This window comes from Chionomys nivalis, chromosome 7, assembly GCF_950005125.1.
Source record: "Chionomys nivalis chromosome 7, mChiNiv1.1, whole genome shotgun sequence".
NCBI lineage: Eukaryota > Metazoa > Chordata > Mammalia > Rodentia > Cricetidae > Chionomys > Chionomys nivalis.
The window spans coordinates 70526561-70598649 of record NC_080092.1 but is presented as its reverse complement, the minus strand read 5'-3'; the positions used below and the strand labels follow the sequence as shown (position 1 = coordinate 70598649).

The 72089-nt window shown below is 43.5% G+C and overlaps 1 protein-coding gene across 3 annotated transcripts; it reads left to right on the top strand.

The window, feature by feature from the left end:
- Nucleotides 1-18330: 18330 nt before the first annotated feature.
- On the top strand, nt 18331-36521 carry Pctp (phosphatidylcholine transfer protein). 3 transcript variants are annotated; one of them, XM_057775880.1, is made up of 6 exons: nt 18331-18471; nt 27882-27999; nt 30349-30428; nt 31802-31973; nt 33041-33108; nt 34420-35565. In XM_057775880.1, exons 1-6 carry the CDS (start codon nt 18331-18333, stop codon nt 34483-34485), a joined length of 645 nt encoding a protein of 214 aa, XP_057631863.1. In that variant the 3' UTR covers nt 34486-35565. The 3 variants fall into 3 exon arrangements, with proteins under 3 accessions (XP_057631863.1, XP_057631864.1, XP_057631865.1); XM_057775881.1 differs by lacking the exons at nt 33041-33108; nt 34420-35565 and adding an exon at nt 36464-36521; XM_057775882.1 differs by lacking the exon at nt 33041-33108.
- The last annotated feature ends 35568 nt before the right edge of the window (nt 36522-72089 follow it).

Genomic DNA, 72089 nt, shown 5'->3' with positions numbered 1-72089 from the left:
ATCACTTCCATGATAAAATTAACATTTCTAACTCTCCACACTTATTGTGCAATGAAAATAGCCACGAAGTGACAATCAGGCAATTTGGATTTGCATCTTCTGTCCTCTCTGTGGCAGTGTGCAGGGGACCCAACTGTGGAAGTTCCATCAGTGAGAACCTATGTAAATTATTACTACTGTTCCTCTCCCTCTTTCTCTCTCTCTTCCTCTCCCTCTTTCTCTCTCTCTCCCTTCCTTCCTTCCTTCCTTCCTTCCTTCCTTCCTTCCTTCCTTCCTTCCTTCCTTCCTTCCTTCCTTCCTTCCTCTCTTCCTCCCTCCCTCCCTTCCTTCTTTCTTTCCTCTTTCTCTTTCTCTTTCTTTCTTGATATGTGAACTCAGCCTATCAAAGCTGAGGGCAGAAAATTTAGGGAGAAAGTCAGTACAGCCACCCAATCCACCAGAGGAGCAGCTGTAGGAAACCTCATTAAAAAAAAAAACAAAAAACAACCAAACAACAACAACAACAACAACAAACAAACCTCTAGTACACCGCCTGTCTGTGAAGCCATTGACCTTGTGCTGTGAGAGACTATCCCATCTGTTTCCACGCAGCAGGCTGCTTCGGGGACTGTCTACAGTACAAACGTTCTCTTTGCTCTGTGAGAAATTTTGAGGTTCACAACGTTTGTGCTCCAATTTCTAACTGTTGTCACAACACGGTGTGTGTGGACTGTCAAATCACATAACAGGCTGCAAAAATCAATTCAAAAGTCAGGCCCCAGGGGCCAGAATGCTCACTTACAGAGCCTCACCCTGCTGTGACTGACATGACGTAAGTCTGAGATCTCAGTTCACAGTTTTATGTGACAGGACATAGGAGTAGCCAACCCTAGGAAGGAGGGGTAGGAAAGCCCAAGGGTGAAGCTCTCTGGGAACAGGAAGCTGTCCTCCCTGTACCAACAAGACTCTTAGACAGAGGAGCTCCACAGGCTTTGTCGAAGCAACTGAGCTCCCGATAGGCTGCCAAGAGGGTGTGCTCTGGCCACAGGGAGTGTACGTTTCCTTACTGCTTCGCCCCTCCACACCCACAGAATCCAGAAAAGAGACACAGTGCTGTTGTGTGGCTCTGTTCAATGCATTAGATCTCTTTAGGATATTTGGAGTGTGTGTGTGTGTGTGTGTGTGTGTGTGTGTTTGTGAAGAAGACAGGAACATGTTTTTCCTTATTCATATTAAGTTAGCAGCTTTTTTTCACATTAATATATACCAAATTAAACAGGTAAATGTACTTATCTACACCACTTCCTTGTTGAAAACCCACTCACTCTTCCATTTTATTAATGAAGGAGACCCTCCTACCCTAACCGGGCACCGTGAACTAGCCTCTCAGTCTCAGACCCAGGTTGGTTCACATCACAAATCTCAACATGGTAATTTGTGTTCCTCTTCTCAGTCACTCAAGATGCTGTTTGTGTGTCTCTCTTCGGCACTCTTGATCAGGTGCTGCTTCTAAGACATATTCCTTGATAAGTCCTCCTTCACCTTCGGGCTACATGTGTCTGATCATCTTCTAGTACCATGATGCTCTATACAAGCCCTTCTCTATCTGAGCTGGAAAATTCCTAAACTGTGAAGAACTGTAATGCTTTTCCAGAATAACAAACGACAACCTAGCTGTTACCCAGTGCTGCTGAGGCACAACCCCTCTAGTGTGACAGCCACCTGTCTTCAGACTTGGCTAAATCATCCCAAAGAACAAAGCTTCCCTGAATTGAGACCCTTGCTTGGTGCTTACGCATACTACAGCCCTCATTAAACAGGGTAGAAATTACATGTTTATCTGTTCTAATCTAATAGATTGGGAACTACTCAAGAGCACAGGACATACAAAATTTATCTGTATTTCTGTACCTAAGAGAGAACTTGGTGCACAGAGGAACCAATGATACATTTGATCCAAATTCAATTAATGGGTTTCTGATGCCTACATCTAAAGCTATTGTACCAGGGGTGACACGGCAGTTAAGAGCACTGGCTGCTCTTCCAGAGGATCCAGGTTTGACTCCCAGTACCCACTTGGTGGATCACAGTTATCTATAACCCTGGTCCTGTGGGGGGTCCAGTGTCCTCTTTGTTCTCCTCTGGCCTCTGAAGGCACTGTAAGTACGTGAGACACAGAAACACACACACACAAAATGCCCAGACACATAAAATAAAAATCAAAAGAAAAGACTTTTGAAAAGAAACTATCGGATCTTAATTGATCCTTGAAAGATGAGTATGGATGGATGACAGTGTCTCTGTGCCTGTCACTCGTTTGGTCAAGTTTTTTTTTTTTTTTTTTTTTTTTTTCGAGACAGGGTTTCTCCATAGCTTTTGGTTCCTGTCCTGGAACTAGCTCTTGCAGACCAGGCTGGCCTCGAACTCACAGAGATCCACCTGCCTCTGTCTCCCGAGTGCTGGGATTAAAGGCGTGCGCCACCACCGCCCGGCCTGTTACTCGTTTGGAAATGGGGACAATAGCACCAGCCTTGTTTCCATATAGGATGACAGAGGGCAAGCGTGTGGAAGGGGCAGTTGCAGGAACAGCCTTGGTGAAGGCAGCATATTGTCTGGGACACTGATGTGTGCTTTCGTTTGCTGACCTAAAGCCTGGGGAGCTAACACCAGGTCCACCAAGCAGTGTGATTCTCTTTACCAGCATCCAGAGTGGTTCTTTAATGTAGAAGATTGCAAATACAGTAAACATTATTAAAAATACCAAAACCCCATTATACAATGGGGCTGACACTTGTCTGACAGCCATGAGCACACTGCTATATAATACACTACTGCTGTCCTAAAGGATGGGTGCCCATCCCTCTCTCAGCCCACCTAAGAAAGTCTGAGCTTGGCTTAAGGGGCCTCCTCTACCCCAGGCCTGTCTGATTTCTGTGGCTTGAGTGAGCTGACCATCCTGTTCTCCGACTTTTCTTCTATCTCTCTTCCACCCTGTGCTGGGATGGCTGTTTCCTTGATTCCCGAATCCTAATATCAGTGATAGGAAATGAGCAAATTTTACATCTGGGAAAGCTCAAAATCCCCAGAGTTGGCAGGGACTCTCATTTAGTTGTTGGAAAGGAGGTTGCCACCTGTAAGGCGTGTAGTAGAACCTGCTCTCTGGTTACGTATTGTCTACGGGAGGACTTTTCTCTGGCTCTCTCTGTTGTTTTCTAGATCCGTTTGACTGTTTTATAGCTTACATTCGCACTCTGGGTGTCTCATCACAGTGGTGTGCTATCTCATCACAGTGGTGTGCTATCTCAGCACAGTGGGTGTCTCATCACAGTGGTGTGCTATCTCAGTACTGTGTGTGTGTCTCATCACAGTGGTGTGCTATCTCAGCACTGTGGCCTGTTATCCCATCATTGTGACCTGTTATTAGATTTCCACATCCTCTGAACCAGAATTTGCTTCAGATTGAGTTCATCTTACAAAGGACTCCCGCTAGCAGGCAAACGTGGACTTGATATTTCTTGTGCCCCCACCAACCATCCCACCCAACCCAGAAACAACTAGGCTTCAGAAGTTAAGCAACTCCTGATTGTTCTCTTTGAAGCTTCTATATTCGACCAAAGGCAGACTGAATGAAGCTATTACTTCCTAAAAAACCAGCACTGAACTTTATTTTCTTACTTTTCCTATACTGCAGTACATGCTTCTTTTTTTGACCTTAAAATGAAGTGCCTGCCGTGTAAGCTTGAGTGCCTGAGCTTGAATCTCAGCACCTACATAAAAAACTGGGTGTAATGACAAGTGCTTGTAGCCCTCTGCTGGGGAGACAGAGACAGAGCTGCTGGAGCTTGCTGGCCAGCTCATCTTAGGGAGTCCTCGAGCTCCAGGCTCGGTAAAAGCCTGTTCCAAAAAACAAGGTAGAAAGCGATTCATGAAAATATTTAATAGCAACCTCTTGCCTCCGTATGCATGTGTGCATAATGTAGACTACACTAAAATAATAATTACTTAATGTATCAAAAATAATTGAAAATTAGAAATTGAGACACATAAGTCAGTGTTACAGTGAGAGAATGCACTTTCGAGGAACAAATGCACTCACAGACACATATCAAGTGGTCAGTAAATGTTCGTTCAAGGAAACAAAACGAAGTTGCTGTGATGTCCCTACTAACACTCTTCCAGAAGTCCTGGCACACTGACGACTCCCAGGCTCGTTCTTAGAAGAATCCTTTCCCCTTCATAAGCTCTTTGGTGGAGCCTAATAATAGAGAGTTAATAAAAGGTGAGTGCAGGAGAGACAGTGGTCAGTACAGAGAGTAGAAACACTTTAGTCAAAGGTTCAGGGAATGCTGCAGAAAAGAGGGAGGAAAGAACAAGAGAGCAGAAAGGGGTGGAGCTCTGTGTCACATTGCCTTCCAATGATATGCAATTGCACTTGAGCACTCAGTGATTGTACTTAGACAAAGCCTCTATGAGTTCAGACCCACCAGTATTCTATTGTGGAGATTCATTGACAGTCAATGTCTATGATGCTGGGGGGGGGAGTGTTCATGAGGCCACTAGTAAGCTGCCCAAGCTCTTCTGTCAATACCCCCTTATCTAGACTTCTAAATAAAAGCCTCCATTCATGCAGGTGCATGTGTGTGCGCGTGCGCATACACACACACACACACACACACAGAAAGAGAGATGAAAGTACAAGGGTGACTTGCAGGGAAATGAAGGGGGTCAGCTGGAGTAGGAGGGGGGGTGAAAGAGGTCTATAATTCTTTTCATAATGGAGACTTGACTCAGCCTTACCCATACGAGGTAAGAACTGCTCCCCCTAAGCTTCATCTCCAGCAAAGCTTATCATTTAATGGAGAAGACAGATGCTCAGCCAATTACAGAATGAGATCAGCACTCATTCACCTTTCATGGTTTTCCTCCAGAATCAGCTGGGGTGCAGTGCTAGGTCTATCACAAGAAACACTACTTTCTCTTTACAGAAGAAAAAGAAAAGTCTCTACTGTTACTATATATTATGGTATAATATAGTATAGTAGCCCACTTGAAAAAGAAGAAGAAGAAGAAGAAGAAGAAGAAGAAGAAGAAGAAGAAGAAGAAGAAGAAGAAGAAGAAGAAGAAGAAGAAGAAGAATGACCAGAAATCAAATGGGGAGAGTCGCTGTGGCAGGAGAATCCATGGCAGAACAATCCATTGCGACACTTGAAGGGTCAGGATATGTGAAGGGTTTGAAGAAAGGGGATGTGGAATAGAAAACAGCATGGATGGCATTCAAGAAGTGGAGAGACACTGGACATAGCTCAGAATCTAAAGGTAGTGCAGGAGAACTTGAGGAGAATGAGGATGGAGATGCAGGTAGGCAACAGTCTGTGGGCAGAGGATGAAGAACTTGAACTCCTTGATGCCAATGAGAAGGCCTTAAAGGGCTATGTGATAGTTTTTCTAATTTGTTACAACCTAGAATCACTTGGGAAAAGTCTCACTGAGGTATTATCTAGACTAGGAACCACCCGTGGAAATGTCTGTGGCGGAATTGTTTTGATTATGTTAATTGATATAAGGAAGACTCAGCCCACCGTAGGTGGTGCCATTCCCTAGACTTAGGGTTCTGGAATGGAGGAGGCAAGTAAAGCTCATTCATTCTCTCTCTGCTACTGAATGTGACTATGACCAGTGGCTTCCGGTTCCTGCCTTGACTTCCCCATGAGGATGGACTCTGGCCTGGAATTGTAAGCCAAACAAACCATATTTCCCCTTAAAGTTGTTTTGTCAGGTTATTTTATTACATCAACAGAAAGGAAACTATAGCAAGTTGTAAGGGAGGAATGAGATGATAAGCTAGCTGCTTTAGTCTCTGAGTGAGGAATGGATCCAGCAAAAAGATGATCAGAATCAAAAGTCAAGAGGAACTGTGAAGGTGGCCTTTCCTTAGCATGACCAGGCTCAGTGGTTAAGAGCATTGCCTGCTCTTCCAAAGGTCCTGAGTTCAATTCCCGGCAACCACATGGTGGCTCACAACCATCTGTAATGAGGTCTGGTGCCCTCTTCTGGCATGCAGACATACACACAGACAGAATATTGTATAAATAAAAAATAAATAAAATATTAAAAAAAACTTAAAAAAAAAACAAACCACAAGTGCGTTCAGGCTGCCAAGGAAGAAGGAAGAGTAGAGACTGTTGGCACATCAATGGTGGGTTTGAAGGAAAGACAAGGAAGTCATTGAAGGTGCTCAAACATTCAGATAAATTTCATTTGCCCTCATGGACACACAGCCCTAGCAAGATAGCAATTAGAGGGGACCCAAATGAAATCTTTCTTTGAGATGGACTGCTGAATTTACACAGAGCGTGGCCTACATTCCCAGAGGAAGACAGCCAGACTCTGCCCCAAATTTGAAGCTGTTTTATTATAGAGAGAACTTCAAGCGCACTGGGAAAGGCCAGTATTTATGCTGATTAACCTGTGTGTGATCTTGCTTGGAATCACAGCCCGAGTGAAACTCTACACCTGAGTTGAGAAGTCCTGGTGCTGGACTCAGATCCCACACGGTGATTAGGAAGCGGAAGGGACACGGTAATACAATACAGCTAGTCTGTCTCTGGAATCCCCTTCCTGGAAGGCAGGTGGATGATGACTTTATTCTCTGAATCTCTTCCAGGATCCAGATAAGCCTGGCTCCTTCAACTGTCAAGTTCATTGTCCCATGTACAGTACTTGTATTAATAGGCAAGACTGCAAAGCCCCTTCTCCTGTCACCTACGTTCAACGATTAAAGTAATTAAACAACCACGTTCTCCCGAATCCTGGCATCTCAGTTTTCTTACCTGCAAAGTGAAAGCTTTAGTCTGGATAATATTTACCTGCTGGGTCCTCTTCTCACACGGGCTCTTGGCTGAGGACAGAAATCTGTACGGACTGCAGCTATGGCAGCTGTTATGACCTTAAAGACATTAAATGTAAATAGAAGGAGCTATCAGATACTGCTTCAGTTAATTCTTTAATTAAGGCATCTACTTGTTTATTAGCAAATAAATATTGAAATGAATGAAAACAAGTATGTTAAAGAGGAGAGAGAGAATCATTTTTCAGTTTGAAAGTTTGTGCCTTTCTTGTGGTGGTGTCTCGGGTACAGTTAGGGAGCATAGAGGCCTTTGGAGATGCATTCTGATGAGAAGATTCTGCATCCATTGTGGGTAACCTAAGCATACGAGAGAGGACTCTAAAGTGGAATAGCACAGACTCCCCCCGCCGCATGGCGACCCTCTCAAAACCTAAATTTTCTCCCTGTCTCACCCAAAGGTTCTAACAGCCCTGATTTCAGCCTGGCATCATGGGAATTAAACACAAGCATTGACAATAACTTCTGGTTCAGGAAGAGTCCTTGGCATGATTAAACTGTACTTGGCTAGTTAATAGAGGTCACTGTGTTTGCCTTGGAGACCAGCCAGAGCAGGCTTTTTGAGATGTGTGATGTAGGTGCGCATCCGTGTGTATGTGAACCCACATGCACATGCGTGTAAGAGTCAGAGAACAGCTTCAGGTATCACCCTCAGGAACACTGTCTGCCTTATCTAGGATGGAGTCTCTCATTGACCTTGAGGTTACCAATTAGGCTAAACTGGTGAGCCAGTGGCCCTCAGGGACCCTTCAGTTTCTACTTCACCTGCCCTGGAATTAGACGTACATGCCACAATGATAGCACTTTTACATGGCACTGGGAACAGAACTCAGGTCTTCATGGTCATATTTGCAGAGAAAGCTCTCTCTGCAGCCCCACGTTGACTGTCTCGTGCCTCTCTGTTGTCCTGTCGGGATGTAATTTGTAAGTCATTTAGAGGTCCTACTCTAACCATTGCGCAAAACTTTGTGAGTATTTCAAGACCTAAGCATTCTAACTGAGTCATTTGCCTTTCTGATGTGACAGAACAGCTTTCCAAGGTATCTTATAATGGAGAAAAGACTTCCTTTGAGCCCTTGACTTTAGCCCCTGAGATTTCAGTTCAGGGGTACTTGGACCCACGGCTTTGGACAGTACCTCATGGTGGAAGCACACGGGGAAGCCTGTTGACCTCATGAAAGCTGAGCAACAAAGAGGAAGAGAAAGGGTACAGGCTCCCGATATCTCCTCTAGGGCATACTGTCTAGCATCTAACTTCCTTCCATGAGGCCCTACCATCAAAAGATTCTACAAGCACTCTGTAGGACCATACATTGGAGATCTAACCTTTACGATATAGACTTATGGACAATATTTGACCTCAACACAGTTGTACAAGGTGAATCAACCAGAATAGAGCTGTTTGTGATGGAGGAAGTCACTCGGGGTCAGGACTATTTGTTGATCTTTCAAAGGACTTGGATTTAATACATGGTTACTCACAGCATCTGTAAATCTAGTTGCAGGGGTTCCAAAGCCCTCTTCTGGCCACCTTGGGCACTACATGTATTAGTACACATATATACAGAGAAAACGCGTGTGTGTATACGATTAATAAAATCCTAGAGACAGAAATTGGGGTTCAACCTGAAGTTCAGAAAAACAAAACTGGCTCTTACCTCTGCCTCAGTCCAAAATGGCGATCCTGTCTCCGGGAATCCTCAGAATGAGACTGTCTTTGAGAGTTTTCTCTTCCTGTCTTATATCCCTTTCTAGGGCTGGGATTAAAGGCTTGCACCGCTACTGCTCAGTTTCTGTGGCAAACTAGTGTGGCTACCGGGATTAGAGGTGTGTGTCATCACTGCCTGGTCTGTCAGGCTGACCAGTGTGGCTGTTTTACTCTGTGAACTTCAGGCAAGCTTTATTTATTAAAATACAAATTTAATATCACTACACTTGTACATATAAAATAATAAAAAATACATCTTTAAAAAGGAATTTCTGATGTGTTGACTTTTGCTTCACAGAGCTCTTTTGAGGTGTGTTTTCTAGTTCATCCACTCAGTGACCCCTTGGGACAGGTATGATTTTCATATCACTACAGAGTAAGCCAGTTAAAAATTTCAATATGTTTTTTCTAATTCTTAAAGTGATGGGGTCCTAGATCTCCCCTACCACAGCTCTGTTTGGGATCTGTTTACCAAATCAGTGCTATGTTATGTAAACCATCCCAGCAGAAAGTGAGAAGGGCTAATCTTCACTCTTTTCTCTGTGATACCAAGTCATTCAGCCACCTCTTAGCAGACTGATGGAAATGGTTTCCACTGGTGAATTTGTTTTTTTTTTTAATCTTCTGTCTTTTCAAAGTGTTTCATCTCTAGACCATTCTTCTCAATTTTAGAATTGGCGTCACACGCTATAAACATCCACTCTTCTGCCCAAATCTCACTGGCTTTATAGTTTAAATAGATCAGGATGTTATCTCTATTGTATCGAATATCTTAGTCAATGAATACAGTTATTAATCAAGTGTCAGGGCAGAGGAAATAAAATCCTCTTTGGGTATCTAAGTAGGAAGAAATTTGATATGAGAAATTGACTGCTGGCTAATATCACGTTTCTGTAGAACTCAGTTTTAAGAGCAAACCTTCCACCATCTTTGTGAGATCAGTTGTACTTCTGTGCAAGAATCCATCCAGACGGAGACTGTGGACTTGCATTTTCTCAGAGAAGGGGAAGGAGCGGAGTGTGTCCTTGGACCCTCAGTTTAGTGTCCTCTCAGCCATTCGCATGCAAGTTCTTCCTAATTGCACACGGGACAGGTGTTTGGGGAAGGGACTATCCGATGTAGTCTGGAGAAGGTTAACTGAGGGAGTCTTCATCTGTGATGCCACTAGATGCTGGGTGTAGACCTTTTGAGGCTGCCTTAGCATTACCTGGGCTGCTGCCTGTAACCTCTCACCGAGCTCTGTAAGTATGCCTAGTGAGATCACTAAGCCCCCAGGGCGAACTTCCATGCATTGGACTTTGGTTTGTTGTTGGGACGGTATAGGGACTCGGTAGACATTGTTTATTTAGTGAAGAAATTTTCCCAACAGCTGTAGTAAACAAAGGTATATTTATTCATGTATTCATCTACTCATCATTTATTTGTTTTTTATGAAACCGAGCTAAGGTTTATTAGGATTTAATAAAGGTTTAAACATGGGGATTCCTAGAAGGAGAAGCACGCAGGGCAAAGAGCCCCCAAATATTGGGTGTGGGCTTCTCAAAAGAGAATCAAGCTTAAATGTCTTCATAACAGTCTCGTGCTGGATTTGGGTCACTTCTGAAGTGTCATAACAAAGGGAAGCAGAGGACATCAAGTGAGCTCACGGGGTGGTTTCTGGGATGCATCGAAAGCTGTATGACTCAGGGGAAAGCCCTGAGTCACAAGAATTCCATAAGGATGTTTTTATTGTAAAACAAGTTCATAGTTGTATTTAGGAGACTCTCAGAAATGTTCAGGTTCACATCTAGAGAAGTATGAAGGTCACACTTGAAGGTCATATCTGCTCCGGATTTATGTATGGTTCATTACTAGTTTAACCTACTTATTTTAAGTATCTCCACCTAAGAGGGATATCATTCCTATGTAGGCAAACTTCATGGCACATTTTATTCATTGTGATGTAATCCTTTAATTTAAGTTATTTTATGTGTCTGTGCATGTGCAGGTATGAGTGAGTGCAGGCATGTGGGTATAGTGCTTGACACACATGTGAAGGTCCAATCTCTCCTGCCACTTTGTAGGTACTGGGGATTGAATTCAGATTTAATGCCTGTCTTCACGTGCTTCTACCCACTGAGCCATCTCACCAGGCCTGTGCTAGAATTCATGACTCCAGCCAGATTAAGTGCGAGGAGATCTTTTCTTTTCCCATGTCTTCATGATTTTCCTTGTCTTTCTATCCTGCCTTAGTTTCCCCCTTGCTGACTTTGTTTTTTTTTTTTTTTTTTTTGTTTTTTGTTTTTTTTTTGGTTTTTCGGGACAGGGTTTCTCTGTGGTTTTGGAGCCTGTCCTGGAACTAGCTCTTGTAGACCAGGCTGGTCTCGAACTCACAGAGATCCACCTGCCTCTGCCTCCCGAGTGCTGGGATTAAAGGCGTGCGCCACCACCGCCCGGCCCCCTTGCTGACTTTGATTCCTTAATCTTAATCTTAGATGATGGCTGACGATCCGTTTTCTATAACTACTTGTCTGCTAAGCAGGGGCATAGACCCTGCCTATTCAAAGATCAGAAGGCTCAAACTGTATGATCTGAGGGGCAACATGAGAAGGACCATAGAGCTGGGAGATTACATGGGCCATTATTGGATGCAGATCTAGAAGAGAGAGGATGTTGTTAATCAGGACGCAAAAATCTACAGGCATAACACAGTATTCAGCAGGTTCTCTGCTTCTCAGTTTAGCACCCACGGCAGCAAAGCCTCCTTTGCCTGCAGTGCCTAAAATCCAGGCAAACTAGCAAGTGAGCCTTAGTTCATCGCTCCATTCTGGACTGTGGTGTGACAATGCTCTGAAGCTCTTGCTGCTGTGACTACCCTGCCTGGATGGATGCCCTGTGGAATGTGACCCAAATAACCCTCTCCTCTCCCTTATCTTGCTTTGGTCAGGGCGTCTTGTTCCGGAATCAGGGAAAGGAACTATGACACCCAGGAAAGCATGTTGCTGGATTTCCCCCTAACATTTGTTTTAGAATACTTTCAAATGTATCAAAATGTTTGAGGGACAGACCAATAGAGACCTGAATGCCCTTGCTGTAAATTCATTTGCTCTTTATATTTTTCCATGTTTATTTCCTTTTTATATGAAACATTTGAAAGCAAATTATGGGGAAACACGGTAATTATCTCCTGTGAAATTTAGCCCACATGTCCCAAAAATGAAAATCACATTCTCTCAATGACAACTTCATTTCTATGCTTTAAAAAAGGAAGGACAATTTGAGGGATGGTGGTGGCACAGACTTTTAATCCCAGCACTCAGGAGGCAGAAGCAGGTGGATCTCTGTGAGTTCGAGGCCAGCCTGGTCTACAAGAGCTAGTTCCAGGACAGGCTCCAAAGCTTGGAGAAACCCCATCTTGAAAAAAAAAAAAAGTAAGAACAATTCTATAGTATCATCTGAAAGCTTCATATTCAAATATTCTTTATTATTCCGGAAATACCAATAGTGTCTTGCAATTCCATCATCCAACTAGAATTTATGTATCATGTATAGTTGTTCTCTCTCTTGAGTTTTGGAGCAGTTTCAATCCATTGATTTTTTTTTTAAATTAGAGTAAGTATCTTGACAGATTTTCTACTTAATCTATTTGATTTGTGTCCTTCTATTGGTTACAGGTTAAACGTTTGACAAAAATGTTTAGATGATGTGGTCCACTTCTCATTGCAATCTCAGGGAACTGTGATGCTAATTGTTCTATTCTGTAGGGAAAGATTGCTCTCTGATCAGGTGCTAATGACCACATCTCTTTAAAGAGTTATAATTCCTGTGTGTGTGTGTGTGTGTGTGTGTGTATTAAAAAATCTGTGGGTGGTACTTTGAGGTGACTGATACAATCGATACAACCTTTCATGTTATAGTTTAGCATCTGAGGAAGATCTTTCCTGTATCTAACAAAACATTGAGGGTGAGAAAAGGGAATTTTCTAATTATTTTTTTCCTATTTCAGTTGTTTGGCATTCATATCCAGAGACAGAGATTTCTTTTCATTGCCACCATTCAATTTTCTTCTCTACTATTCCCCACCAAACAATAAACATAATTTGTATGATGCATGTGTCCGTGTGTTGGCACACATGTTAGTGGAGGTGTGTTTGCGTGTTAAGCATGTGTGGGTATGTATGTGTCCATATAAATATGTAGGTTAGAGATCAACCTCAGATGTTGCTCCTTAGGCTGGGCGATGGTGGCTCACACCTTTAATCCCAGCACTTGGGAGGCAGAGGCAAGCAGATCTCTGTGAGTTCGAGACCAGCCTGGTCTACAAGAGCTAGTTCCAGGACAGGCTCCAAAGCCACAGAAAAACCCTGTTTCGAAAAACCAAAAAAAAAAAAAAAAAAAAAAAAAAAAAAAAAAAACCAAAAAAAAAAAAAGATGTTGCTCCTTAGAAACTTTTCATCTTTTAAAAATTACTATTTATTATTATATATGTGTGTGTGTGTGTTTGTATAATTTGTATAATGTTGTGACACACATGTGGATATTTGTCAGTTAGTTTTCTCCTGTTAGTGTGAATTCTGAGGATTGAACTCAGGTCCTCTGAACTTCTATCTGCAGAGTGATCTTGCTGGCCCCACCTTGTTAATTAAGGCAGGGTTTCACACTGGGACCTGGGCCTGATGATTAGACTAGGTCGCTCGCCATCTATCTCTGCCTTCTCAGTGCTAGGATCTCAGTGTGTCCCGCCATGACCGTTTAGTTGCATGAATGCTGGGGATAGAAGTCAAGTCCTTACACTTGTGTGACAAGCAATTTAACATGCAGCCATTTCCTCAACTCCAAGATTTCTTTTCAATTCTTTTTTTTGCCTTGATGTCACATTTCTAAGAATTTTGCCCGTGGATATTCCTACAGCTCCTATATCTTTTTAGACATGATTCCAGAATTCTCTGAATGTCTCCTTAGTTTCAGGCACACAATGTTCCCATGTTTGATGCTGAACATCTTTCCATGCTGTTTAAATATCTTATATTTTTGCATTGCTCACTTTGTTTTTGTTTTTTGAGACAGGGTTTCTCTGTGTAACAGTCCTAGCTGTCCTAAAACTCACTCTGTAGACCAGACTGACCTCAAACTCATGAAGATCTGCCTCTTGAGTGCTGGGATTAAAGGCATGTGCCACCAATGCCCGGCTCATTTCTTTTCTTATTGACATTTGGGAGTTCATTTCCTTGTTTTTATGTGCACAGTTAAACACCACCAGAATTAATCAATATCTCTTATCTACCTCTGTCTTAAAGAAAGCTCAGGCCTTACCTTGTGCTATTTTACAGGTTGTTGAAAGGTTTAGTTCCATTTTATTTTTCTGTGCCTTCCCCCCACTCTCAGTTTCTGTTTCCTCCCCCACCTATCCATCCCACTTCCCACCTTCTGCATCCTCTTCTTTGGGGACCCCAGTCAGTAATACTTGACATTTCTATGTAGCTATGTGTGTCAGGGACCAGCCTTGACAAAAATCCCTCTTGCCAGGGTAGAGGTGTGGGGATTCAGAAAATATTAGTAAGGACTATAAAGATGCAAATGAAACTAATAAAATGGAGAAACACAGAATAGTATCATGAGGGAATTGCAATGAGTACTGAAATTTACCTGTGTGTTTAATTTCCAATTGCTTTAAATACCCCTGACCCCAAAAGGTAAGAGTAAGACAAAAACAAAAACAAAAACAAACAAACAAACAAAAAACCGGCATAACAGCATTAACAGGATACAAGGAAATGAATAGACCAATTGAAGGTCATAGTTAAACATTCTGTTGCTAGAACAAAACAAGTCGAGCTCACACCCTAAAACAAAACATTCTGTAGGCAAACCACTCTCTGGGCGGAATCCAAAGTTATCTCTTAAGGAAACTGTAACTTAGTTGGACCCTTAGACTTTTGTTTGAGGCTTCTCTATTCCTTGACTTACAAGGGCTGGCTATTAGGCACACCTGTTGACAATATCCTTGAGAGAGCAGAACTCTCTGGTCTCTTGACGGGACCTTTGCTTGAGGTAGAAGCACAGTAACCTTGAAGGACTAGAGGTAAGTTCCAACTCTCTGACCTTTGGTCAATGTGGAAATAGGCTCCCATTTTCGGGGCTCCCCTTACCTGCGTCTTAGTCATTCGTTCATGCTTTTGGTTTCTTTATCTGCCCATGCTGTTCTCGTGGCCGCCTGTTCATTCCTGTATCACTTACACTGGAGCAAGCCAACAATTTGACGATGCTTGCATTCTCCTTCCAGTAACTGCAGTTTTCATTGGTCGAACTCCTACTTTTTCAAATTAATTGCCTTTTTCTTAGTGTTCTAGGGCCCAGACCGTCTTTGGTTTGTTATAAACGTATTAACTAATTACTTTCAAATTGGGCTGGTTTGGGGGTTCTTTGACTCTCATCAAAAGATTAGAAACTCTTTTCTTCTAAGTGTTCATCTTCTAATTCTTTCATAGGGAGAGCTGTTTCCTCTGTTTTTTTTTTTTTTTTCCTGGTGTTGTGGATCAAATCTGAAGCCCCATGCATGGTATGCAGGTGTTCTACCACTGACCAACATCCAGCCCTAGGGTTTGGGTGACTCTTAATCTGTTTTGTATACCCATCTTCTGTGGGTGTTATGCTCTCTGTGGTAACTCCATGTGGCCTGGTTGTGAAAGTGTCTCACATTCTGATTCTGGCAACAGCCTAGAGGTTCAATGGTCCTGAGTCAAATTTTCTGCCTATTCATTTTCCGTGGTTCTCATGGATTCTGAATGCAGGCACCAATGGCAGAAGTATTTGCGTATTTTACAACCCCAGCAGATGGAAAATCCAAGGGCCACAGTGTTAATGCTTGTACTTTTACTGAAGATGCTGTGATAGCCACAGAAGGTGGGGAAGCTGGACCAGTGTCCCCTTATAAAGCCTGAATCCTTCAGGAACTTTCCCTGTTCTTCCCTGAGGAAGTCCTCATCTCCAGGGAAGCAACTGCCTGTTCTCTCTACAGCCTCAAATGGAGAGAGATTAAAACCCATGCTAAATCAGCAGTGAGCCAGCATTTCACCTTCATCACACTAAACTGCTGGGCGGCCATTCTTTGGTAAGCAGGGAATGACAACACTCCAGTGGCTTGACAGTAGCGGCAGAACCGGCCCCTGGGTTTTACAACACGACCTAAGGCATATTTTCTATACGCATACAGGTGTGAAAAGGGAGCCAGAAAGGGTTCCTTCTCAGTAGCCTCTTCTAAGCAAGAGTTTCTCCACAAACATGCAAGGATGGGGAATAGGGATGGGGGTGAGCAAGGGATAGGGTGGAGCCATCCATACTGAGACATTCCAGTGCTTGTATCTCTCTGCAACTTTCTCGTTGTCTCTTCACTCTAAAATCTGGAGTGTAGAGAATTATGTTTGGTTTGTCTTATCTAGCGTTTGTATATTTGAGACAAGGAGCTTGGGTCACTGTGTAGTCAGATCATCTAAAAAGCATCTTCTCTCCAGCACACAGGAGGCAAAGGCAGAGATGTCTCTGTGAGTTCAAGGCCAGTCTGGTCTTCATTGTGAGCCCTTGCCTTCCCATTCTCTAAAAAAATGGCCTTTCCTCATGAAGGAGACATGTTGGTTTATTTGTGTAAATCATCAAAAGCAGACTTATTTAGACCCTTTTCTAAGTCATCTTTGGACTGCATGAAAGAAAACTCCTTGCTAAAATTATTATGTCTGTACTTACTATATTAAAATAAATGTGTGTGTGTAGTGTGTGTGCAAGGCAACATATTAAAACACATATAGTAAGTGCTAAATGCAGTTTGAATTTGGTGTCTCATGTATGGTACTCTTTTTTTTTTCTTTTTTTGAGAGTGATGGGATTGTTTCAGTAATAGATTTTGGTTTAAGTCAAATATAGTGTTTACAATACTGAGAAAGTTTTACAAGCCACTATTAAAACAGTAAGATCATTTGCCTTGAAGCAATCTTTTGTGTGTTTAGTTTAGAAATATCTTACTTTCCTTCGGCCCTGAATAAGAAAACCCATGCTGAATTGAATAAAGTAGCGAGCTATCCAAGTTGTGGCAAACGAGATCCTGGAGCCTTTGTAAACTGGCTTTCAATAGTTTTTCTATCAACTTCTTTTTTCTAGTTATAGAAAGAATTGCATTTCAGTTTATTGCTGTCAGACAAGAGGGTGTAAACATTAAACATTACTTTGCTAGGTCATGGGAAGCATATTCTATGGCCCCCAATTGTGAAAGGTAGCACAGTCTTTGACCCATTTTATAGATTAGGCAATGTGGCTTTCTAGAGCGTATTGGCAACCCTGTAGCTATTGCACTGGTCTTTACACTACGTACAAAGGCAGGTCCAGTTTTCTCCCGAGAGATTCGGTAATAGCATGAGACTTGAGTGAACAAGTGATCTTTGAGTTGCACAAAGACCTAACTTTTGCAAGCTCCAGAGATCCAGATACCCTATCTCCCAGATCAATTGTACTCATTGGGGTAGCAAAAATCTTGCCCATGATATTTCAATTTCTTAACTATTTTTGTCCCATGTACTTACTCCCTTGGCCTTCTGATGAATCCAAGGGATTGCTTCTCAAAATAGTGTTTCAAAATGTATAACAGAAAGAAGAACAATTTTATTGAAATAGAGTCTGAGCATCTGACTCCTGCGATTTCAGCTTTTTTTTATTCTGCTCCTCTTCCTACAAGTCTTCCAAAGAGACCTTCTGAAGCAGCCTCCCATACAGTGGGGTCTCCCTCTCAGGCCCTGGCTTAGCCACAGACCAAACATAAGAACCTGTTTTCCCAGAGAAACCCTTTATTAGGCGGGGAAGAAAAGTTAAAGTGGCTGCTTTCTGGCTCAGGCAGAAAACAGCAGCAAATGACCTCGCAAGTGTGACTTTTAAGAGAAGGAAAGAGAAGAACTGTGTGAGAATGGGCAAAGATGTGGTGAGCAGAAAAGGAGATAGAGGATGAGGGAGAGGGGGAGGAAACAAGGAACGGGGGTGGGGTATTTGTCCCAGAGGGACAAAAGGCTGCCTCTGGATAGAGCGGGGACAGATGTGTCATATGGTAAATTTCGGTTTATAAAGGTAAAGAGGGAGGAAACCCCTTGTTAGGATGCGGTGTTTTAGTTTAATTGGGCATGCTGGTCTTTGGTAGTCAGCCTCAGGAGGAAGGAGTGAACATATAAAGGAACACCTTAGTGGCTAGCTTTAGGAATGTAATCGAACAGTTTTTAGCAAGGCCGAGGGAAGCGGGGGGTGGGGTGAGGGGGAGGGTGGGATGGGGGAAGGGGAGGCAAGGCCTGCCAGAGCCACTGTTAAAGTGGGCTGGTGTCCCTTCACCTTCCATCTTCAGATAGGTAGGTAGCAGCCAGTCGCACACAGGTTTGAAGCTTGTGGCGGTGATTATAGGACGCGCTCCCCCATCCAAGAAGTCTACTTCTTCAGCTCTTTCTTCTTTTCCCAACCTAGCTCTTGCTTTTTTTCTAGTTTTTCTCTTCAGTTCTTCTCACCCTTTGCTTAGCCCCGCCCATTTTGAGGCCTAGGCACACCCCCTCCAGCCTCTGATCCCCGCCCCCCCATCTCCGTTCGGTGCCACACCCACGCCCTGCCTCCTCTGCCAAGTCCCGCCTTTTCTCTTCCCTACCAATCAGGTTGGGGCCACCTTGTGGCACTGCCCCCGAGCTCTCTAAGGGCCAGTGGGTGACCTGCGCTCTGGGCGCTGTATTCTGGCTGCGAAAGGATGGCAGGGGCCGCCGGCTACTTCTCGGACGAGCAGTTCCGGGAGGCCTGCGCGGAGCTTCAGCAGCCAGCGCTGGCCGGGGCCGACTGGCAGCTGCTGGTGGAGGCCTCGGGCATCACCATCTACCGGCTGCTCGACCAGGTAGCGGCTGACCCGCCTGCTGGAGAAGATCAGGGCCCTGAGTACCCACCCCGGTCAGGACTCCCCACAGAGCTGGCAGCTGTGCTGTGCGGGAGTGATCAGGCACCTCTGAGTTACTTTGCCCTGTGCAGATCCTATGTGATTGGGAGGTTATCTGAGCTCAGCCTCAGGTCATTCTTGGTGCTGGATTTTGTGGATTGTTATATTTTATGTTTTACTCTGTCGCGTTTGCAAAAACATCAAACGACCCTGGAGCAGGGAATTGTATTTAATGGTCCGTGGTTGGAGACGGGCAATTTTGCCAAAGGTACCCGGTTAAGGGTCCGGACTTTCGTTATGAGAGGGTATAATGCATGCAATACATGGTTCAGATATCGAGCTGGAATGGTGTGCCTATGGGCATTTGGGAGTGTGTGACTATCTACATTCACAAGAGAGAGGCATTTGGCAGCAATCAGTTGATAGACAGTAGGAAATGAGTAGTTTGGGACTTTGGCCCAACTCAGGAAGTAGTTCGTTAGGAGTAAACGATAGAGTTAAAACATTAGTCAACTGATTCCTAGACCATGCTCATGCCTGTGGAGGGCAGGGTTTCCTTCTGCCAGATGGATACCAGTACTGTATGGGGTGGGGAGGGTCCATATTCTGAGACTTGTGGGAAAGAGACAAGACTCAGAGACTGGGGTGTTCACAGTGGCCAAGAGGTGACAATAGTAATCTCAGCATTTTCGGGGCTGTCTTTGGGTTCCAATTTTAAGTAGTATTTAATAACTGGCTTGTGAAGCTTCAGGCAGAAAGAGCAGTAGACACTGTACGAGGAGTGGGGTTGGTTGCTGAGCATCTTGTGGCATTTTATTGGAAGCTTCTAGAACCAAGTAGCTCCCAGGTGGGAGAAACCAGAGACTTGTCCTCATTGATTTGCTATAGTCAACCAAAGTTCCCTGGCACAAGACCAGAGTGTTAGCACAGAAATGGACCCGGAGGGATGAAATAACTCCCCAGAGTCCCAGGGAAAGTCACGACAAAGGTGCAGTTGGAGGGTCCACAACCTGGTAAAAGAAGTTTGTGGTATAATATGTGAAGGTAGAGGAAGCTTCTGGTCAGTAATTAGAGTCCTGTCAGCTAAGGCCATCTGTACTTCCTTCTTGAGGTCACCGTACAGCCTGCATCAGTGTACTTTCACAGCCCTCTGGGGCCGGGAATCCGTCATGAGGTCAGCAATAGAAAATTTCACTGTGTGCCTCTGCCATGCCCGGGACAGTAATTTACTGATGATAATTATCAGCCTGGCCATGACGTTATGTCTCCCTTAAACTTCAGTGCACACAGAACTTCTAGCTGCCGTTTTGTCTTTCGCTAACTGTGCTCACAGGTACCATAGGTGTGTGCTCCCAACTGTAGTCATCTTCTGCTAAGGATGGCGGTCATTTACTCACCAAACTTGGCGTGTCGTAGAGCAGGACAACTGGTTACAAGATGAGCAAGAGACGTGCAGTGCAGAACAGACAAAATTAACATCCTAACGAGACCTTAGCAACCCTTGTGTGAAAGTGGATGCTTTAGGCAAAATCCTTCTGCCATCTCCCTGATCCTTAGACCTTCCCTGCCAGCCACGTACGGAGGCATTTGCCAAGTTGTGTACAGGCATCAGATCGATTTCCCTCTGCTTTCTCTCCTTTTCCAGGCTGGGTTCTTAGCACCTCTCACCTCATATTGCTTTATCTTTTTAACTGGTTTCTTGGCTTCCGTCTCTTCACTGTCCTGTATCCCATACATTCCAGACCTGAAAGAAAGATTATAATCTTATCCTGTTAGCCTTTCCATGTTAGCCTTAGTCACAGAATTGCTACCAGTCATTGTAATAGATAACAGTTGCTACAATGTCACCCTTAGTCACAGAATTACCACCTCATTGTAACAGCTAATAGTTGCTACAATGTTACCCTTAGTCACAGAATAACCACATCATTGTAACAGCTAACAGTTGCTACAATGTTACCCTTAGTCACAGAATTACCACATCTTTGTAACAGCTAACAGTTGCTACAATGTCACTCTTAGTCACAGAATTACCACTGGTGGTTGCAGCAGCTAACAGTTGCTGTATATTTTCTTATAATCCAGGCACCATACATTGGCTTGCTCATTTCTAACTTCAAGCCTGGGATAGACACTGTTGATCATTGCCTCTTTACCCATATGGAAAGGGGTGTGTTGAGGGAACAAATTGATTCATCAAGATTAGACCCAACATCTGAACCCAGCTGTCTAGTTCCACAGTTATTCCTCTGCCTCTCTGAGCAGAAGGCATGTGCAGCCTGGTCCATTTTTGACATCCCTCTGAACATTTTAAGCCTCAATTTTCTTGTCTGAAAAAGGGGCTAATAGTTCATATCTCATATTATCATTATGTGAACTAAATAGGACAAGCCATGCAAGTGGTCAGTTTGTTACCTGGTGTTCAGTAAGGGCTCAGAGACTGTTGGCAATAATTATTTTAGCTAGCTATCTACATCCCTTAGGTTTTAAATCCATTGCAGTTTCTTAGAACTTAAATATTTCGTAGATTTACCCAACTGTGTTCTTCATGGTCTGTAGCCATAGCAGCTTCATCTTTGACCCCTGACTTCATTTTCAGGAAAATGCTTGCTTTTTATGCCCCCTGAATTTATTAAGTCCCATAGAATAGCTGGAGTTGGTCAGTATCCACAGCTATACAAAGACACCTTGTCCCCTTGAGGAATAAAAATGTGCTCTTCTGTGAGAGGCCAAGTCACTGCATAACAGAGGGAGCATTCATAGGGGACGAGCAAAGAGTAGCACTTGGGCTGCCTTGAGTTAGTGATGAAAAGGAGAGGAGCTCCACAAATGAGGGCCACGTGTGGGTGGTGCCTCTGTCTCGGTCAGGTCAGAGGGATGTGGGGGTGTGGTGTGGCCAGGTGATATCCACAAGTAATTATTTTTATGTGGGAGGTGTAAAGGTCAACTGTAAACAGCGTTTGGACACTTTCCGTTTCTCTCATGTAAATACACGGCAATTCCTCTGCTGAGGTCAAATGAGCTCACCGGTGACCTTAGCAGTGCAAGTGAAAGTAAATTGCGTGGCTTTTTCTAGAAAAGACAGCTTAGTTTTTAGATAACCTACCAGAACCAAAGTCACATCCTAAGATCTAGTCACATCAGTAGCAGTTTTTTAGCCACGTGTCCTCCCTCTGAAGCCTCTGATTCTTCATTTGTAAGGTGGAGATGCTGATATGTTCCTAAGCTCAGTGACTGGTGACCTGGAGGTGTCAGTCAATATCTGTGGTTCTCAGTCCTCACTCCTAACCTGGGAACCTCTTCCAGGTTAGGATCAAATATCTGTGTGCTCCTCGTTGACTTCCACTGGATCATCTGATATGACCCTCAGAATCATTCTATGAAGTGCTTCTTTGACCCATTTACAGGTGGAGAACTTAGCTTCAGCCCAGTTTAGCTTGTGGCTCCATGCCCGTGCGGTCATCACTGTGCTGTCCTTTCTAGCTACTGAGTGCAGGAGACAATTATTAGGGACCACAGTGGAAAACTTAGCCACATCTAGTCTGTTAACATTGAGAACATTATCCTTACTGCTGCCCTGCTTTTCTTCTGGTCCGAGTCTGACTTTTCCAGAAACAGCATCTAAAACAACACTTTGGCTGCCCAAAGCACTGTTGGGCAAATGCACCAGGCTTAGGGACTTGGGAAGACCTTCCAATAAAAATCCACTCTGAAGCTAGCACAGCAAAAGGGACAGGTTATGCAAGCTTGTGTCATCAGCTGACTCCTAACAAGTCTCTGATGTCTTTCACATCATTGGTCTGTGGTCCCTGACTAATCTTATGTGATGGGCCTTCATGACCTGAATCATTAGCCTGTGGTTTGGATAAGACATGTGGAGATCCTGGAGCTAAATGAGATGCTCTTGGAGTAGAGGGAACTGGTGTCAAAAGTCTCCCTCTGTTTGACATGATACTAATGATCACACAATACAATAATTCAATATCTCCGAGTTTCATTTCCTCATATTTAAAAAAATGGAGATCACAGCGATTTCTCTGTCTACCTCAAAGACCATGCTGATGAGTCAATAAGATCACAACCATAAAATTATTGGGAAAGTAAACTAGAACTAACAAAACAATTCCCAATATTATTGAAAGGATCACAACATGTCTAAGGGCTAGGAAAGCTTCTCCACACAAACCATGTGGCTGTTGTGGTTACCACTGATGCCCAAGGGAAACACATGCTGAGGGGTGAAGTTAAGACATAGCCTGTGGCTGATCACGGCTCAGAGGTGAGAGTCTAAATCCCTGCCAGTTTGTGAGTTTTTTATGAGTAGCTTAGTGTAAGGGCATGTGTAGTTTTTTGTGTCTCTGTAAAATTAAACATTAACCATCAGTTTAACCTCTGTAGCAGCCCCTTGAACCCATAATTAGCTCTTCTTAGGAAGAAGGGCAGGGCCCACTGAGGATTGTTAGGTCACTTACCTGATTGGACAAGCAATGTAGGGTGACTTCTTCAAATAAATAAAGGGAACATGCATAAGACATATGAGTCCCTGTTGTTTGTGATGTTCTCAAACCTGATCAATCTCAGTAAAATTTACCTACGTTTCCATCCACTTCTTGATGTGAGATCCACTGATCAGGGCCGTCATCAGGGCAGCAAGTCAACAATCTTCCCGTGGAGGTGCTCCTCCTCTCTGGAGTTCTTTCTCACTTTTCTATCATAAATCTACATTATCTCTGCTCGTTGTCATATTTCCTTATCCTTTATCAGCAGAAGCCATGGGTTCAGCATGGCATTGGAAACAGTGATCATCAGTCTCAAGTTATTAAGCTCACTGTGGTGGTTTAAAGCCTCTCAGAGGCTCATGTGTTCAGATGCTTGATCCCCACTTGGTTTAGCTGCTTGGGAAGGATTAGGAGGGATGGTCTTGTTAAAGAGGTCACTCTAACAAGTGTGTCACTGGGAGCAGGCTTTGAGATTTCAAAGGCCCACAGCATTCCCGTCTCTCTGTCTCTCTGTCTCTGTCTCTTTTCAGTTACCACTCTGGCACCATGTCTTCTTGCCTGCTGCTGTGCTCCCCACCATGGTGGACATGGAGTCACCCTTGAAACTATAAGAAACCCCCAATAAACTCTTCTGTAAGTTGCCTTGTTCTCGGCATCTCTTCTCAGCAATAGAAAAGTAGCTAAGACATTCACCAGGAGTCAAGAGAAACTCCACTACTCTCAAAGAACCCACATGGTCCTTTCTCTTTTTCTTTGACAGAACTTTTAAACAATGCTTTGAATTTCTGTAGTATTTTAGTGGATTGATGCATAATCCCATGGTCTTTCAAATGTTCACAAGTGTTAACACTATTCTGCCACTCTGTTTTAGAGTAGTGTGAAGTGAAGAATCAATGTAGACCTAGCGATAGAGACTTTCAGGGAGTGAGGTGGCTGTTTCAATGGGGAGAGTTCTTTGACCCTAAGGTCTTCAACATTGTGAAGCTTAGGCAAGTGACTTTTGTAAACAGTCGTAAACAGGGTTAGGAAGAGCCATGTGTGGGAAGTGGGATGAAAGGGTGGCACAGTTGGACAAGAGAGCAGAAAGTCCTTTACCCTGAGCCCAGTCTCTTCACAAGGAAGAGTGTAGCTAGCTCAAGTTAGGATGGGTCAGAGGTCAGGGCCTTGAAGCAAAGAGAAAAGTTTATTTAGTTTAGTTAAATGTTTTGTTTTTATTGATCAGTGAGGAAATGCAGCTCAGTTAATCATTTATGAAGCAAAGAAAGGGAATTTGGAGGGTCTGCTCATGCCTGTGTGTTTGAGAGTCTTTTCTGTCATATGGGGGAGTGATTTTTGTTGTTGTTTTGTATTTCCTTTGTAGTAAGTGCATTACGAACTAAAAAGGAGGTGGAGTTGGAATTTTAAAGTTTTCTTTTGTAGGTATACATGTGCCCACATGTCTGTCTGTCTATCATCTATCTATCTATCTATCTATCTATCTATCTATCTATCTATCTATCTATCTTCTATCTATCCATCTTCATCATCATCATATGTCTATCATCTATCTATCTATCTATCTATCTATCTATCTATCTATCTATCCACCTTCATCATCATCATATGTCTATCATCTATCAATTATCTATCTATCTATCTATCTATCTATCTATCTATCTATCTATCTATCTATCATCTATCTATCCACCTTCATCATCATTTCATATGTCTATCATCTATCATCTATCTGTCTATCTGTCTGTCTGTTTGCCTACCTACTTATTTATGTGTGCTTACCTGAGTTCACATGTACTACAGTGCATGTATATGCACATGGAGCCAGAAGAGGATGCTGGATCCCCTGGAACTGGAGTGCTGCTGATGTGGGTGCTGGGGCTTAATCCAGGTCCGCAGAAGGACAGCATGTGCTCTTAATTGCTGAGCCACCTCTCCAGTCTTCCACCTTGTTTGAGAAAAAGTCTTCCATTGAATCTGAAGCTCACTGACTCGTTGGTCAGAAAACCCCATGGGCCTTGTGTCTCTACCTCCCCAGATTTTTTACATAGGTTCTGGGGATCCAAACTTATGTCCTCATCCCTACATGGTCATTTTTTTAAAAAAAGCTTTCACCATTTCCTAGTATCACAAGTTTCAAATAAAATCTATAATGTCAGTGATAACCACTTGAATCAGTTAGAATTACTTTTTGGGGCAAGGAATAAAACACTAGACGAGGATGCCCTCAGTAAAGGTACTTTTTGCTCTTACATAGCTAGTAGCATAGATCTGCAGCATGGACATCAGTTTAGCTGATTCATCATGCCAGTGGCTATGAATTTTTCTTCTCTGCTGTTTCTTAATTGTTTATTTTCGGTCCCAGAAGAGATAGAATAGATCCAAATATCATGTCCCCATTGGAAGCAAGGAGAGAACATTGCTTGGAAGCTCTCCTTCACAGGAAACTAGAAAAGTTACTAGCCATTCATATTCTCAGGAGAACTCACCCAGCAAGGAAGAACATGGATGTATACCATATCAACAAGACCTTGTTTCTTCTGGCTATTGTATTCCATGCATGATATTGGTTAACTCACTTCCACCCACATAACCTTTCAGTATCTGAAGTGTAAGAAATGGTCGTAGAAATGGAGTGTTACACACCCAGTATATTTTGCCATAAATGAGGAATGTGAGTCATTTTTAGAGGTAGTTGTGGGAGGCTTCAGGAGAAGCCAAGCATCTTTTGCATAAGCATATATGGAATTATTTATTACAGTGTTTGTAAGCTTGGGGAAATATCCAAAAAAAATTTCAAATGATTTGTGAATCTAATTTTTAAAAGGCCCCATATATTGTTAATATAAATTCTGTTTAAGTAAAGCAAAGCATTGTGTTTTTCTACATGAAACTGTAAGACAGTGATACCTAATCCCAGCGAGCTGCTTCTTCCCTGCTTCTGAGAGTACACGCTGCTGCATAAGCTTTATAAATATTTAAAAAGAGTGCAGACAACCTTTGAATGTCAATGCTCTCATCCTAGGTCTCATCTCTGAGAAAATGTCCCTAATGGAAAGATGAACTGGGATTTTGAACTGCGTGTTTTATGATTTTTTTTGGAAATACTTATTTCTATAAAATATTCTGAAGCAGAAATGCATTTGGTGAAGAATTGTTTCATGTGAACTTTCCATAGTCTCAATATACTAATAAATTTGAGGTAAGAATACCACCTGTTAGTACCATTTTATAATCCACTTGCTCACATAGACAAATATCTGTTCCCTTTAAAGAAATACCATCAAATATTATTGGCAGATACTTATAAATTATGAGGTGCATGTCTCTCATTAAATAGTTCTTCATAATGTCTCCAGACTTTCTACAGCAATATGGATTCTTTTCATAATGATTAAAATTCACTTTGTCTTTTAAAGGATGAAATAGAAAGGAGTATGTTTGCTATATCCATTTAGAAACCGTGAACAAGAAAGCGCTTTGATGCAGGAACTTGGGTGAGGCTGTGGAGCTCAGCAAAAGAATGTGGGACTAAGAGATTAGGAAGGGGCATCAACAGTCTTGTTCCTCTGACTGCTGGCCATTCTCTGTCCTGCTGTGATGGGAGGGACTAAAGGAAGTCACCACAATAGTTCATTCTTCTGTGTCCATGCAAACTGTAGGTCATTCTATTTTTTTCTCTTTGACTTTCTGGACCTCTTCTGGATACAGATAGAATCAGGGTCATGGAGGGATGTAATTGCATTTGGAAACAGAGAGGACCTAGTCTAAGAATACAGTGTTGTCTTAATTTTTGTAGATATCTATAGCAAATCATGGAAAACTCCATGATCATTACCTTAACATGCAAGAACCCTGTTTTGGGTGAGCATATATAGAAATAGGACCTCTATTACTGTGGGAAGACATAGTGCTGTGATTGGTTTAATAAAGAGTTGAACAATCAACAGCTAGGCAGGGGGTGTAGGTGGAATTTCTGGGCAAAGAGAGGAAGTAGGAGGAGATATTCGAGGCACAGGAGAGATACAAGGAGACACAGAGGACACAGGATGGGCATGGGTGGTAGGTGGCAGCTAGGGCCACTACCTCACCTACCATGACCAGCAATGGCTGGTGGAGTTCTCCTTGGTGATCTGCTTCCTTCTCCTTATCTTTCCAGCAACAATTCCTATTGGCTCTACCTTTGTGGCATCCCCACTATTTCTGTTATCTCCCCGATTTTAGTTGCCATCTATTACGTGAATTAGTGCACTGAGTGTTAAGGCCATCTCTGATTGCCTATGGCCCTGTTCTCTACCAAGACTACTTACCAATCTTTTAAAACTTAATTAGGTCTGATCATTCCTAATCTATCCCTAGTCATTCTTATCTGTCCATGCCTCAGTCCACAAAGATCTTTAGTTCTCCAGAGTGATGACAATCAAAGCTTCACTATGTTTTTCCAGGTTCTTTGGTGTCTTGACTCTACAGTCTGTCTACCCAAGGTCCTACCACACAGGTTCCAGACTTCTCTCTTTAAACATGTCTTTTTTAATCTCCCAATTACTGGTCCTTCCGACATTTATAATATAATATTCTGGTAAGTCTTGGGGGATGGTTCCTCTCTGTTGACATAAATACAGGTATTTACTATGTAACTATTCTTATTAACTACTTAAATCATCAAATCATTTGGCCAATGCTTCCCACTACCCACTCCACCAGTATCTACAGCTGTATAGAAGATATATGAGAACGGGGGTCCTGCCTGCTTCTATACTGTGGTCCCCACAACCCCAGAGGAGGTCAATGGTTGAACCCCAGCCCCAGCTGTTTTTCATGCACGTGAGATCTCAGCTCTGGTATCAACAGATTGCTCCCCCCCTTCTGTTTCCATAGCCGACTGGACTCTATGAGTATAAAGTGTTCGGTGTTCTGGAAGGTTGTCCACCAACTCTACTTGCAGATGTTTACATGGACTTAAACTACAGGAAAAAGTGGGACCAGTATGTGAAAGGTGAGTCACGGGTTGCTTAAAAAGCAATCCCTAGAAAGTTAATGTATGCTTGGCTAATTTAGTCTTGTATACTCGAGACTGAAACCTATCTCACCATTTCCAGTAATTACCCTGCCCCTGTTTGAGAGTGGGTCTCCCTTTTGTCCTCACGGTTGCTTTGCTCTGCTTCCTGAGCTGTGTTAACCCATGTACATTGATTACCGTGGAAGCCTTTTTGGAAGATGGGTATCCAGACTTCCTTTTGGAAGATGGATCAAAGACCTCTAAATAAGCGAGGGTACACACGTGTGAGGAGGTGAGGGAGTGGGAGCCTGAGGGACTCGGGGACACTAGGGCAGGAATGCACAAAGCAGCCTGCTCAGAAGCCACCGGCAGTTGGTGGTGTTGGATGGAGATGCCCTGCCCATCTATGCTGAGAACGCTTCATGACCTGTGGCAGGGAGAGAATCCACAGCCTACATAGAGTTGGAAGGCGTTAAACAGGGAGCCTCCTGCATCTTAGAAGGGGAGTGTCCCCTGCCATCTCAGACTCTGGGGAAGAAACCTGTAGTCAGCCAAGGGCAAGTGGAGTCTTTAGTCAAGACTTCTGCAGGTACCAAAGAAGCAGCCTACCCCCGTATTTTAAGTAGAAGAATATATTGTTCATGGCGGGGAAAGATCCAGGAGTTTCTGGGTTCTAGGAATGCCATTTTGAGCCCTTCAACAGTCCCATCAGGATGTTTCTTCGTCTCTAGACTGTTCCCCTGTGATGACCTACTGCTCAGGCAGATTCCTGTTCCTTGTGAGCGTGTCCTCCAGACAATACAGGCTCAGACTCTTACCATGCACATAACTCTAGGGAAGAGAGTCACATCTTCTTAACAAAGTCAGCCGGAGTCCCAGGGCTCGGCCTCCACAGTTGATCTCAGAGTGACAGCTTAGTCTGTGAATGCTCATTGTGCTCTCCGGCACCTTCATGTTTTCGTAGGGCTTTTGTCATTAGGGGACATCAGGACACTTGTTTCTCAGAGCGAGCAGACTGCCACTGTCTCCCTCTCTCCAACAGCCATATGCTGTCATGTGATAGGGACTTTGACAAAGATGCTCATGTGGGTTCTGGCTGGAAGAGAACAGTGTGAGGAAGCCAACAGCCCACAATCCCTTTGCTCACAGCAGCTCACACACCTAACTTTAAACAGAAAAGTCACTGCAGAACCTCTTACTCTGTTTCCTCCCATCAGCTCTTCCCACTGTGGTTTCTGGTACAGTGGAAGCCACTGTTTGCTTTGCTAGAACCATCTGGACCTCCTTGCCTTTCTGCCCCTGGGTTTTAGGAATGCCTGAGAGCCCTGTGACTCTCACTGAGCCTAAAGTTACTGTCGGAATAAACTGAAGCCCTGGTCACCTGATCATCCTAGTCGTGGCTTGCTCCTTTGCCTAGCCCTGAGATTGCCACTTTACCTACTTAAACCTCATAGTAGAGATGGGCAGGCAGGTGTGTGTGTGTGTGTGTGTGTGTGTGTGTATGAATACTGAACAGGTAGAGGCAACAGACAACTCATATTTTCCCTTCTAGACTGTCTTCAGTGTCCTGTGGTGCTGAGGGGGCCACAAAGCTCCTTAACCAATAGTCTTTTAGATGCTGATTGTCCCCTCCACCGCCACTCATCTCCTGCAAGGATGCCTTGATCCTTCTCTGGAGGGTTAGATGAGAGCCCACCACACAACCCTCGGCATATGTGCTCTCCAGTCCCTTTGCTATCGCCTCCAAGAGCTACAGTCTGCACATCCTGACACAAGAGTACAGGCATTAAGGAAGTTAGTTACTGAAGCCGTGGCTGTTGTAGAGAAAGGAAAGAAACAAGAAACCCAGGGTTCAGCCACTTTCTGGCTGTTTAAGGACACAACCGTCTATCAGCCCTTTCTTTCCCAAATGCCGTGAACCTAAACACACAAGACCCTGTGACTTCATTGGTCTCTGTCTAACTGTCGGGAAGCAAACCTTGATGGTGTGTGTGTGTGTGTGTGTGTGTGTGTGTGTGTGTGTTGGGGAATTCAAAAGCAAAACTCCTGGTGCTCTACTGACATCTGGTGGTTTACCTGCTTTAAAGCCACTGATTATTTCTTGATACCCAGTTCTTTGCATTCTGTCCCAGCACGCTGTTGGTACAACGAACAAGCGTCAGGCTTATTTAGGTTTTCCATGTTTCTCAGTCCTCTAGACCATTCCTGAGAAGCAAGCTTTCAGTGATAGTAAATATACTTTTGTTTCAAAACCAAAACCAGTTCTATGTCTGGCGAGTTAGAGTCTTAGCACACAGTGAGCCACAGAATTTTCCGGATGCACTAACTTCCTGTGTCCTCCTTCAGAGCTCTATGAAAAGGAATGTGATGGACAGACGGTGGCCTACTGGGAAGTGAAGTACCCTTTCCCGTTGTCCAACAGAGATGTATCCTTTCTGCTCAGCACTTTGTTCTTCGGCTGTCTCAGTGTCCTGTGGTTCCCAGGCACCAACCTCACTCTGGGGTCCACTAATTTCAAGACTGCTGTGGACAACGCTGTCTTGGATTCTTGTGGAACCATCTGCTAACATTGCAGCTGCTTGTGTGACTTTCAGAGACATCAGAGTGTGATTTCCATAGGACAGTAACCACACATAGGGTCACTGGAAGGTGCCTAACCCTTTCTAAAGAAAGTGTCAAAAGACGGAAGTTGATGAGCCCTGGGATTAGGTCCAGGAGGAACAGTTTGTGGAGAGTGTTGGTCCAGACCCCTTGATCTTTCAGAGGAGGAGGTGGGGCCCACAAAAATGAGATGGCAGATTGGTTGAGAGAGGCCTCACCCCCTTACCCTCTCTGTTTCTAGCTTTCTCTCTCCAGCATGGTCCTCTTGACTGCTGTTTTTTTTTTTTTTTTTTTTTTTTTTTTTTTTTTGACACTGGGTGCCTTTCCTCTCCATTTCTTTGTAATAAAGTAAAACAGTCGACTAAACAGTAGGAGTTTTTCTTAGCGTATTGATTACTGGTTTCTGTGACGAGTATTACAAGTTCCTGACAACACTCTATGGAGGGCAGTGGAGGTGGAAAAGGATGATATGTGTGGTTGAAGATGCCATTCTGTACGCTACCTTAAAAATAAGGACAGGGTGCACACGCACCGGAGTTTAAAGATGCCATTGTGTTATAGAAGGGTGCTGTCGACCTTAGGAATGTTCTGTGCATGCTCTTAGAGGTGAAGAAACTTGGCTGTTCTTGGTGAACTAGTATTACCTCAAATAAAACATCTGCCTACGAAAACTTGAGGTAACCACATGCCTTCCCAGGGTTTTAGCTGTGACACGGGTACCTTCAATGTGTAGAGGTCCGTGATTACAGCTGTGGATGAGGACAAAGCCAGGATTGGTACAATTTCTATCCAGTGCTATTTCTGTGCTTGGATTTCTCTAATGCTCCCAACGTTCCTGCCTGAGGATCAGTAGTGCTTCCTTTTCCTAGATGGAGAAATCGAGTCTGAGAGCATTTGGTTAGCTTCCCCATGATTACAGCTACATGAACAATGCTCTCTGTGTGCCTTTCTGGGAGAAAGGAGGAATGTGATCTTTGCCTAACGGAGAGCTCAAGGGATCACCCACAGGTAGGTGATAGTGCTCTCTAAGTGAGAACTATGGATGGATGTGAAGTTCAGCTTTGCAGAGGAAGGAGGCAGTGAGCGAGGTCTCAGTAGAAGGAAGCAGATCTAGGTGCAAAGCACAGAGTGGGTTTCCATTGCCGCCACCTTGGGCTGCTTTCCCCATACTGGTGCTATGCCTTGACTGGCTGTGCAGTACGTCTACACCCGCCAGCGGCGAGACCTGGATGTGGACGGGAGGAAGATCTACGTGGTCCTGGCCCAGAGCATCTCAGTGCCTCAGTTTCCGGAGAAGTCTGGGGTGATCCGAGTGAAGCAGTACAAGCAGAGCCTGGCGATTGAGAGCGATGGCAAGAAGGGGAGCAGAGGTAAAGTCTGGGGTGCTGTTAGCAGCTAGCCAGGGCTACTTGAAGGAGGCAGGTTAGGTACAAAAGTTTGTTTTTTAGGGGTAACCATGGCCTGGGAACAAAGTAGACTGGAGATCAGCACCTGGGGAGAGTCTTAATTCACATCCCAATTGGCTAGGGCTTGACACAGGTGTTTCACTCTGACCCAGTGCATGCATTTTTTGTTTGTTTATTTATTTAGATTTATTTGTCTTATTATTTCACATGCATGAGTGTTTTGCCTGAACATGTTTCATGCCTAGCATCCATGGAGGTCAGAAGAAGGCATCAGATCCCCCGGGACTGACAGATGATTGTGAGCCATCATGTGGGTGCTGGAAATTGACCCAGGATCCTCTATGAGAGGAAGAAGAGCTCTCAAGTGGTGAGCCAGTTCTCCAGTCCTACATGCTACTCATGCCTTCTTTATCGACCAGCTGAAATCAGAACACTGAGAGGAGACCCTAGGGTTTCAAAAGAGTTACTTCAGGTTTGTCCTGTGGCTGTAGGGCCTGGGCCTGGAGAGGGCCAGTTGATTGGCGGGTGTTCATTGGAGGATACAGCTCTGCTCAGCATAAGGCCAGAGATTCAGGAACATTGAGTTCCAGTCCCCCAAAAGGAAAGCATGGGCATCCACCTTCCACCGTACTGGCATGAGTGTGGCCTGTGTCAGGCAAAAATCTGAGCTGTAACTCTGGTGTTGTTAGGTCTGTCCTGAGTCTGTGTTTCCTCATGCGGAAGCCGGGTTAATTGTCAGCTCCTTGGGGGCTGTTTAGAGAATGAAATGAGAGGTGGCATCCAAGTGTCCAGCGTTTGTCGGGCATCTAAGCAGTCGCAGCCAGTTGTCCCCCTGGCTGTATTTTCAACAATGCTTCTGGGTCAGTAGGCACAAGGCGGGTCGGAGCAGTTCACTGGAATCATGTGCTCCCTTCTGCTGTGCTCTCTGGGCCCGAATCTGAAGAGAGAAGGTCAGCAGGGCTTTGCTACTGCGTTTCTCCCAGTCCTCACCCCCCACCCCTTCTGAATTGTCTGTTCCTTTCCCCTTTTAGTTTTCATGTACTACTTTGATAACCCGGGTGGCCAAATTCCGTCCTGGCTCATTAACTGGGCAGCCAAGGTGAGAACCCAGGAGGCAAGCGGGGATGGGGCGGGGGAAGGGGGTGAGGGGCTGGGTATGTACATTTGACAAATGTTGACTTAGCCTGTGGGTTGTCGTGTTGAAGAGACACATTGTCCCAGAGTAATGAGACTCTTTTATTAAGAGCTTGGTTGAGTGACTTGGATAGAGTTGCAGTAGGGTGGAGGCCGTGACAAAGGACAAAGAATCTGTTAGACTGGAATGCCAGCCCATCCCTGCTGGTGGCCCCAGACCCTCCAAGATCACTCTCTGGAACTTCCAGACAAAATTCTGCTCCTCGTAGGGGCGATGGTGCTTTCGGTACTGCTTAAGGAGGGTAAGACAGACAGACTCTGCTTAGAGACAGCCCAAAGGAAGCCCCTAGTTCTGTTGTCCTTGCTCTTTTTATTTTCTAAGGCCAGGGAAGTGTGCTAGTGGCTCAGGTCGCTAGAGACTGCCACTCCTATTCCTGCATCCAGCGACTGTTCAGCAGGCTCTGTGCAGGTCCTGGAGTGCACCGAGGAGACTCAAGGGAAAGAAAGAACGCCTCTAGGCACCAGATGTGATTCTGAATCCGGGCTTTGCTAGGGAAGTCCTGTCTTTCTTCCCCTTTTTTTAAATCTTAAAAAAAAAAAAGAGGGTGAATATTGCCTACTGCATGGAGTAGAAGCCAGTGAGACAGTTATGGAAAGTCTCGTACAATGCTTGAAACTAAACATCTGTGAATCCCACCCTCGAACCCCAAGCACCACTTGCTAATTCAGTAAGGCAAGCCCTTCGTTAAGGAAGAATCCAGCAACCTAATCCCAGATCCCATGTTTTGTTTTGTTTCAGTTTGGTTTTGTTTTCTTTTTTATTTATTTATGTGTGTGTGTGTGGGGGGGGGGGTTGTGCCTGCATAGGTGCCTGCAGGTGCCTGCAGAGTCCAGAAGAGATGTCGGAGCCCCTGAGGATGGAGTTATGGGTGACTGTGAGCCAATGACATGGATACTGGGAACTGAACTCACATCCCTTGCAAGAAAAGTATGTGCTTTTAGGCCCTGAGCCATCTCACTAGTCCCCTTTCCTTTCTTTTTAATAAATATTTCAAGAAGGGCTCTGTAGTTTTTATGAGCAAACATCAAACTAAAGGCCCTGTCTTTGAAGCATCAGTATGTCTGGGTCTTGCCTTGTGTCATTTTCTGACTGTAGCATGTAGAAATTGGATTAGGGGCCTCATTTTCTTTTATTACCATTAAAGCCATCATTGTTATCTGTGGCCGCATTCCAGAGAATGAAGAATACATAGAAACATATTTTTTTTCTTTGCAGAATGGAGTTCCAAACTTTTTGAAAGACATGGTGAAAGCTTGCCAGAATTACCCCAAGAAAACCTAAGAAGGAGAATGGGACCCCAGCATCCATCTCTGGACGTGCTTTAACGGATGCTCGGCCTTCCCTCTGCTCTTTCCGTCTTCAGAGGTCTACATGTATCCCCAGGCATGCTTGCCTGCTGCCTGGCTCATTTGCTGCCTTCTTCCCCACTAGTCCTTTTCAGGACTGACTACCTTCTTCTGCTGTTGAGCGGGAGGCCTCTGCGTGGGTATCTTTAGTTAGGGAAATCCTCAGCAGGGATGAGGAGCATTTTGTTGTACCATCTCAGGCGAGTGAATGAGAGAAGGAAGGATGGCAAAACGTAAGAGTGACCCTTCCTGGCAAGCAGGCTTTCTTCAATACTCTGTTTTGAAACTCAGGAGTGGCTGCTGTAGGTGGCCTTTGGTCTATGTTTGACCTTCCATGTGCCAACATTGGAGACACAATGATGTCCGTTCTCTTTACGCTTTGTTGACTTGGATAGGCCGGGGTTTGAGGTAACAGGCAGGCGTTTCTACTTGTGCAGGGTCGGTGGCTGCTGTGATATCAGGCCATTATGAGCGTCCCAGGCCTGACTGAGCACATGCTGACATGACCTCATTTCCCTAACTGCCCACATCTGGATATTTTTCTCCATAAGCCACTGGGAAAATGCTGCCTATACCTCTCTAGCTGTGCATTTCCTGCGAGCCCCAGGCTTCAAGTTCAAAGCTAGCCTGAGCACAGCACTAGGACTGTGTCTTCCTAAGTGGCAGGGTGATCTTCCCTTCTGGAAGATGTTGAAGGGACAAGATTAGTTTACAACCAGGCAAAACTTAAGTAGCGATTTGGTGTGCCCTTTGCCTTTTTTTTTTTTTTTTTTTTTGAATTCTACCTCTTCAAAACAAGGATTCTTGGAGCCCTAGTTTTATCCTGAATTCTTGTAGGAAAATATATTCTGTGGCCAAGACATAGTCTTGGTGATCTCAGGGAAAAGCTCCCATCGCTCCGCTCCATGCAAACCTTGATGAACAGATACGGAAACTCAGGATGCAAAGCCAGAAGAGAGGGGGTTGTCAAGGTGGCGGTCCTCACAGTGCGTTCTGGCTGGGAAGGAAGGCATGTCCTAAGAATAAACACACGGTGACCTATGCTTCTCATGTGTGCTGTTTCCTTCTTACCTCTTTCTTTTGGGAAGAATGAATTAGTTAGGACTCTTTTGTTTGCACTGACACCTGGCCCAGCTCATAGACCTTAAAAGAGAAAGAATGAAAATTTGAGGCTGCAGAGATTGACTTGGCTATTTACAATATGGGCTGCCCTTTCAGAGGACCCTGGCTCAGGTTTAGGTTCCCAACACACGCGAGGCAGCACAACATCATCTGCAACTTCCATTCCAGGGGCTCTGACTCCCTCTTCTGGCGTTCACAGGCACTGCAGGCACGCCATGCACATGGGCTGGCAAAACACCCATTAAATTAAAATCTTTAGGAAGAGAGAATTTATAGCTCCCTTACATTCAAGGCCACATATGTTTGGTTTCTGGGAGGAACCAGTTCAGGGACTTTGGTTAAGTTTAAAATTCAGCTCTGCTCTTCAGTTTATCTAAATCTGATGGTAGGGTCGCTAACAAAAGCAATATATAGGTTCACAACAAACATGAAGGAAGGGAAGAAGGGAAGAAGGCTGGCGAAGGCAGACTCTTTGTCACTGAATAGCATTTTCCTGTAAGTTAAACTCTATGACATATGCCTATTGATCCTGGATATAGGATTATTCAAGTAAGTGAATGCTTCATAAAGTGGCCATTACAATGTCATTATTAATAAGTGACTGGTATTTAATTTTAGGAATGGGGCATCTAATTGTCTTGTATTGTTAGTCTAAGTTGATCCCTGACAACGAGCCTTTAAAATATAAGCATGAAGATGAGGTCACAGTTTTTTAACAGAGGATCGTCACTTAAGCCATTACTTTTCCTAATGTTCTGTTTTTTCTTTTTTGTTTTTTCTTTCCAAGACAGGTTTTCACTGTGTCGCATTGTTGGCTGCTCTGGAACTTGCTCTGTAGAATATGCTGACCTCTAACTTATAGAGATGTGCCTGCCTCTGCCTCCTGAGTGCTGGATTAAAGGTGTGCACCACCATCCCCTGGCACCATTTCTTTTCTTGAAGAGTTTTTTAAATGTATATGACTTCTTTCTTTGCATGCTTGTCTGTGCATCACTTATGTATCTAGTGCTCATAGAAGCCAGAAAAGGGCATTGATGCCCTGGAACTGGAGTTACAGATGGTTGTGAGTTGTCATGTGGGTGCTGGGAATCAAATCCAGATCCTCTGGAAGAGCAGCCAATGCTTTAACCCCTGAGCTGTCTCTCCAGCTTCATGAAGCCATTTTATTTTTAGATGCTAAGAATACCAAATGATTGTATTGTTTGTCTTTTTTTTTTTGACAGAGTCTCTGTGCAGACCACACATCAAACTCAAAATCCCCCTGCCTCAGTTTCCCAGGCCCTGGGATTACAGCCATGCATCTCTGCACCTCCTGTCGTAACACCAAATTTTAGGAAAGGCGCTTACATAAATGGTGAATGTGGGGTGGGAACAATGGCTCAGTGGTTAAGGACAAATACTACTCTTGCAGAGTACCCGAGGTTGGTAGCTAGCACCCACATTCAGTGGCTCACAAACTCTAGGAGAGCCAGTGCCTCCAACTTCCATGGGCACCTGCATTCACAAGATAAGAAATAATCTTTGAATTTGAATCAGTTCATGTAGTTACAAATGGCTTTTGGCTTAGTTGGAGTAGAGAGCAATCCTATAGGACATAAAATTACAATATAATGTGTGGGGAAACTCTGAACCTCTTCCACTGTAGTGAAAAAAAGCAAATGCGACCGGTCTTCTTGGGAGTGGTTGGTAGTTAGTTCACCGTCTGTCTTTCCGTGGAGACTGAGTGTGTCCGTCAGGGTTTTAGAGTGGTAAACATGTCCCCCATTCCTCTACATTGCTGGGCTTGTTTTTCACATGCCTGCCTCGCCCAGTAATTGTTTGGATAGAAATAGTTAGTGTCCACTGGTTACTGGCCTCAGGAAAGAACTCCAGAGGTATTCAAATGGAAACCGGTGAACAAATGATTTAGGGAAAAGTTGAACAAATGATGTAAATTCAGAAGACTAAACCCATCTTGACAGAAGGGTTCATCTCCATTGATTCCGTCCAATTGACTCTCCGAATCAGTGTTTGGGGAGATTCTGGATTCCCTAGGTTCCCACTTGTCCTTCCCCGAAAGTGCCTTAGTCCTGCCCTGGGGAGGGGTGGTTTTGCTGCTCAGCCATATGCAAGTTATAATGTGATGTTTGGAAATGATGCAGTCTGGACGAGGTGCATCCCAGCTTACCCAGGATTCCACAGAGAAGCCAATGACAAAAGCTATGCTGCCGTGGTGCTAAATTCTTTCCACAGGCAAATCGTCCCCACTGTATAACAATCCAAACTGAAAGATCACCTTGGCATTGATGTCCTGGAGAGGGTCATTTCCCTCCCAAATGTTTCACAGTGAGAGCCCTGGCCTCGCTTTCTGGTTGAGGTTTTCTCCCTCAGGACCCACATCCACAATGCCTGCCCTTAACACCTCTTGTTTCCCAGGAGGATTCGGAAGAGGCAAATCAGGAAGCCACCACCCAGTCAGTTCCGAGAGCTATCTGCAAGAGCACGGAGACATTGAGTCACTGCATAGGTCTTTCTCCTGATGCTGGTGTCATCAGGACAGACAGCAGGCAGGATGGTTCCTGGAACGAATGAGTCGAACTGGGGACCTGTCCTCTGTCCTCAAGGAGCCTGTGGTGGGCTGAGGAAGACACAGTGAACAAGCTGCTGAAGAATGGGGACAGAGAGGTTGCTTTCACACAGGACATTGGTGTGGTGGAGGGAGAAAAGAAAACCGTGTCTTGGAATTGGCTGAGAGAAGGTAGAGAAAGAAAAACCATTCCAGATGAAGAGGAATCCACAGGACTGGTATGGCTGGGAGCTGGGGCTCCGCATCCCTGAAGTAACATGCAGGCCAGGGGAGAGCCTGAGAGTCACACAAGGAATCAGGATTTGATATCCAAGCCACCATGGAGAGCTGAAGGATTGTAGCTGGAGGAGTGACCTGATAAAATGTATTCATTCCTAATACTTCCCATCTTCCCCATGGCCCCTTGACAACTGTAACCATGGGATTCCTTCCATGTGACCGTAGGAGGTCCCCCAAGGTTCTCAAAGCCTTCTTACTCTGTGTGCAGAGTGGTCCATGCTGTGAGGGAGCTTCTAAAGCAGAGCATAGTTCTGCTGTTTACCTGAAAAAATAAAAGAAGGCAAAGGCAGGCATCCGTGTACATCTTGCCTCTCCTGCCCATGCAGCCAGTCAGAACAAAACCATTGCACAGTCCAGAAGTGGGAAGGAAAAGTGTGAGATACTGAAAAAGCAAGTAGTTCCTTCCTTAAAATACTCTGTCACTGTTGGAAGGAATATTTTTTTCTTCCTTTTTTTTGAGAAAACAGAACTATATTGCTTGAGTGGGTCTCATATGGAGGGCTTTACATAAATTATCAATTAACTTGCAGTTTCTGAAGGACACAGTCCATCATGGCAGGGAAGGTATGGCAGCCAGGAAGCAGGGTGATCCTGTTTCATCTGCACACAGGAGGCAGAGGGAAGAGGGTAGGGGGCAGCCTACAAGACTTTGAAGCCTACCTTGAGTAACATACCTTCCTCCAGCGAGGCTCCACCTCCTAAATGTTTCATAGCCTCCCCGAATAGCACCACTGTATTCAAATACAGTAGCCTACAGGGGAAGTCTATGACGTGTCTCTGTGAGTGCATGCATTGGTGCATGTGACCAGTCCCCATCGCTTACTTAAGAAATGGGGACCAGTCGGGCACACCATGTCTTCTGGTAAGCAATGGCCCAGTGACAGAGCATGGTCAGGTAGCATCCATGATGGAATGGCTTCTTCAGTTGGGAAACTCATAGTCAACAGAGACACAGAACATGAGCGCGATGGTGGGGAGGCGTGGGCTCACTGCGCTAGAAAAGGAAAATTAAGGCAAGCTTGCCACTCGCTGCTGCTTATCCCATGGCATCCCTAAGGAAGGAATTCTAGCAGAAGACAGTGAAGATGTGGGCATGGGATCAAGTGCTGGCCACTGCCAGGAATGCAATATGTACCTCTCCCAGCTCAGGGTCCTCAATGGTGAGACCCAGCTCAGGGTCCTCAACGGTGAGACCTCACTTGTCCCCCACTTCATTGTGTCTGAGAAATGACGAGTCAAAGTTGGAAGTAGAAGATCAAGCATGGCAAACTATCATGGTGGTCCCCGCTTCTTCCTCATCCGCATCAACTCCAAATAGTGGATGGGTGCCACCAGGTCAGGCATAATTTTCAGTATTTTTAAACTTTTACTATGAGTCATTTAGTGTTTCAAAGCTTTTTCTCTTCCATTCCTCATCACTGTCCTTTGCCTTTTCATTCGAATTCATCGCCTTTAGGAGATCTATACCAGCAAGAATGGTTGACCTGAGAGAGGGGAGGTATAGAACACAAACAGGGAAGAAAGAGAAAGCCTTGCTACTTGCAGTAACCTGAATGCTAAGGGAAGCACTCTTTCCTGGCCCCAGCTGGAAGAAGGTGAGGAGGACAGCACATCTCAGCGCCTGTCTTATCGGATCTGTTGTACTCAGTTCCTCTCGAGCAGCTCGTAGGCTCGTAGGCTGAGCAACAGTTGCTGGAATCCAAGCAATAAGAAAATGGTACTGAGAGCTCCCTGCAAGCCATCCAGTGACTTCTGTGTTATGTCAAGCAGCTTCGGAGGGCCCAGACCTGGGTCGTGGATTCTGCCTCCCGATGAATGCGGTGTTTCATTTTCTGAGGGCGACTGAATAACATTCTTCATTAGGAGTCTATATTTCAGGCCAGGTATTGAATGATTACAGGCCTGCTGAAAGCCTCCAAGAAGAGCTTACCCTCCACGGCACAGCTTGGCTCACACTCCCATTTCAGCTACTTTAAGCTCTTGTAAACAGCATTTGTTTTCCATTACAAGCTAGGAAATGTGACTACAGGGCGCAACAGTGCCGGGTCCCTGGAGAGCGTCTGCTCTGGAGGCCATTTCCTCACGTCGCATTTGCCTTTGTGACTCTGGATGGGGAGGTTGGATCATCTCCGAAGCTTCCCACCTTCCCATCTGATTCGGTTCCACTAACTTATAAAGTAGTGTGACCTGCCTGAGGACTGCTGGACCAAGCAGATGTTTCCTGAGCAAAGACAGTGTGCATTTCCCCTCGTACATCATCTCGTGTGGGGGTGGGAGTGGGGGCTGGCGCGGCTCTCCCGGGTCTGACATCATTGGGCGAGGTGGCCTGGGGGAGAATTTCAAAGCAGAACAGCTTGGCCAGGGAGGAGCTTAGCTGGCAGCTGTATGCTGGGATTAACTGACCCAGATAACAGGGAGAAGGAATCAGCAATTTAAGCGTGTTCCTTCTCCCTCAGGAAGTCAATAAGCCTTTCTCTGACTTTCTGAAAGCATACAGGCTACGGGAGACCTTCCCTGCCGGCCACACCACACACAGCTAGGATCATAATCAACCATACAGCTGCCCATCCCTACTTGTTGTTTGCCCTGACCTTGTTTGAGATTGAAGTGGGATGGCTCAGCTGACAGCAACGAGCAGTGACAATAAGATTAAGTAGATCTGGGGGTGTAGCTTGGTAGGTAGTGAGCTTGCTGAGTGTACAAGAAACTTTGAGTTCCGCCCAGAACCACATAAACTCAGTGTGGTGGTGCATGCGCATAATCCCAGCACTCAGGAAGTTGAGACAAGAGGATCAGAAGTTCAAGAGGCCCCATGAGACAGAGACCCTGGTCTCAAAAACAAAAACCAAACAAACAACTCTCCCTTCCTAAACAGCAGCATACAGGACCCACCCCCCACCCAATTGCATGACTTGAAATCATTTTATAAACCATGAGCTTAGGGATTTCAAGATTCAGGGGGGAAATGCTGTGGAGGACAATTGGCAATGTTTCCCAGCTTCCTCCTAGAATGCCATGAAAATAAAACTGAGTAAGCAAACAGCGTAGGAACCACCTCCATGATTTCATAAAGGACATATGAGTTTGGAGCTGGAGATATAGCTCAGAAATTTAAAGTGTTTGTAGCCCTTGTAGCGGACCCGAGTTCAGTTTCCAGCACCTACTTTGGATGGCTTGCGACTACCTGTAACTCCAGTTCCACGGATATCCGATACCCTCTTTTGGCCTTTGCAGACACCTGTGTGCACGCATGCGCCCACACATACCCATACCCACACCCCACACATACACAGTCTTTTTAAAAGATGACCCTTCCTATTCCAGTGTCATTCAACTCAAGGGATTGTGTTCATCATCTCTGAAATACCTGCCCTAAAAGTGCCATGTTACCTAAGATCATACCCCTCAAAACCATGCCTCCCCATCGTTTTTTGCATCTCTCTCTCTCTAGCTTTCTCTCTGTTCTCCAAACACATCATGGTCTTCTCATCAATCACTCCAACCCTGCGGGTTGTCCTTCCCCAGCTCTGGTGCAGTGCCCAGGGCAGGCAGTATTTTCTCTTGGCTCTGGTAGGCTGTCCTCCTGGCAGTCACCCACTCGTGTAATGCCCTTCTCTGTGTGTGGGCTGGATCTGCGGACTTGCTTTTCAAGAGGAGAATAGCACAAGAGTAATCCGTGGGACAGCTCCGATCAGTCCGTGAACACCGGGTCCCCGCTCCTGTCCACGCTCTTCCTCTGTCATTTCTTTCTTTATCTGATGATACAGAGGCCATTTGTGTGCTGGCCTGTGGTGAGGCCAACAAGGAAGGGAGGGCGACCTCTGGCCTATAGCCACCTAGGAGCTGAGATGTCGGTTGTGTGGTCTGGCAGGAACTGACTTTACCACCAAGGTCCTGAGTGGCTTAGCAGATCCTTCTGAATGGCGCTTTGCATTGCCCCTGTGAGATGCCCCGCCAGAGGGCCCCAGTGAGCCATGTGCGGGGTGCATTGGAAGTGCACTCACACCTCATCTGATGGGAGTGACAGGACTCACAGCTTCATCAGCTCTACATGTAGGGCTCTCTTTGGTGTCACCAAAGTCCCACATTCCCTGTCCTCACCTCATGGCAGATGCCTGTGTGTGTGGAAGTACATGTGGATATGTGTGTATGTATTTGCATGTGTATAAAGTGAGGCCATTAGTTGGACTGCCTACCATCTCCTCTCACCAGAGTCGTAAGAGGCATTTATGCCCAGTTTTGAGCAACCATGATCCTTGTTTCTTCTGTCATTTTCAGCTGTGCTTGTCACCAATGTCCCAGCATATGGCTTCCTCTGCAACTTTATCTCACCCATTTTCTGTCCATTAATGAGTCACATTAATGGTGCTCTAAGTGTTGTATTTAAGTTCCCATTTGTTAAACATTCATTTATGTATATAGTAATATTTGATATTTAAATATGCAAATTGAGAGTGCATATTCATATATTAAATGCCTATGTAACTATATGCTGCTTTCATTGGTTGAATAAAGATACTACTTGGCCTTTTGATAGGGCAGCCCTCAGGTAGGCGGGGTAGACAGAACAGAATGCTGGAAAGAAGGGAAGTATGGCAGATGCCATGAAGCTCCAGCCCGAGATAGACATAGGTTAGAATCTTTCCCAGTAAGCCACGACCTCGTGGTGCTACACAGATTATTAGAAATGGGTTAGATCAAGATTTGAGAGTTAGCCAATAAGACGCTACAGCTAATGGGCCAGGCAATGTTTTAATTAATACAATTTTCTGTGTGGTTATTTCAGGGGTTAAGCTAGCTGGGCTGCTGGAAGCCGGGTGGCTGTGACAAAAAGAAGGCTTGCGTTCCTCTCTACAACAGCTATAAGTCAGCCTAACTACCACTTTAAGACCATTATATCTACTCTCTTTCCTACCGTCCCTTTAATTGAAGATCATTACCACACTCTCCTTAGTCTAGACACTTCCCATTCCTCTAATGACCTTAAGGTAAGTTTCTTTAATTATGTGTGTTTGTTTGCACATGATATCTATGACAGAGGCATGAACATGCCAAGCTGTGTCTGTGGAAGCCATACTGCAACTTAGTGAAGCTGGTTCTCTCCTTCCATCTTTACATGGTTTCCATGGATAAAGCTCTCCAGCCCCTTACAATAATTTTCTAGGCCCTTATCAGTTGAAAGTCCAGCCTTTCTTCCAGAACCCCCTGTTTATTCAGTCTCTTTCTATATATCTATAATATATAGACATATTTATAATTTATATATCCTAAATACTATTATATACATAATATATTATATTAAAATAATTTCTCCAGCTTTGCGAGAACTCACAGTACAATACAATGATCATTTTTGTAATCTATTTTTCCTGTTAATGCAAACTGGGACTTTGATGCTTTTAAATTAATCATGCATATTATTACCTTATAATAACCAACTTTCTCTCCACAAATTTAAATCTATAAATTGCTAAGCCCCAAGCTCTCATATCCTCTACTTGTGTAAGAGAGTGTTGGCTGGAACAGAAGATTTTACGCTTAATCACAGTGGACTTTTACCAGGTAGGTGTTGAGCCCTCACACTCTTTTACAGTGTTCATCAGGATTTCCAGGAAGACCACCTTCAGCTACTCTTGTCCTTCTCCATCCCACAGCCTTCTGGGACTTGAGGTCCTCACAGACTCTGGTTCCTTCCACCCACCACATAGTTTCTCTTCTATTACTAATATGTCAAAAAGCAAATTAGCTCCATTAACTGAATCAAGTTGTCCTTACTGGACTTATCAGTCACGTGTTCACCAAAGATATCTAAGGGGGCAACTGTCTCAGTACCTAAACGGGTCATTGGCTACATAGACACACAAGATTATCCTTGACCTCTTATAGCTAATGATATAGCACTTGAATTTTAATCATTATCTATAGACTTAGTTGTAATTACTAGTGATCATACAGAAACTGTAAAAAGTGTCGGACTTGCTGGGCAGTAGTGGCACACACATTTAATCCCAGCACTCAGGAGGCAGAGGCAGGCAGATCTCTGTGAATTCAAGGCCAGCCTGGTCTACAAGAGCTAGTTCTAAGACAGGTTCCAAAGCTACAGAGAAACACTGTTGTAGTGGGAGGCACACAAAAAAATGTATTAATTAAATCACTGCTTGGCCCATTAGTTCTAGATTCTTATTGGCTAACTCTTACACCTTAATTTAACCCATTTCTATTAATCTGTATATTGCCATGTGGTTGTGGCTTACCGGCAAGATTCCAGGATGTCTGTTCTTGGTGGCAGCAACATGGCGTCTCTCTGACTCTGCCTTCTTCCTCCCAGCATTCAGTTTAGTTTTCCCCACCTACCTCTGTTCTGCCCTGATATAGGTATAAAGCAGTTTCTTTATTAATCATTGGTAATCACAGCATACAGAGGGGAATCTCACATCTCCCTTTCTTGAAAAATAAAACAACAACAGAAAAAAGTGTCAGACTTCATCAGCAGCTATAGCAAAATTTGACTGTAGAATTTAGGTCATGGGGTATCTGGATGCTCACTATGCAGTCCTTTTAACTTTCCATACACTTTAAATTTATCATAAGAAAATATTGGCTGGAATTTCTCTCTCCTCCATAAACTCTATTTTATTTAGTCTTTATGAACGGAAATAAGTGCCCCACCCGCCTCATTGAAACACTTGGTATTGTTCCCTTTGCTTTCTAAGAACTTAAGAATGTTTCAGTCTCTTTCCAGGGTTTCTATGAGAAACTATGACTTTCTTGAAAAGACAGTGGAACCAGGGTTCTGACTCTGATCCTGTAGCCTATGGATTTTGGGTTTCCAGAGAAGTAACAGAGTATGATCAAATCTTGATTTTCTTATCCTTAAATTGGGGGATAATCACATTTACATCCCCATTTATTATTTGCATTAAATAAATTATGATCTTAACCATTTTGCATCTTTTTGATGAACACAGCCTCATTTTTATCACTTTCTTCCACTTACCTACCTTCTATATAAATTATAGTTCTTCCCCTTATAATTGAAGAAAGGAATTAATGTTCTTCTCTTCACTTGCTCTTCTTGTTTCATTTTATTGAAACAAGGTCTTGCTGTGCAAGTCCAGGCTAACCTCTGCCTCAGTCCCAAGTCTCTGTCATAGTGCCCAAACTTTACCTCTACTCATTGAAAGTTAAACATCTTAGAAACTCAAACCTGCTTTGTATTTCTGGATATTCTTGTTTAGTAAGTATAGTGTCACAGATGTGAATCTCCTCACTGTCCCTAAGGCTCCTTTCTTCTTGGGTGTGGGATTGACATCAGAGAAGTGCTATGCATATCTATCCAGGTGGGATGCCATTGCTATAAGCCATCAGTGCTCCATTTCCAGTTCCTGTCTTCAGTGTGTTAGCATTATCCAATTGCCCTGATTTTACTTCCTACGGTGCTATATCTCCCTGTTTCTGTTCTTGCAAAAAATGTTGGGTATCCGTGTCTTTTTCGTTTGTGCAAAAAGAGGTCTGAGTAAAGGTCTCATGCAGTCCAGGCTCATCTCAAACTTAATACGCAGCTGAGGATGACTTTCAGCTCCTGAGCCTCCTACCTTCTCACAAGGGCTGAGATTATAGGTAAACAGTCGCTATGAATCCTTTGGAAACAAATTCAGTGCTGCAGCTTCTTCCCAAATCGCCTTGAATTCCTTCTGCCAGCTTCTACTCATGAAGCTCCATTCTGTCACGCCATATCATCAAATCTCTTGCACTGTTTTCTACTAGATGATAAGAACTGTGCAGTCCAGAACTTTCCATTTTCCTCTTCCTGCTGACAACCAGCAGGCACTTAGCATGGGTGATACATAGATGTTGAAATAGATGATTGACTAAGGGTCATTCTCCTGGGACTCAGTCTTTTGCTTTATGACATGAGATTATCAGATGACCTCAAGAGCATCTTTTGGCACTGATGCGGTACGATTCTCACCCAGTCTAAGATTAATCACTCAAATAGATCAGTTACACTTCAACCTTCTTCATGCTAGTATTTCTGCATGGGTCAGGAGCATCTTCATTTTAAACAAATGACATTTAAAGGCATATCTATGCCTTCTTTCTTGATCTTTGTTCTTAATTTCTCAGTGGCTTTATTTCAAGGATGTGGATGCTTCTGTCTCTTCAACTGCCCAATGTACCCAAATTCAAACAAATATAAATTCATCTCTTACTCTTGCTCTCCAATATCCTAGGTTTGATGTCTTCTATCTGTTCTTCTATTCTATGTTTTGACTCTGGGAAGGAGGCATGTCCGGGAGATCTAAAATCCCCTTTCACATCATCTCACCCATCTCTAGGCCCATCAGATTCCAACCCTGCTCTGATGTGTAACGCTGTGAGATTACCCTCTTTGGTCCCTCTCTCTCTTCTCCATACATTTCAAATCCTCTCTTTGCCCTTCACCAGTTAAAGCTTATCATTGTCTTCCTCAAGTTGATTTTCCAATTCTCCACTGTAGTTCTTGGCCATTGTCTGATGCTCATGCGTATAATTTCTAGACTTCATTGGTAAATTTGCTTGTTCAGTGTTGAAACATAGCACATGCCGAACACAGTTGCCTAAACAACTGTGGTTAGTGAAGATACTAGTGTCAGCCTTCACAGGGAATGAACTTCACAGGTGCAAAATGAAGTGCACCAAGAGTGAGTGCATTAATGCATCTCATTTTATAGCTCCCAAGAATTTTGAGGTAAGAGCACTGCTTCTCCCTTGTTGTACAGAGAAATGTAGCTTTAGAAGAGATGTCACTTCCCAAAGTTATTTTATAGCCAGAGCATGGTAGAACTGAATTTGAATTTCAGCCAGGGCAATGCAAATTAAGCACTGTCTTCATTATACCACAGTAATATGCAATGTGTTCTGCCAAAGAGGCCCCAAAGTTCATAGTTCACTTGTAGATAAGATTTTATATTTAAAAATTTAGTCATCATGCAGGGGAAAGTGCTTCATCCTGCCTCAACTTGATAGGGCATGCTTCGTTGACTCCCATGGGAGGCCTTAACCATTCTGAATGGAAAAAGAGGAAGAGTTAATTGGGGGGGGGGGCTAGGAGAGAGGAGGGAATGGAAGGGGAAGAAGGAGGGAAAACTGTGGTTGGTATGTAAAATAAATTAAGCATTTTAATAAAAAAATCAATCATTAAAACAAAGTCTTTAAATGCTATTGTAAATTAACGCAACACAGCAATACTGTTGTAATTTGGAAAAAAATTGAGAGAGAAAGATGCCATGCAACAGAGCTCATGTGGAGGGTTTTTTTTGGGGGGGGGAAGTGAATGAGAAAAGGGGAAGGGGAGAGGGGAGACTTGCTTCTAGGGACAAAAGTAGCAGAAGAAAAGAGAAGAAAAAAGGAGAGAGAGAGAGGGAGGGAGAGAGAGTGAGCAAGCTGGGAGGTGCGCAGGGCCCTTTCAAAAGGGAACATAGTGAACATGCACAGGAGTTGCTCCTAGTGGCTACAGCTGAGCATGTATTCCCCGAGGTCAGGCCAGTACAGATGCCTGAATACTAGCACACACTCTGTGCAGTACATGGAAGTCTTCTTCTGGTTATGTTTCTTAAGACATGGCCACATGCACAGAACTGTGTATATACACACAATATGGTGGTTTTAATTGTTTTGAATCTCTTGCTTGAGCTCAATAAAACTTAGACAACCTTCTATTTGACACACCCCTGTCCGTCTGAGACCTTACCTCCTGCACTTTATTCTCTTACAGGCATAATTTTCTAATTTGTTAAGCCAGCCTCCTATTATGGGCATTGGGCTGACTTTTCATCATGTCCTCTAGAAAGAATTCCACAGCAGCTCCCCCATGAATACATGCCCATGAGTCCTCATTACAGATTTTCTGCCCATCATTTCCTAAAACTTGGATCTATTGGGGATGAGTTAGAGGCAATTGAAATTGCACTGATGGAAATTCACAGGATGAAAAAAAAAAAGAAAGAAAGAAAGAAAGTTGAAGTCAGAGAACAAAAGCATTGAAGGTGGAGAAAGTCACGTCAATAAAGGTGCCTAAGAGCATAAGTCACATTCCTCTGTTTTTCCCAAGAAGTTTCAGCATTTCAACCCTTTGTGTGAGCCCTAATGACAAATTCCTGGCCCTGCCAAGAGACCACAAGATATTTGTCAGTTTGTCTATTTATCTTCCTTCATGTCTCTCCAGTGATGAAGTCCCCAGAGGTTAAACACTCATTATTAATCTTACCACAAGAATCTCAGAAAACCAATGTTTGCTGCCCTCTGGTCCTTCGTTTTAATGACTCCTCGCCACACACAGACCCTTCATTGTGCAGCTCTTCACAACTTTCTAGATGAAACCAAAGACTCAATTCAACTGTAGTCAAAGAAGACCAATTCTCCACAACTACACACACACACATACACACACACACACACACACGCTTCTTTTTCCACTAGTCACTAAAACTTAAAATTGAACGAACATGACTTGAGATGTTTCTAAAGAGCTTTCTGCCTGCCATCAGCTTTATTAAGGGCACCAATGTGCAGTCACATTTAATGGTGTTTATTTTGAAACATGTGATGTTTACCCTTGAAAGCCTATTATGCATCTCTCACCTTACTGTGAACAAAAGGGCATTGTAACTTCACGTAGTCTGTAGTCTGATTGCTTGCTTACATTTAGGTCTGCACTCAAATGAGAAAAATACTTGAGTATCAGTCATCCTGGAATCCAAGGGACTTATTCATAGAGCATGTGGGGCTCTATTCATGGATGATTTATGTCTTTGCATAAAGGGGAGTGGGGGGCTGTGTGTGCTGCTCAGAGAACCATCGTCGGCCTCTCCTGAGTAATTTATACAAGATCAATATTTATCAAGGTGAGCCAAGAATGGGACCATAACTCTCCAAGAGCCAAATACTTCATTTTCAGCTCTTTCACCCATGAAAAGGAGCGTGACAGATTGAAATGTTTGTGCGAAATGACTTAAAGGAGATTCTTACAGGCTCCTGGCTGCTTTGGATGCAGCGTGATGCTTCTGAAGAAATCACAGATTTGTGTCCTGGATGGCGTTTTATGGCTATCACAAAACAGAGAATAAAGAAAGCCATTTCTTCAATTAATGACAGAAAGAAAATAATTGACAGTAGGCCCCAAGAGAAAGGGAAATTGGTCCATTTACTTATTCTGTTAGGATGTGGTAAGTGAACACCTGCTAGGCAATTTGCAATGAGTAAGGACACAGTTATATTATTTGGGACGATCTAGACAGATGGATATGTAAATATTTGGAAACATGTGAGTAGAAGGTGGCACCATAGTAAAGAGTTGTAGTGATCAAAAGTTTAGATCGACTAATTCTATAGCAAGGTATCTGAAAAATAAAGGAAAATGGGAACTGAGTGGACAGACAGCCAATTGGGATTCGGGTTCTGGGAAGAAGGAGCAATAACACAAAGGAAACCTGGAAACCTTTGAATTGTGGGTATAAGAGAGGATAGGTTGCTATGAGAGCTTACAGTACTTTGTCACCAATGATAAAGAAAGATAAAGAATTCCCCTAGGAGTGTAACATGAAGGCTTATGCTACAAACTCTTACCTTTTTTTATAAATAAGAGAAAACCCATGCTTACAAGTTATTAAGCACATGCCAGACGTGGTCGGATTTCCCTTAGGGAGACATCTCTGGTGCCAATCCATGCTTTTTGGTACAGGAAAGTTGAGAGGAGATGACAAGTGGGCTTTAATTTATCTCCTATCTCAAGAAGAATTTTAAAAGCCCTGTCTGTCCTCACCGGGAAATTCTCCACTGAAAGAGAATGATACCAATAGTGATTGTCAGGAGGGAATGGGGGTGGGGTGTGTGACAACAGGTATGAGCTAAGCATTTGTCATCCCTGTGTCAGCAGGGTGCTGGGAAGTCTGTGAGAGAAGTCACCTCTCTTAAACTAGGGCACTCTCAATAGATTAGTGGGCAATAACTTTACAAATAAATAATATATGCCATGCTATACATTATATACAATGTATACTACATTGTATAATGCACATAGACAGTTATGAATTATTTAAGGAAGACTAGAGGATGCTTTACAGAGCTTGTCATTGAGGGCAGGATCTTTTCTAAAGCAATCATAATTAATTAAGGCAGAGAAAGATGCATAAAAGGAAGTTGATGGCAGTGAAAAGGAGCAGAGGAACAGGAGGGCTTTAGTATTAGGTGTTCTAAATCCTAAGAGTACCATGGAGAGCTGGACAGGCTTCCATACAGTATTTGGGGACATATTTGAAGCCCAGAGAACTGTACTGGAATGGAGATGTGAACTGGGTTTCATCAGGAGGTAGGCAGCAGTGTGCTAGGACAGTACTGATCAAGGAGAAAGTCTAAGGAACTTCAGCATTGAAATGATGGATAGCAGAGGGGGAGAGTCCACTTGCATATTCCAAACATTGACAACAGAGGTTTTCTAGTCTGAGTGAGGTGTGAAACTGGGTCTCTAGCTCTCGTGGTCACAGAAAAGCAAGGGATTTCCACGTGCGGTTGTGATAGGCAAGTCTGCACCAGAGAGACCACCTTGTGGAGAACCACTGCAAAGGTTAGATTATGTTTAAAAGATTTGTTTGCAAGCACAGAAAGCTATGCAAGAAGTGATTCTTAAAGAGATTAAAAACAAAATTCACTAAGCACAGACAGGTCGGTCCATCAGAGCTTTGTGGCTGCTTCTGGGCTTATTGCCGACTTAGGAGTCAATGCAAGATGGCTGAAAGCTAAACAGAGGTTAAGGAGTCTTAAGGAACTATCAAAGATAAATATCTGGTGAATACCCCAGGCTGTCTGCTGTCCCCAAACCCAATACTAAGGTAAAACAAATGAGGTTTCTATGGTATAAAATTTTAGCCATCACTCATCATTTGCTCTATGACTTCACCCTAGGCCTGATTCTTACAGTGAAGTTATTTCATTAGCAAAGACCAGTTCTAAAATAATCAGATCTGAAATTTTATTGTGACTTATCTCCACTGATATAAGCGAAAGTAAATCTTTCTTAGGAAAGACAAAATAACTCAGACTTACTCTTGTTACATTGTTTCCCCCATACAATGCTTTTCAAGAAAATTCAAGAATGCAATTACAAGATACAGTGACAAAAAAATAAAGACATATAATAGGGTCTAATTGGTAAGGGAAGATATTAATTTTTGTGACATATACTACAAAAGCTATATGCAAAAACATTAGATGTGAAGACACAATTTTTGGATGAGAATTAGAATCAACTAAGTAATCAAAGAAATTCCAAGGAATTTAAACATTAAATCTGAAATTAAATATTTAGTATATGATAGACTAAACACAGGTGATAGAGAAAAAACAAATGTGAACATATATGAAATATAGATATTTAGATAGAATCATGGAAACAAGTGATAAAATAAAGGAAAGGGTTGGAGAGATGATTCAGGGCTTAAGAGCACTGGTTGATCTTCCTGACATCTTGAGTTCAATTCCCAGCAACCACATGTTGGATCATAGCCCTCTAGAATAAGATCTGGTGCCCTCTTTTGGCCTGAAGACATACATGCAGACATAGTAATAGTGAGTAATGAAATGAATACTTGTGAGCTATTATTTATAGACAATTCACATTGGTATAGATTCTTGTATATTGATACAAACTTAAATTATATTGAATATGTTCCTATTTTTGTCTACAATATTTGTATACCTAGGCAAAGTTATTTTGTCATATTGTATGTGTACATGCTTCTACCTCTGTTTAAGACATTTGTATATTGATGCAATTTTGGGGGATATTTATCATATTGCAACATACATTTCCACCTCTGATTAAGGTACTTATACATTGTTTACATTTTGCAATCAGTGTCCTCATTTGTTACACAGGTGTTTACAGATTGTTTAATATTCTAATATGAAGTCTTAGACTTCAAGTTATATAGGTATTAAGGATTATAGGTCAATAGTCATTCATATTTGTCATACTTATAGTTAGAATAATCAGGTTCTTTAGATACATAGAAATTGCATTCTGCATAGATAGGTAATCTTCAATCACTTCAAAGAGCCATAGAATATGGCATTTAAATAACTTAGGGTTTTGTTGACACAAGACACAATTGCTCCTGGCAGCACCGATCTATTCCCAAAAGAATGTTGAGCACTGAAGACACTCCACTAGGAGCTTGTTTTCTTCTTGGCAAAACTGGCCTTTGGGCAAGGAACTGCCAATGTATTGACCACTGACAAAATGCACGATGTCTGGACAGGACAAGCAGGATACAGGAAAAAAGACTGTCAAATCTTGCCAAGACAGCGTAAGACAGTTTTAAAAAAAATTTGCCCTCTCTTCTGACTGTGGGATTCAGTTGCTGTTCCGTGTTTGAGCAGAGGACTGTGATCTGTGAGACTACTCCTAAATACATAACCCTTTATTATACTCAATTCTGAGCTAGTGTGGGATTTCTTTATAGTGTCTGTCTTCACAGCAATATATTGAAGGCCTTCATAAATGAAAACATAATGGCTTAGACAGAGACTGGTAAGTGGATTGGCTTCTCATTTTCAGCTACCTTCTAGTAGCACTGGTGGCAAGATTCTGTGGTAGCTCGAGTCAAAATAACAGAAAAGCTTCACAATGCCTGAGAACCCACCTTACAACCTTTGCAAATGGTTTTCCAAACTACCCTAGATTTTGTTGTTGTTGTTGTTGTTATACGAGTTCACTTATCTAAAATATTAATCTAAAACATTTACAATGAGCAAATTCATAGAAGGAAGTAGATTAGACATTACCAGGGGCTGAGGAGAGCCAAGAAGAGAGTTATTGCTTAATGTGTACACAGTGTCTGATTGGGACGATGAAATGTGGGAAATGCTGAAGCTAACAGTTATTATTTCCAACATTGTAGTGTTATTAATGTCACTGAATGATATACTTTGAAATGGTATGTGCATGTGGTTCTCCATCTTTCAATGATTAGATTTGCTCTTTGACAATTTCACATGCTATAATGTATTGCTTACTCTTAGCCCTACCCTCTATTACTTCCTTCCTACTTCTGTCATTCTCCCTCGGAACCCACAGGATTTATTTTACAGTCATAGTCTTTTGTTTTGTTTTGTGATCCATTGATTTTTTTAACCAGGACCTTCTGTTTGACCACAGGTTTGGAACCATCCACTGGGGAATGGTGAGCTCAACATTGAGTTTATCCCAGGTTTAAAGGAAATAAAAGTCTTAAGTGCTGACAGATAGAATCACCCAAAATGCTGAATAAATAAAGTGGATATTAGTGCTAATGATGTTGTGCTAATGAGAGCACTAGTTTAATTATGATGATGATGTTGACTGTAGCTTAATAAGGGACTCTCTCCTATATCCTAGATTTTGCAATACTTTTTAAAAAGTTTATTTTATTGTTGTTCTATGTGTGTGGGTGTTTTCCTGCATGTCTCTCTGTGTTCCATGTTCATGTTTGGTGCTTGTAGAGGCCAGAAGATGCCACTAGATCATGTAGAACTGGAGTTATAGACCATTGTGAGCAACCATGTTGGGGCTGTGTTGTGAGAGGTACTTCTGTCTATGTGTTGTTTTTATTGCTTAATGAATAAAGAAACTGCTTTGACCTATAGTATGGCAGAATTTAGCTAGGCAGGCAAAATTAAACTGAATGCTGAGAGAAAGAAGGCAGAGTCAGAAAAAGTCATAGAACTGTCACTGGAGACAGATATGCTAGAACCTTGCCAGTAGGCCATAAGCCTCATAGTAAAATATAAAATAATGGAAATGGGTTAAGATGTAAAAGTTAGCCAGAAATATGCTTAAGCTATTGGCCAAACAGTATTGCAAATAATGTAGTTTCTGTGTGGTTATTTCAGGGCTGAGCAGCTGGGAACAAACACGCAGTCTTATTACAACAAATTGGCACCCAATATTGAGCACCAAAACACTCTATTTGGAGCTTGGAGAGAGAGAGAGAGAGAGAATGAATAAAATATCTTACAGACGATGTCTAAGACACAGGAAAAGTGAAAACCCTGAGAGGTCAGTCCTAGCTAGAATGAGTGAAGCTTGCACTTCCTCAAGAAGAATTAAGGGCTTGAATTTTTCTTCTCTGGGATAATTATGAAGAGATTCCAAGAGATTATCTAAGAATTAGGGATTTGAGCCAATCTGATTTTAGGCATCTACTTCAATACATTCCTCCCAATACCTAGTGAGACACTGATATTCCTAAAAGGTGTAGTTGAAATGTGAAGGGGGAGAAAACCCCAGCCAACCTCAGCTCCTACCTCACTCAGCTTCACCAGCTTGGAGACAACAAAGATGATTTTAGTAAAAGATTTTTGAGACTCTACTATCTTTCTTCCTCTTTGGGTCCAAATAAGCAAAAGGTATACGGATATAAAAAAGGTTACTACTTTTCCCTGAAAAAATTTTAAATCGTAGTCATCATTTTCTTGCTTCTAAACAAACAAACAAACAAAAAAAACAATTGCAAACTGATGGAATTTGACCTTATTTTTTGCTTCCTTGTACTACTGCCCTCCCAAGGATCCTTGGTAGAGATGCTCTGTGTGATCTTAGATCTAACTCTACACAGCAGTGATGTCCTACGGAATAATCAAAATCAGTGTCACAAGCTCTGCTCTGCTCATAGAGAACTGGGTGACATGCCACGGTTCAGCCTCAGCCTAGGTTCAGGTTCTGAGAAGGGAAAGGGGCATCCACGCAAAGAAATGAGTTGTCTGACCACCAGATGAGTTTTACACAAGTGCCCAGCCCTAAATAGCTCCAGCTGTATTTATTTACACATAAAAAGGCACATTTTTTTTCATAATAACAAACAAGTTCTTCCTATTCTCCAACGTTAACCTCCAGCAAAAACAAATATGTCAAATATGTTTTTCCCCATTTTTTACATCAAAGCATCTTTAAACCCAAAACAACACTTACCATTTTGCTAGCTTGGCCAAATACTGAGCCAGTACATCCTGTCTTTACAAAACTAAAGGTGATAAACACAGGCACACATTTTTTAGAACAATATCATTCAAAACATATTTACAAAAATAGGAGTGACCTGCCTCTAATCCTGTCAGCACTGAGTTAGAACAGCTCCCAGGGTCTGAAGTGACGACTGGCATATTTAGACAAGGAGAAGCATCAGCTCCCAAAGAATTTTATGGAAAGATATTTGAGAAAAAAAAAAAACCTGGGGTCTCTAGGAATGATCATATCTGTCCCATGCATGACTCACCAAATGACACTAAGAGAGCCAAGAACATCATAAATCTTATGAGAAAGAGGAGAGCATTCAGGCCATGAATTTCCAGCAGTCTTCTCCTCTGTTCTGAAATCCTTGCCAAGTGAGGCTGTCTCCATGGGCTTTTGCCTCATCTGGAGACCATTGGACAAGCACTCATACGCTGGTCCAAAACTAGGCTGTACGACTTCCAATTGTAACATACTCACATGTTTCCTCTGGTACATCCTGAAGCCGGCAATAGATCCCTCAACTTTGACTTCATATTACTTCTCAAAATTAGAGTATGCTCATCTTAGTTTTCAAATTTTCTTAAATTTTAGTATTATTTGTGTGTATCTAATGTGTATGTGTGTGCACATGCCTATGTGTCTATGAGGATGTATGTGTGTATGTCCATTCATATGTACCTGTGTGTGTGTTGGTGCACTCCTGTGTCTGTGTGAGCATGCATGCATGCATGTGTGCACATGTACATTAGTGTAATGGCAGATGTCTCTGTAGCACAGCATGCAGTCAGAAGGTGAAGGAGAACCTCAGGTGCTGTCTTCTCCCTTGTTGGAGGCACAATCTCTTCTTCAGTGCCACACACACCAGGCTATCTGGCCCATAGGATCCTCATGTCTGCCCCCTATCTTGCTGTGGGAGCATTGAGGCTACATACATGAGCCACTGCTCCAAACTTTACAAGGGTTCTTGGGATCTGAACTCAGGATCTTACAACTTCTTGCTTATGCAAGATGTCCTTTACTCACCGAGCCTCTCCCTAGTCACCTGGTTTTAGTTTTGGTTATTTTGTTGTTGGTAGTATGTTTTCTTGACACACTCTCAAATAAGTAGCTTTGTTTTGTAGAAATCTTAAAAGCAAAAATATGCTAAAAATAATGTAACTGCTGCTGTTTTGAAATTCATCTCCTAGACCATAGGTAGATGTAGATATTATTTCAAACAAAAAATCAAGACCCTGTAATTAAGGGATAGGGATGAAACACAACAAGGCCCATCTTTCTCTGGAGTGTGGGTCAGGTGTTAGGTGTTGAAAATCACTGTTACAATCACTATTAGAATTGATAATAAATTTAATGCTTTTATCATAAGCTCTTCTATTCTTTTACCTAAATAAGCAAAGATGTTGAAAGACGAGTAATTATTTAACACATCTTTGACCCTTGTTTCTTACCCTGGAAACCTGGAGAAACATTGGCTGTCAGTCACCCTGTTATCAGACCATCCCATATACGTGTACCAGCCATATGAACACCTCCTAGGTGTCTTGAGGAAACTTCATGACAATGCCAGCTGCTTGCTCTAGGAGTTTCTACAGCTGCAGACCCAGGCATGTCTACTTCAAGCAATCTGTATCAGACGTTTTGTTATTAGAAACCTCAGTGGATTCTAGGCGATTCTGCAACCTTTTTCACTGGAGGGAGAGCAGTTCCCCCACTTGTGACTGATAGAAAAGAGACAATGCATGGTTGGTGCACATGCACTCCTCCATTTACATGGGGGCATTTTCTGTGATGGTGCAAACCTCTGTTCTGGCTATTTCAGCAGACTCTTCAACTCAATGAATGGGCTGCCTGGGAGACACCCTCCTCTACTCCTTCCTCAGGCATTGTAGGAGTAGGTCCAGTAAAAGATTTCTTTAGAGGAGTCATTGCTAGTCTGATTTTAGTAGAGTGGGATAAAATGGTAACATGAAGAAAGACTAGACAGAGACAATGAAGCAGCAGACTGGCAGAGGCAAGAGGCAAGCAGATGGCATTCTGAGTCCTAGAAGCAATGGAGGAGCCATTTGATAAATGAAGAAGAAGAGGTATAGCCAAGCAGGTGGCAGGGTGAGCTGTGGAAGCAGCAGAGAGGCTGGCTGCAAAGCACAAGCAAAAGAGGCAGAGCCCCAAGACTGGCATCAGAAACCATGCAAGCGACAGCAGCAGTGGCAGAGTACTAGTAGCTGCTTCCTGGAAACCAGCAACTGCGACTGCAGCCATAGCAACGAGGAGCAATTGGCAGTTGGAGAGAACATCCACAGAGGGACCAAAAGGGATGGATGGAATAGAAAGAGGCTGGGAGCAAAGGATAGAAAGATAGATGGTTGTAAAGTGGCAGGGAAGAAAAATTAGGTCACCGGCGGGGTTCTAGATAATTGTCAAAGCTTCAGGCCCAAGAGTCGCATCACTGGTTACTGTTAAGACCTAAGGAATCTCCTAGAACCCCCTGGAAGCCACAGTGTAGTTGCTGCTAAAGGCCAAGACATCCTGACGACGTAAAAGATGTAACATTTGCTGAGCTAAGAGTCCTGCTACTCAGGGCTGAAGGAGAGCTGTGTGGGTACAACGTGCAGGCCTCTGCCTGTCTGCTGCCACTGCTGTCCAGCAGCAAGAGACGTGAATGATACCAAAGAGCAGCATGGGAAGCCCTTCTCCGTGCCTGCCCACAATCTCTACCTAGGCAGAGCTTTCAAACTGTCACCAGTTAATTGGTTGCTAACAGGAGGACTGAGCAAATCAACAGCAAAATAACCATCAGAAAATGCTCAGGATATGGGTATCTACACCTAGGTGAAATATATGGATTCCCAGTTTCCCCATTGGCTCGAAAGAACAAGAGTGGGGGAACTGGCTCACCAAATGGTGTGTATTTCTGGCAAAATCCTCCCATTATGGCTGCTCTGTGCTTTCCTCCACCTTAGATCCACCTCTCTATGTAGCTCAGGTTGTTCTTGAACTCGTTGTGCTCTTCCTGCCTCTGTTTCCCGAGTGTTCCACCACACCTACCTCTCTAACACATTCTATTGCCTTTCTTGCTTTTTTTTTTCCAGAAACAGACCTGCCTCACTCTCCGCTCCCCTCTCACTGCCGAACCTGCAGCAGCCTCCCCTCACCCGTTCGTGAAACCAGCAAACTCCTTCCTTACAATGTGGAAATTTTATTCTGAGCACTAGAAGCAACTTGTCTGAATTCTCCCACAGGATCGAGCAGCAGTTCTCAACCTGTGGGTCTCGACCCCAGGGGCGAACCCTCTATCTCCAGAAATTTTTATATGATGATTCATGATGGTAGCAAAATTACAGTTATGAAGTAGCAACGACAATAATTTTGATGTTGAGGGGAGGTCACCACAACATGAGGAACTGTATTAAAGGGTCGCAACATTGGGAAAGTTGAGAACCACTGTTAGAGGAAATGACTCTGGAAAGTAGAACTGAAAAAAGATGAGCCACATGTTGAACTGTCAAGGAAAGACTGGGACCGAGTGCACAGGACTGGAGAGTTGTGCCTGAGAGGTCAACAGAATGGAAACAAAGATGAATGAACGGAGCATGCAAGTAGGTAGCTGGAGCAAAGTCTGAGACTAGGAAGCCATTCTTCTCTTTCCCTCGTCTGTGTGTGTGTGTGTGTGTGTAGTCATGCTCAAACTGCCAGAGTTTATCAGAGTATAACAGGGCGTTATATACAGTTTCTGTTCACTATACATAAAATTCCCTTCTTATCCTCCTATCCATTACTTTATGTCTTGCAAGGCTTCACTCTGTTCTTTTTATTTTCCACAGAATAATATCTGACCACCCAGACACTTAGTTCCGATGTATGGTCAGTAGCTATTTGCCATCATGTTTGCCCTTATGTGCATATGTATTTGTCCCAAAGGACTATAAAGTAATTAGAGCAGAAGTAAGAACTCGGTGATTTTGGAACTGTTCAAAGGACTCAGCACTCTAAGAGTGATGAAATTTTTTTTTTCTAGCATTAGCTTGACACCATCTAGAGTCACCTAGGAAGAGGTTACCTTGATTGAGAAATTTCCAGAGCAGACAGGCTTGTGGTCAGACCTGAAAGATTTTCCTGTCTGATTGGCTGATGTAGGAGAACCCCGCCCACCACTGTCAGAAGCATCCCTAGGGAGGAGGTGCTACATTGCATGAGAAAGCTAGCTAGCTGAGTGGGAACCACTGGGCAGTTCCATCAGTCATGATCCTCCATAGTTCTTGCTCCCAGACTCCTGCTTGAGCTCCCTGACCCCTGTCATTACTGGATTGTGATCTGGCAGTGTAAATTGGATATTCTTTCCTCCTCAAGTTGCTTTGTGACAAAGTGTTTTGTCACAGAAACAGAAACAAACAAACAAAACCAAAAAAAAAAAAAAAAAAAAAAAACCCTGGCGTCCTAATCATCAGTCCACAAAACGCACCTAGGACATGCCCCGCACCACGTTATCTCTCAAACACTCTTCACTCAGTTCTTCATTTAATCCTGGCAACAACTCACACAGTATCTCTTATTGCCTTACTTCCCATGTGAGATTACCAAATCCTAAAGAGTTTTAGTGACAGCCCCAATGTTATTCTACCTAAATCACCCCGGCATTGGTCTTTGGTCCAGGGCAATTTCTCATCAGCACTTTTGCCTTGCTAAGTTGCCAAAGAGGTAGATGTTAACTCCGAATCAGAACGCAGCACCTGGCGAGAGAACACCATGTGTCTGATGAGTCATGCTTTTAAATCAACACAATAAAAAACCTTGGCTACATACACAGCATTACTTCCCCAGTCCAGCTGGGATGTGTGGTCACTGTGGCTCCAAAACCCATTTGGGTGATATTCCAGCTTGAATCAGCGTAATTTGCACAGCCAGTCATCAAAGTTCTTCATGGAGGTCTTGTGATCAACTCCAGTTAGGCGACTGCCAAGAACTCGCTCATGCTTTGGCTGGCTGTCCTGACGCTCTTCGCTCAAAGCCGCGTAAGGGAGGGTATGATGTCTTTTTAGTTGCAAACCTAAGCTAAAAAATAAAAGGACAATCTGGCTAAATTACTCAAACTGAAGTCTCCATTCAGCTGTGGTTTACTGACTCCTAACCATGCATCCATCACTTTCAGGCATCTTCTGGCATCTTGTCATCTTCCCAGTAGCCCTGTGAGGTGGGCGTTGCTCTACACGATTTTCAGATAGGTCAGTGGGTTTGGATGTGTGGAGGAACTGGGCAAAGGTTATCCTGTTAGCCACATGGCTCTCCCCCACCCCAGTCATGAGAATATCATTCTCCCTTAGGAGAATGGTGGGCAGCCACAATCTATCTAGGGAATAAAACTGTTTCTTGGAATGATTGACAGCAGAGCTGAGCCCTGTCCATCACTTCCTGATGACAATAAACTTGAGTTGCATCTTTCAAGAAGAATAGAAGACACACATGGATGGTAGAATGAAGATCTACTTTATATTAAGCTATTAGCATACAAAGTTTAAAGAAATATTCAGAGCCCTTTCGTGCATGTGAGTGATTGATTACACTCTGTCCTTTCCGTCTATGGTTGAAATGATTTTGAAGTGATAAATAACCACCTTAAAGAAGCTTAGCAGAGGAATATTCACAATCCCCTTTCATTGCTCATGGTTCTTCCTAATCTTTGCTCATGTATCATTCATTTTTGTGCAGTGATATCAAGAGAATAGCATTTTTATGTGGTCCAATTTCTTATGAAAATGTTTTCTGGAATCACAATACAATGCATGGCTTCCTAGGCTTCTCTCTTGTCTTCTTGGCACATATTGTCATCTCTGTTCTAAAATCTCAGTTTATTCACATCCGTTTTAGAGGGTAGGTTGGGCCATGAATTAGATACGTGTAAACTGGTCTATTCTGTGGTGTATTTCCATTGAAGATAAATATTCATTGCATAGGGACAAAAGCAAAAGAGGGAGAAAAGATCAAAACAAAAGGTTAAAATGAGTTTTATACTAGTTTTTTTTTAACTTAAGAAAATTGAGGGTGAAGAAATACACATAAGCCACCTAACAGCTATGCCTCTGGGAGCCTCGGCTGGCACCCAGGCTCTGCTCCCAGGGCAGACAGCACTGGCTGTGCCGCAGTCCTACAGAGGCTGGGTAGAGTATGGAGGAAGAAATGCCTCGCATACCTTGGCACCTGAGCCATCACTCATGCAGGAAATAGGGCTGTGTCACTCGGCTGGTGGCATCATTGCCTTTGCTGGAGAGGCCAAAGGTTCAAGAGCCACACCAGAAATGTGGCAGCTGCCCAAAGCCATGCTGTGTGCATTGTCATGGAAGGAGAAGAGTGTGCACTGAAGGGGGAATCTCTCCCAGAGCCACAACCAACTTTGGAGCATTTTCTTTACCTTCTGAAGAAATTCTGGCCCTCTCCAGTCCCTCTGTCCTTCCAGCTCTAGAAAACCATTAGTCTGGTTTTTGCCTCAACGAATTTACTAGTTCTATATAGTTCCTGTAGATGGGATAGTGATTCTTTGTAAATACCTTGCTATTCACCAACAGAGCCTCACAGAAGATTCTGTGCCTAGTAGGTTTTTAGCAAGGCCCTTGTATTAGGAATATTAGGTGATCATTTTAGGAGATCAAGATAACTCATAAGTGGGAAACTGGACAATCAACACTGCTAGTGTTCAGTGTATGGGAATGACCTCGATATTATCAGAGTGGAAGGATGATCTGGGCTTCCCAGCCTCTTGTATTTTCAGTCTATCTGATGATATAATCTGAGCACCCTGCACCCAGCAAATCAGAAATCAATTCCTTAAGAGAATGGAGTTCTCTCATGAGTTGGCACACACACTGCGCGTTAACAGGCAATAACACTAAAATGCACTAAAGACCATGTAATTTATTCCCAACATGCTGTTATTCTTTCCAAAGCATTAGCTTTGGAGCAGAATGTTTGCTAAATGTTGTCTTTATTTCCAGTGCTTGGGGTAAAGACCATATGCAACCAATGACTGGGAGATAATTGGCCACTTTACAGTTCCAACCTCAAATGAACCCCCCATCTGGGTTGATTTCCTGGTAAAAAGATCCTGATTTAATAAAACGCAAAAGCTGTAAGGAGGACGGAGGTACAGATCCCAGTATGTCTTGCTAGATAAATGACCAAGAGGAAAAGTCCTCAAAACCACACTTGTAGACAGAGTTAACAGAAAGCCCAGGAAAAAAAAACCCACTGGTTTAGCATTTAAGTTTAAATGAAAATATCATGAATGCCTACAGCCCAAGGTGTGCCAAGGCTTGGAGAGAAATTGGCCAGGATGAACACCAAGAGTTTTGGAGGGTGCTAAGCATTATCAGCCTGCTTGGGGCCTAAGAATCTTTGCTTGGAGGAAAGACTAAGACTTTGTCTCAGTCTTGCCACTAATAGCCCACCACATCCCTTTTGCATCTGGGCAGGAAATACAGGTCTGTGTCACTCGGCTGGTGGCATCATTGCCTTTGCTGGGGAGGCCAAAGGTCCAAGAGCCACACCAGAAATGTGGCAGCTGCCCAAAGCCACTGCTTGTTTGCATTGGTCATGGAAGGAGGAGAGCAGTGTGCATGGAAAGGGGAGTCTCTGTCGCAGCCATACCCAACTCTAGAACATTTTCATTACTTTCCAAAGAAATCCCGCCATCTCGAACCAACCCTCATTCATTTGGCTCATGGTCACTGAGCCGACATTTGGGCTAGCAATTAAACTACTACTTTGTCTAGTAGTTGAAGAAATGAATGAGTCACTGTCTTAGCCCAAAGGTGGTCTCAGGACAGTGGGTCCCTGGATTGGGAGAAGTGCCTAAGAAGGTCAAGTCTTCTAAAAAGCCAGGAGATGCTTTTGATGAGTAACTCATGTGAAGCCCTGGTCTCTTCCTTTTACTATCACCTTGCCCAAGGTCAACCTTGGTCACTTGGTAACTCTGGGCTATGTTCTATAATGTAAAAGAGCATTCTTGTTGTCTTAAGCTCACATCTCACATGACTCCCCTGGCTTTAGGATATGATCTTTCTAGAAAAGAAGGTGATGTGTCCTAAAGAGTTCAACGGGTTATTTAAGAAATGCTTACTCTTAGATCCACTAGCCGTGCTGGGAATGGAGCTGCAGTGTTATTGAGGAGACACCTTGAAAGTGCTCATGACTTCTGGCTGATTGGCTCCAGGGAATAAGGAGAGGGGATAGGGATTAGCATGGTAAGTGTTGTGATGTCCATTATAGAGTACGGACAAGAAGAGTATGGGGTGAGACTTTCCAGGAGAAATGAATACCAAGTGGGGTACTGAAGGAAGAGTAGGCAGTTGGCCAGGCAGTTAGGAGCTGGCAGATGTATGAAAGAGATGACTTGGTTGAAGTTAAGGACCAGTCGTGAAATGTAAAGGAGAAGAGATGGTTTGATGGTTTGATGTATCTTGTTGGTGGAGCATTGGGTGTGTGTCTTTCTAAAGAAGAAGCCAGCCAAGATGGCAAAAGTCAGGTTCACAGGAGCTTTGTATTGGAAATGAAATAAGGTTCTCTTGGTGACTGACAGCTGGGACCCTGACTTCTAGCTCAGCCTTTGTAATTACCTAAGTGTCATCTCTTCTGCTCCAAATTGATCAATCTGAAATCAAATCCTGTCCTTGCCACCAGACACATATACAGTCTTGGACATATCTCTTGGCCATATGGAGCCTCTTTCTGAGTTTTTGTTTCCTTCTGGGGCCAAACATTTATGGGGTTATTTTGAATATCCTCAGCCTCAAACAAGAATGATGCCTGGCATAAAAATGTACTCATAAAATATTTGTGGAATCCAACTGGGTAAAAGTGGAAAGGAAATTCTACTGTCTGAAAAACAACCTTCAGCTTTCCAAACACTAGCAGCTGCCAAAGCAGTCTAGGACACCTGGAAAGAGGAGAAAAAGAATCTGAGCCCCGAGGAAGAGTGACAGGAATTCATGCACCCCAGTATCAGAAAAGAGCAAGCTAGCAAGGCAGATCAAAGTGTAGGTGTGTACCTTGTGCCTAAACAAGGGTGCTGCTGGGGCAGAGGGTGGCCAGAAGGGAGGAGGTGCCAGAGCTTTGATCAGAGGGTGCCTCCTCCCTCCTGTTGTCCTGGGATCCTACCAGGCATTGAAAGGAATGTTTTTGATGCGATAGGAATGGCAGACATGTTCAACAGAAGCATTTAACAAAATTAGAGAAAGGAACTGGCTCAAGTCGATCAGAAGCATGAACAATGCTGCAGGGAACAGAGGGTTGCATGATAAACTGATACATGCAATATCCCCCAAAATCAAGAATAACATAAAGATGTCTTCTCTTCATGTGTCTATTCGAAGTGATACCAGAGGGTTTCGAGAGATGACTCAGCTATTCAAGGCTAGGCTCACAATCAAAACAACAAAATGGTATCCGAGTTACTAGACAGGACAATTATGCAAGAAACAAACAGTGTTCAGATTGGAATGGAATAATGAAAATGATTTGTTGTCAGATAATGTGATCTTGTGTGTGTGTGTGTGTATGTATATATATATACATATATATATGTATATATATATATATATATATAATAGTCGTGAAAAAGAAGAGCAAAGCTTGGGAGGGGCCGAATTCTTGATTTCAAACCTTGCTTTGCTACACACAGATACAGAAATCAATAAAAATAGAATTGGGTGTCCAGAAATAAACTTCCTCAGTTACAGTCAGTTGGTTTTTCTACAAAATGGGTCAAGAAAATTCAGTGGGGGAAAAACACTGCTTTTGGCCGTTGGTACTAGGACACCTGGATCACTACATTCAAAATAATAAAGTTGGACTCTTACCTATTGTCATACACAAAAGTAACTCAGAGTGAAACAAAGACCTAAACGTAAGAGCAAAAACTACAGAATCCTCAGAGGGCTTGGGAAATTTCCTGACATTGGATTTGGAAATGATTTCTTAGATATGGCACCCAAAACATGAAAAACAAGAGGAAAACTAGATACTCAGTCAAAATGAATAAGTTTTGTGCTTCAAAGACTGTCTTAAAGAAAGTAAAAATACAATTAGGCAGTGGAAGCACCTGTCTTTAATCCCAGGATTTGGCAGGCAGAGGAGGAGGATCTCATTGAGTTCAAGGCTAGCCTGGTCAACAGAGTGAGTTCTAGAACAGCCAGAGCTGTGACACAGAGACATCCTGTCTCAAAAGAAGAAGGAGGAGAAGGAAAGAAGGAGGGAAGGAAGGAAGGAAGGAAGGAAGGAAGGAAGGAGAAAGAGGGAAAGGGAAAAGGGGAGAGAGAGAGAGAGAGAGAGAGAGAGAGAGAGAGAGAGAGAGAGAGAGAGATATACAGCCTTGGAATGGAAGAAAACCATCCATAGGAGGCCCAACTCCTCTGTTCTTACTGCTAGAGAACAAGACCACAGCTAGGTAGTAAATGAGCAGTGGAGACATGCTTGTCGTCGTATGCAGGCTGCGAGTCTCCCGACAACAGTGCTATCAGGGTCGGTGGATACTTTTCTGTTCCTAGGATGGCTGGCACCTGTTGCTGTGTGCTCTCCTGATAAGACAGAAAGGCCAAGAATGACAGCTCCCTAGCACCCCTCTAAAAGGGGTTGATCTCACTCACAAGGACCCCTCTCTAGTGACTGAATCATGTCCTAAGTGCCCCCACCTCCAAAAACTGTCACATTGCTGATTAAGTTTCAGCATGTGAATTGTAAAAGTTCTGCGACACATTCAGACCATAGCAGGGCCCGTATCCATAACAGATAAAGAGCACCCTAACCAGGAAATGGAAGCCAATTCAATTCAAAGCCACAAAGAACGGAGTAGATATTTCTTGGCAGTAGATATACAAATGGAGGGCAGACAGATAAAATGTGACCAATGTCATTAGCTAAGTGGTGTCACTTCACACCCATTAGGACATCTGTAGCAAAACACAGTGCCAACTGATGACTAGACTTGGGGAAGTTGAAATCCGTATACACAGTTTAGCATAAAACAATGTAGTTACTTTCATTAAAACACATGGTGTTTCCGTAAAACAGTTAAAAACACAGGGCATAGGAATCACCTCTCGGTATGGAACCAAGAGGCCTACACAGGCGCTTAAATATGCACATTTAGCACAGCAGTTTTGTTCCAGCTAAGTAGTGTTAACAACATAAGGTTCCAATGATTGGTAAGCAAACTGTGGTATATCTATACAGTGAAGTGTTACTTTGTAATAAAAAGAAATAAATGATACATGTTATAATGTATATAAAACTGAAAATACTGTGTCGAATGAAAGTCTGGCAAATTGTCAAAGACCAGCTTAATGGGAGCCCGGTACTGGAAATAAAACGTATTACATCATTGAACTTAGATGAGATGCCTATAATGCAAATCTATAAGAACTAACAGTTTATTAGTGATTGCTTAGTGATTCCTTTAGGGGAAGAAACTGTCAACTGTCATGTCTTGTGTGTATGTGGTAACGATTGTTTCACTCTGAACATACTAAAAACCACGGAGCCTTAGAGTTGAAACGGGTGAGTTGTATGCTGTGAGTTCTCTCTCATAAAACTATTATAAAAGGCCGGGCGGTGGTGGCGCACGCCTTTAATCCCAGCACTTGGGAGGCAGAGGCAGGCGGATCTCGGGGAGTTCGAGGCCAGCCTGGTCTACAAGAGCTAGTTCCGGGACCGGCACCAAAGCTACAGAGAAACCCTGTCTCGAAAAACAAAAAACAAACAAACAAACAAAAAACAACAACAACAAAAACTATTATAAAAGAAACAATGTTGAGGGCAAGGGATGCGGCTCCATCCACAGTACTGAATAGTGGCAAAACTAAGCCTCTTGAACTGAACGCTTTCTAAATGCCAAGCATTGTCCTGAGATAAGTAATCTTACCACCAGTTAGAATTCTGCCAAGGGTGTTTATTTTCTTTATTCACAAGGGAAACACTTGAGTTCAGAGATGGTAAGGAACATGTGCACCCAGCACTCAGGAAGTAGAGGCAGGTGTATCTCTGTGAGTTGGAGGTCAATCTGATCTACATAGCAGTTCCAAGGGCAGCCAGGGCTGTAGGGTGGGTGGGAGGTAGGGAGGGACAGAACGGGGGGGGGCTGTCTCAAAAAGAGATGTAGGTGGGAACAAGAGACTCTGAGATTTGAGATCATGAATTAGTAAGCGGAGATCATAAAACAGAAGTTAGGATCCTGAACAATTTCTGGCTTGCTTTGAGTTTCAAGGTCCTACAGAATAGTCTTTTCCAGATTCTTCCAGCCCTTTTACATTCCCAATCTGAGCCGCTCACCATACTGAGCAATCACTCAACAGCCAAAGTCAATGATGTCTCAGAGAATTCTTGAATTTCTCATCACAGAACTGGACTGAGGTGTTAGCTCTCCGCTCCTTCTGGGCCATTCCTATAGAGGCCTCTGTCCTCAGCGAACTGTGTCTGGCTTGTTGCTCACAAATTTGTTCTCAAGATGCCTTTAATGTCCCTCTAGATGTATAATTCTGTGCATGAAACTCGTGACCCTGTGCCCCCAGCGCCTGATTTTGCAGATTGTGACTTGTGTTCGAAACGGAGTCCTGTTGCTGTTGGCGCTATTCGCTTCCCAGTACCAAGAAGCAAAAACGTGAGAAAAGTGTTAGGTCCATGAAGACTGGCTCTCACCAAGGAGAGTTTGGATGCATTTGGGGAAAATGCCTCTAAAGCAGATGGATTCCCATTTCATTTGGGTTCAGCAACTAAGGGAAAAATGAGGGACGAGCGCCAAACGTGCTTGGGGTCTTGGCAACTTCCAAAGGCTGGAAAGTGTTTCAGGAGATTTGACTGAGTTTGACAAAATCATACCTTGACCGTGGTCTCACCTTCAACAAATTCATGAATAGCTACAACGACTCAGGTCTGACAAGAGCCATGGGCAGGATTGATTTTTATGGGAAGTGGTGCAGTGGTCTCCTTTGCCATCTGGAGTAATACCCTTGGAGTATTAACTGTGCACAGGGCTATGTTCAAGAGGACTCTGAGGAAGAAGCCAAGGAAAGGAATGCAGCCATAAGAGGGAAGGGACATCTCTTTCCATGTTCTGGTGACAGAGAGCAGAGGCTAGAGGGTCGCATCTCATGTCTGCTTCAATCTCACTGGCGTGTGCACTCTAAAGTGATGCGACAAAAGTCTATTTTCTTGAGTACTCTCATCATTTGGTCTTTCCAATGGGTTCTTTAATATCAGAGCAGAAACAAATGGGGCGTTGAGGTTCAGAGATCACTCAGCCTTATCTCTCCAAGTGGGTTAAGAAGAAGGGATAGAAAGACAGCAGTAAGGGTGGAGAGAACGGACTTCCTTAGAATGGCTATCTAAGGGCAGGTGCTACGGCCTGCTGTTGGCTTCTCCCACAGGCCCTGAATGTACTCTTTGATTTACAGGAGTTATAGGGTGTTTACTGTAGTCGATGCAGCCCCAACTGTAAATGAAATAGACACATTTCTTTACCCTCCTGTTGTTCACATTCTGATGGGTAACACGTCATTTGGAAGATAGCATGTTAAATCACCAAGACCGTTTGCCTCTCTGGGCCTGGGATACGAGACTCGAGTCTTCACATATGCTTAGCATGCCCTCTCGCATTGACCTACATCCTCTGGCCTGGCCTCAAATTACAAATTTCTTAAAAGGTCAGTTGTTTAGTTGGACAAGAGTACAATTCAGATATTCTCCCATAATTCCTTCTCAAAACTTTTACCCCAGTACTACAAATGTTTATTCTATTTTGACATAAAGTCTAGCGTTGACCACTACACTGCCACTCCAGAAAGGAACTATTGTTTCTGTGGTTTGCTTTGATATCCTGCAATTAAAATTAAGTTATCTAAGAAGGGGAAAACTAGATTATTTTAAAATATTTCCTCTAAAATGATGAAAAAACATAGAGATTAAGAAGTACTTACATTAACACAGAACCAAAGATTCCTCTTCAGAATTTTTTCTTTTCTTTATCATGTATGAGTTATTTGTGTATTTTTTTTTAAATCACAGAGAAAGATAAATTTTAAAGTAAAAAAGAGAAATTAGAGGTTGAAGAAAAAACTAACTAGCAGCCTTGGATTTTTTTTTTTTACTGGCTATATGGGAGCCTAGGCAGTTTGGATGCTCACCTTACTAGACCTGGGTGGAGGTGGGTGGTCCTTGGACTTCCCACAGGGCAGGGAACCCAGATTACTCTTAGGGATGATGTGGGAGGGGGACTTGATGGGGGAGGGGGAGGGAAATGGGAGGTGGTGGCGGGGAGAAGCAGAAATCTTTAATAAATAAATAAATAATAAAAACCCCTCAATCATATGCTAATACTATGTAAACATATGATCCCAAACAATAAATACAGGTCAAAGCTCTTAAAAAAAAAAAAAAAAAGACAGAAGTGTAGCTTCCGGTCTCCCTGTCTCTCCCTTTCTGCCCATCAGAATCAAATATTAATTCATGTTAGTGGGAAATTTCAGCTCCAGTCTAGGATTCCTGGTTCTCACTGGCCAGGCTCTCTAGCCGAATTGAAGAGCTGCAGGTTCAGTGAGACACAATGCCTCAGAGATAAGGGGAAGGGTGACTGAGATGTCAAGTTATAGACTCTACATGTAGCTCACACATGTATACACACACACACACACACACATACACCGAGGCACAGATTTCTGAATTCTGTGTTTGTCTCAGTCTCGTGTTCACTGCCGCTGCTTCCCCAGCTGGTCCCAGCTGGTCCATTAATGCTCTCCAGCTGGAGGCTCAGCTTTTCCTGGGCTTTTCTGAATGAAAATGGATCCTGTACCATGATTCCCCATTCTTGGCGGATTTGTTAACTCTGCTTGCCAGACACAAGACTCGGTGGATGACAAAGGGTTCCCAAGCAAATTGCTGGCACTTAGGTCTCAGAACTCCTGGTGATGCGGACGACCATGGTATCCAGACTAAATGCGCGTGCTCAGCTTCCTTCTCAGGCCTTGTTCCCATCCGTCCACTCATTCTGCAGAACAAAGTTGAGTCCCCAGTGGTTCTTCTTCAGCGGAAGAGTTAGCTTACCTAGCATACTAGCTCCCTTTCTGGAAATCCTAGCTTCTGCGACACAGCGACTAATCCCGTCTGTCTGCTTAGGATACGACTGCATACTATGTGCCTGTTAGATGCCTTTTGTCCAGCAATCCACTCTAATCAATGCTTGTCACATACACGTTATTAGTGTGGCCATTTGCAAAAGCAAGATGGAGGCAGGTGTAGACCCAGGCAGGAGTAGTGAGTGTAAACTGATACCGGCACCTGAGCTATCTCAGTGCCTATGTCTATCTCAATGTCTACCTGGTCTGTCTCACTGTGTGTGTCTCTAGCTAATTCGTGTTGAACTATAGCCCAGTCTTCATTGTAGACAGCAATGCAAAGTTTCTAAGGTCCAGTCATTAAACCTTGACCATCTGTAACTGACTCTTTTTCACAGTCAAGAGGGAGACATTTGGTGTATTTATTGGGGCTGCTAGATTTTCTCCAGATGGATTGGGCCCTATCTATAGAGATAGACAGACTTGGGCTCAATCCTCTAGAGGAAGTCAAGACTTTGAAACTAGGAGTGGCCTAGAGAAGTTTTCTGGGCTTAAGAAAAGACCCTATTAAGCTCCATCTTGAAACAACGTAGTATCCACATGCCCTTATTCCTTGCTGGAGGCAAGCACTGCACTGATTTTTAGACCATTGCCGCAATGCCGAGTTTCAACAGTGCTCCATTTTCCTTTCGTCTTTATTCTAATTATGCCTTGAAAGAAAATCTAACATTGAATGTGGTAATGAGTTTGTGGTTAAGAAAATAAAAGTGAAGCTAAACAGAAGCCGTTTGGTGAGTCAAATGGCCGCAGGCAAGTCAGCTTACGCCCGCCAGGTGCACAGACGGCTTTCTTAAATGCCTCCTTTTTCATGTTGAAGGAAGAGAGAAACTGTCCCAAGCTCATGACTCCCTGTTCAGTACAGAGGATGTTAAACACTTGACCTTTTGGTCCATGTCCTAAGCAGAGTGCAAATTCCCAAGCTGGAGTCCTGCGAGTCCAGGCCTGTGGTTTGTAGCCTGGATCCCTGCCTCTTAAAATGCTGTGTCTCTAAGTCAACTTCAAAATGAGGACTGAGATAAACAAACACTAGGTCATTTCGGTTTTGTGTCGAGTGAGTGTTTGCTTCAAAAAGAAGCGAAAGGGACCCAGAAGTGGGATGGTGGGACTTATGAAAAATGAAGCATTAGATGTTACTGCCATCTAGTGATGACTCAACACCCGCTGACAGCCGGATTTTCACTGCAAAGGAGTATGCATTGCCCTGCAGCCTAGCCTAGCCTTGCAGGCTTGGGACTAGAGCCTGGGTTCCTAGAGGAAGGCATGGTGGCGCAAGGCCCTTCTCCTCACAGGTGAGATGGGAAATTCCAAGTCGTCTCTTGGACCCATATTCATTGCATGGGTCTGTGGAGATGGCATGGTTGGTAAAACTCACAACACCCACAGAGCTGTGTAAA

Excerpts from the sequence above, each read along its gene's own strand:
- Pctp (XM_057775880.1), top strand. The coding sequence starts at position 18,331 with ATGGCAGGGGCCGCCGGCTACTTCTCGGACGAGCAGTTCCGGGAGGCC. Across the intron at positions 18,472-27,881 it reads TCTACCGGCTGCTCGACCAG|CCGACTGGACTCTATGAGTA; the intron begins GTAGCGGCTGAC and ends CTGTTTCCATAG. Across the intron at positions 30,429-31,801 it reads TCCCGTTGTCCAACAGAGAT|TACGTCTACACCCGCCAGCG; the intron begins GTATCCTTTCTG and ends CTGGCTGTGCAG.